General features: G+C 41.3%; 2 protein-coding genes across 3 annotated transcripts; one reads left to right on the top strand and one right to left on the bottom strand.

Annotated features, from left to right (window-relative positions):
- Nucleotides 1-29932: 29932 nt before the first annotated feature.
- sgf29 (SAGA complex associated factor 29) lies at nucleotides 29933-58263 on the bottom strand. 2 transcript variants are annotated; one of them, XM_062453830.1, is made up of 10 exons: nucleotides 58151-58263; nucleotides 57608-57678; nucleotides 38863-38938; nucleotides 38627-38699; nucleotides 36710-36774; nucleotides 35424-35553; nucleotides 34878-35024; nucleotides 34628-34663; nucleotides 34214-34376; nucleotides 29933-30388 (listed from the first exon to the last, which is right to left on the bottom strand). In XM_062453830.1, the coding sequence occupies exons 2-10, from the start codon at nucleotides 57671-57673 to the stop codon at nucleotides 30272-30274; spliced, it is 873 nt and encodes a 290-aa protein (XP_062309814.1). In that variant the 5' UTR covers nucleotides 57674-57678; nucleotides 58151-58263; the 3' UTR covers nucleotides 29933-30271. The 2 variants fall into 2 exon arrangements, with proteins under 2 accessions (XP_062309814.1, XP_062309823.1); XM_062453839.1 differs by having other exon boundaries at nucleotides 58146-58240.
- Nucleotides 58264-61107: 2844 nt separating this feature from the next.
- On the top strand, nucleotides 61108-62372 carry nupr1b (nuclear protein 1b). Its single transcript, XM_062483585.1, has 3 exons — nucleotides 61108-61332; nucleotides 61541-61678; nucleotides 61979-62372. The coding sequence occupies exons 1-2, from the start codon at nucleotides 61236-61238 to the stop codon at nucleotides 61666-61668; spliced, it is 225 nt and encodes a 74-aa protein (XP_062339569.1). The 5' UTR covers nucleotides 61108-61235; the 3' UTR covers nucleotides 61669-61678; nucleotides 61979-62372.
- The last annotated feature ends 9717 nt before the right edge of the window (nucleotides 62373-72089 follow it).

The raw sequence follows: 72089 nt of genomic DNA, 5'->3' as shown, positions 1-72089 counted from the left end.
CATGGTCGCTAATTTCATTGTTAGGGTTAGAACTTGCACGAACCGGTGCACTGAAATTTGTCATTTTATGTATTGGGCTATGTTAAACTCTTTCTCCAATCTGCAGATTGATAATACAACCAGAACTCAATTAAACTTCTGTTATTGAAGAGGCAGACTAAAACCCTTTCTTCAACAATAGTAGGCTATCGCAGTCTGTCAATAAAGGCAAATATTTAATTCAATTGTACTATTTGGTCCGGATTTGAGCATTGGCGAAACTGAAGGTGTCAGAATAAATACAAAACACGCGTCAAGTGTGTGAGTCTGGCCAATCATGAAATAGCTGTGTCGTCATTAGAACCCGTGCAGTTGCTCTTGAGAAAATGCGCTCGGCTTCACAGCCGGCAGTTCTCGAATCAATTTCACGGTAGTTTGATGGATACGTCACAGTGACCTAGCCTCTAAAGTCTAACCAGAATTCACTGCTTCAAGTCAGCCGGCTGTATAATTTAAAAAAAAAACCTAGAGGTTTAAAAGGATACCTTTGCCTAAACTCTGATTTTTTTTCTCTGAAAAATCGTGAAACTATTTTTAATCGAATCGTAACCCCAAGAATCGATTTGGATCGAATCATGAGGTACCAAAAGATTCCCACCCCTAATGACTATGTTTAACTTATGGTCTGCACCTCTCTGTCAACAACTGTCTCTGGAGTGGAGGGAGGGGCTTGGTCAGGGCTGCCTTGCCAGGCTTGGGATGTGTGTGCATTGCCCCAAGCACACGTGTGTGTCAGGGGCCTGCATGTGCCTTCATTGTGCCAAAGAAGAAGATAAAATGACCAAGCTGTGTTTGGTTTATTAAAATGTATAGTTCTGAAGAAGAATACCTTCTGTTTTTTTTTAACAGTGGCATTAGCTGTGGCCAAACTAGCTACAGAATGGCTACTAGGCCAAGGAGTGAGGGTGGGGCTTGGTTAGCCCACCCTTTCCAGAAAGCCTTGGATGTGTGTGCGTCTCCCCTAGCTGGCGTGTGTGTCAGGGGCCAGGATGTGTCTGTGATAATTTGGAGCAACACAAGTTCAGAACAACACAAGTTCAGACTGGGCACTGAAATTCTTGGGACAAGACAACGCAAGCAACCTGGCATAACATAACATAGAAGTACTAAGAACATAGATTACATCTATGATAAGCTAAAATAGAATAGAAATAAAATAATAATAAACCTCCTAAATATACAAAATAGTATGCAATATACCCGTGTTTTTCTACCTTTTTTGAGCCACGGCACATTTTTTACATTGGAAAAATCTTGCGGCACACCACCGACCAAAAATTGTACAAGATGACACTGTAGCCTAATACAGTATATATAATTGGGTGTGCTCAAGCCTTCGGTGAGTACAACCATTGTTCTCTCTCATATATATTTAATATTATTTATTTTCCCATCCCTAAAAAACTTGGTCCCGATTGAGTTGCTTGTATTCGCGCTAACGTTCCGTTTGACGGTTTAGCCCTGAATTATTTTTTTGTGGTAAAAATGCCTTGTGTGCACAAAGGGAACTCAGTGCTTTATTTTTCTAATTAAGTGAAATTCTGATAATTTCTTACATCACACCTGACGATCTCTCATGGCACACTAGTGTGCCGCGCAGTAGTGGAGATAGCGTGGGTGCATGGGTGCGGCCGCCCCAGGGCCCCGTGCCAGTCAGGGGGCCCCCAAACGCCGCCGATCTTGCGTCACGTTACGATGTGCCACGGAGCAGTGGTTGGGAATCGCAGTGATATATAATACAATATACTAGACCTCTAACATACATAATGACCTATACTAATCTTATAGACCTAACTAACCTAAGGCAAGACCTACAGTTAGGTCCATAAATATTTGGACATTGACACAATTTTCATCATTTTGGCTCTGTATACCACCACAATGGATTTGAAATTAAACAGAAACTTTCAGCTTTAATTTCAGGGTATTTACATCCAAATCAGGTGAACGGTGTAGGAATTACAACACATTTTTTAAGAATGTACCAAACAGTTGATTTGGCCACACCTAATGTTTTTGCTATCTCTCTGATAGGTTTGTTTTGATTTTTCAGCCTAACGATGGCTTGCTTCACTGATGGTGACAGCTCTTTGGACTTCATATTGAGAGTTGACAGCAACAGATTACAAACACAAATACCATACTTGAAATGAACTCTAGACCTTTTATCTGCTCCTTGTCAATGAAATAACGAACTCCCATGAGGGAATAACATACACCTGGCCATGGAACAGCTGAGCAGCCAATTGTCCAATTACTTTTGGTCCCTTAAAAAAGGGGGGGGGGCACATATAAAATGTATTGTAATTCCTACACCGTTCACCTGATTTGGATGTAAATACCCTGAAATTAAAGCTGAAAGTCTGCACTTAAAGCACATCTTGATTGTTTAATTTCAAATCCATTGTGGTGGTATACAGAGCCAAAATGATGAAAATTGTGTCAATGTCCAAATATTTATGGACCTAACTGTATACTAACCTAAGACAAGTGGGGTAAGTTAGTGCAATAGTGCAATAATGAACTGAACGTGACAGTGTGTAAAGTGGCTAGTGAGAAATGTATCAATTAGGGCTGAACGATTAATTGCATTTATGATAATATCACAATGTGAAAAAACTAGATTTTGTAATCGCAAAGGCTGCGATTTTACTTTGGTCACATGACACGCAGTTTGCAGACGAAGGAACTTTGCACCCTACACTTTACCTTGATCTGTACGATGGCCTCAGGCTTGACAGAACCTGACACCCTTTGCCAATTTTGCCTTTAAAAAAGACGCTGCGCAGTGTCAAGCATTGTGCAAAACCTGCCTGGCTAACGTTGGTACCTCACGGGGCAACACCACCAATCTAATTCGGCCCTTAAAAAAACACCACAAAGCCATGTACGATGCATAGCTAAAATGCTGAACACCAGTGTGTCAAATATGCCAAATAACACCCGACAGGATCACTGATCGAAATGTTTCAAAGCCTAACTCCATATTCATGTACGAAATTACTCAAGCAGTAACAGTGTTCATCACGAAAGATATGATGCCCCTTGGTGATAAACATACAGTAGGATCACTATGGCTGTCAGTGCCATACTGTTTCTGTTAGGCTACTGACTGGGTCAGAAATGTTCAGACAGTGTTTCTTTTTCTTTTAAGATTTAACCTTTAGATGCGTGAGTTCTAAATATTTCAGACGGTCCCCACAGCGCAAGTTATTTTTCCGAAAAGGCATTTATTAGCCTACATTTAGCTTTGATTTACCAAAATATTTTCTAAGAGGTACAGGCGAGTATGTTCTCCTTAATTTTTCTGAACTTTGTGTGTTATGTTGCTGACTGGAGATCAGTAGTATGTATCTATATTTATTAATAATAAATCATATAATAATCGCATATTAAATCGCAATTGCAATATTCGTCAAATTAATTGCAATTAGCTTATTTTCCAAAATCGTTCAGCCCTAGTATCAATGTCCATATCAGTGTCCATTTAGAAGCCTGATGACCCTTGGAGAGAAACTATTGTCCAGTCTGCTAGTGCGAGACCGAATTCTAAACTCTCCTGTTTTCACCCTGGACGGCTCTCTGTGTCACAGTAGCGGCCTGACCGGAAGGACAGACCCTGTGTATTATTTACATCAGCAGGTCTGTCCTCGGTGCCTTGTGAGATTATGTGTCTTTTAGATCTAGTCTCGCTGGGGGTATATCTGGCCTTGCTCGCTCCGCCTAAACCAATAGGAGCAGAGCTCCCCTATGGGGCGGAGCTCCACGAAATAGAACGATAGTTAATGGAGGTAACTCCAGTTCTATGAGTGGAGCGGAGCCCCATAGGGCTGCAGGCCCAGCTCGACTTATTCAACCCGGCTGTATTAATACTTTTGGGAGGATGAGTGACGGCTGTCACCCCCTTATATAGGGCACCTGTGTGAGTGACAGGTGTGTGTATATTTTGATCTTCAGTCATTAGCTGCACTAGGCAGCGGGTAAACCAATAGGAGCAGAGCTCCCCTATGGGGCTCCGCTCCACTCATAGAACTGGAGTTACCTCCATTAACTATCGTTACATGGTCAGCAGTTGGTGGTAATGTCCATCACTCACGAATAGTGACTCCCTATTGGTTGAGAGGGGGGATCTGAAAAAAAGACTAGAGGAGAGAGCCCGCGAAACAGGGACAGAAAACAAGATGATACCGAATGTGTGGAGGTAACAATCCAGATAAAGAGTGAAATTGAAAAAAGAAGACGACTACAGCTGTAATTAGAAGGTTGAGTCACCTTTAGTTTTAGTGTACCTAAGGTTTTGTTTGTTTTCATTCAGCCAACGAAAAGGGCACAGTATTTAATTTTCTGTTTTGGAGCTAGCTAGCTTGCTCAGCATTGTGAACTTATAGCTAGTGCTAGCTAATCTGGTAGATGACTAGTGTTATTACGGTGTACCGCCGGCATTTTGCAAGACGTGCTGCTCAACTAGCACCCGAGTAACCCGGGCACTTGTGGTTCCTTTGAGGCAGCCTACGTGGGAGCCACGCCGCTGAATAGCGCTGCTAGCTACCGGGGACGTTAGCAGTTCCATTCAGCTACGTGGGACGACCAGTTTGCCAGGAACGATTGCCGGCTAGCTACGTTGGGTTGCAAACAGACAGACTGAAGGCAACATCAACGGTGCACGTGGCACATACGTGGTGGTCGTGAGTAGCCAGTATTGGGCGCGAAGAACACTGATAATTGAACTGATAATTTTATTTATTGTTTTCCATGCCGGCTTTCGTATTTTCTTTTATACCTGTATGCATGTCCTTGTTTGTAAGAAGTGACTGTAATTTCAGGTGAACACATGGCCTAAAGTTTATGTTATACTAGGGGGATTACTATTTTCATTATTGGCCTAGAGCCCATATCCATTGAGTTTGCTATACAGGGCCTCAAAATAGCCTAAACATAACTAAATCTGATTTGCAAACAACTCATGAAACACAGACTGAACCGGGGATTGAACCCACAACATATGGTGGCTAGCTACATTCTCTATCCTTTCAGCAACACATCAACTGCTAGGGCAGTGATTGATGTTGCTTATTTAAAAAGGGTTGTACCACCAGTGCATTATCATGGGTCAGATTTGGACAAAGTTGAAACAGCTTTAATTCAGTCATCTTTTCACATATCAAGGTGAAACTTCGTACGACTAATGTAATCATCTCAAGTAATGTAATATTGAGGCCTATTAGGTTTGAAAAACCATCTGTCAAGAAGGCTGTATTCAACGTCAATGTTTACGCAGCTATGATGGCCTTGTCCATCCAACTGGAAGAAAGTGAGTTTCTATCAAACTTTTGAGGATATGTACAGTTCACCTTTTATATCCAACAAATTACACCCCTGAACTTTTAAAACAGATATATTGGCCTTCTACTATTGTAAATACCCTATATGGCTTCTTCTCCAATTGGGCCTTGATACAATGCCTCTTGATACAAAGTCTCAGGCCCCCGCCAGCTCTCCACTGGTGTCCCACAGGGCTCCGTCCTTGGACCCCTCCTCTTCTCCCTGTACATCCACCTCGCTTGGACCAATCATCACCTCCCATGGCTTCTCCTACCACTGCTATGCTGACGACACGCAGCTGTACCTGTCATTCCCCCCGACTGATCCGGGGATCTCAGCTAGGATCGAGGCCTGCCTCACAGACATCTCCGCCTGGATGACCAAGCACCACCTCCAGCTGAACCTAGCCAAAACAGAACTCCTCATCATCCCGGCCAAACCCTCCATCTCCCACGATCTCTCAATCACCCTGGGATCAGCGACGGTACATCAAGTCTCTCCTTCAGCCTTACACCCCCACCCGCCACCTACGGTCTTCTTCCGACAACCGACTGGTGGTCGCACCGCTCAAGAGCGCCCGGTCCCAACACAAGCTCTTCCCCTGTCTGGCCCCCCAATGGTGGAATCAACTCCCCACCTCCATCAGGGACACTGACTGTCTCCCCACCTTCAGAAAAGGCTCAAGACGCACTTGTACAGTACAACGGCACTTAGGAATGATTGGCTGGACCTGATGTTAGTTTCCCCCAGGATCACAATGACTCTTATTGAGAGACTTGTTGCTCTTGTTGGTTTGTTATAACTGTCTTAAAATTATTGTACTCGCTGTGAAATATATTATTGTTGCTTGCTTTTTCCACAGGTACACTCTTGCACTTTTGAGGTTCTTGCTGTTTAACTGTAACTTGCTCTTATTATTCTTCCCATTGGGACTTATTTGGTTTCACAATGTATGCTTCATGTTTGGCTACCCGCAATGTTTGGGGCTATCTCGTTGTTATGATCAGTGACCTATGCACTTTTCTAAAACTCTCTCTTGGAAGTCGCTTTGGATAAAAGTGTCTGCTAAATGCATAAATGTAAATGTATGTAATCTAATATTTTCTGCCCATTCTGCACAATTTTGGGGAACTTTCCACACCAGAACTTTTTGCCCAATTCCTCTATTCTGACCTACTACATGTGTTTTCCAACACCATTTACAATCAACCCTGGGTTAAAGCCCTTCACCATTGCATGGTGCCATTCATTCTTCACAGATCACACCCATTGTCAAAGTGAATAGTAACTGGTCTAACTCCATGTCCAAGCCCATGTGCCACATTTCAAAACCACATATCTTACCGAATATGCTATAAATGACTTTATAACTTTTGTGTAGGCCCATACTGTAGTAGTTTGAGACTCAGGAGAGAGAATTAGAGATAATAGTAGTGGGGGGTGTTGCACTTTTCTGCTTCTCTTTTTCGCCACTCCTATGAAACATTTCTGGAGCGCCACTGCTTTTGCCTGTTAATGCCTGCAATAATGGGAAGAAAACTATACAACAATAATGTTTAATGTAACTGGCCTTTCTAACAGAAAAACAGGCCTCAGCTTGGCCCCCCATGGTCTAGAACCTCCCCTAGTTGCATTGCAAATCAAGACGAGCCTTTTCAGTAGGCCTAGTGGCAGACTCATGCTGTCTGATGCCGTCAAATGTCAGCACACATGGAATGCCTCTTGTCTGATGAAAGAACAACAAGAAAAATTGTATGTGGACAAAGCAGCCCTCTTAATTGCATTCATTCGTATTTCCATAGCTATTGTGGAGCAATTGGAGTCATGGTTCATAGGAGATATTTGTATGTTTTTCAAAATGTTCACCATACATGGTGGACTGTATGGGTCACCGATGGCTGTTCTGTTTCCCATGAGAAATAAGGCATGTATAGCAAGTTTTACTATTTTAGACTGATGGGGTGGAAATGCCATCACTTTGAAAATGGACAACTGGGGAGTGGCCTGAAGCGCCACCTATGGGCAGTGGTGGGCCATTTGTGGTGTGGTAGTTACTCATGGCCTTTACTTTCAATGTTTCAGAATTTGGACAACTTTTTACCATTGCATACAAAATTGGAAATGCAACTAGAAAGGTACATTTCCTGAAGAAAATGTGTGTGTTTGCTGAAAGCAGTTGAAACGATTGTTTTGATGGCTTGAATAGTGAAGAAGGTTTTACAACATTTTTAAAAGAGGTCTGTGCTTTAAAAACAAAATGGTGACAAAGTGTTAAAAGTATATCTGTCACTGTTATGCATTGCGATATTTTCTTACTGTTGAAAATGGAGAAAAAACAGTGATGAAAAGAGTATCTTATTGACTTTCATACATTTTTAAGCATTAAAAGTATTAAAGAATGAAAGACTGAGAAACAGAAAAAAGTTTGAAGAAAAATGAGCAAATATAGTGATGAAGAGTATATTGCATAACAGTTATCAATATCATAGCAGACAAAAAGTATGTCAGCAGTATGAAGGTGAAAAAAAGTGTTGCTTTGAAACCAAAAGGATGAGACAGTGTTAAAAGTATATCTGTCATTGTTATGCATTGCAATATTTTCTCACGGTTGAAAAAAGTGATGAAAAGGGTATCTTATTTAATTTCATAAATGTTAAAGCGTTATGTTGGAGCCTTTTAATATTTTATTTCATTCTAACCCTTTTACATTTTTAGCCCCTTAATATTAGTTAGACTTGTACACTTCTTATTTAAGATTCTTATATGTTTAATGTGTGCACCTTCCTGCCACAGTAAATTCCTTGTCTGTGTGATTTTTCTTGGTGAATAAAACCCATTCTGAAAAGTATTAATAATTGAAAGATGTAGAAACAGAAAAAAGTTTGAACAGTGGAACAGTGAAGAGCGTTGGCCAATCGGATTGGTTCCTTGTTTCTTGTAACGTAGCAACCGTTGGTCATTGTCAACATTTCTAACCTAGAATCTAGGTTTCAGTATCAGGATTCAATGGGAGATTTCCTACAGTAAGCTAGATCTACTGCTCCAAATTGAAAACGGAGACGATATTTTGATTACAGACAAGTTCCTTAACCTCTGTTGTCAATATCGCCGATAAAAAGTAAATACTGTTACGAAGCATTTGTTTGTAGGTAACGAACGATAGACGTAGCTAGCTATGTGACCTTGTTTCGCCGTTCTATGGCAGCTAACGTTATGATGACAGCGTTGTAAGCACTCGTCACTAGAATGGCCATAACTTTAAAACAAACGATCATATTTCAAATCTGTCTGCTGTTCTACATTGCCCACACAATTATGTATATATATCAACTCTAACATGGCCTGTATCTTGTATTGAAAGTGCTCGAAAATTAGCTCGTCTAATGTATGGTGGACTGAGAAAACATATTTGTCAAAGCGGAGCGAGTGGATGTCGTGGGAGAATTCCTACTGTGTTAGATTTACTGCTTCAAATTGAAAACGGAGAATATATTTAGAGTAAAGACAAGTTTCTTAACGTCTGTGTTCAATATCGTCAACTAAAAGTAAAAAAATTTCAGTTACGAAGCTTTTGTTCGGTTTGGCTGTTCGTGACAGTCGGCTATGACAGTGTTGAGCCTCGATTTTTGCAGATTTCTGTGAAACTTTCTTAAAGAAAAATAATCTACCTAGATTATGTACACTTTAAGTTCAATGTACATACCTTGTTTGGCCAATTTGGTCGATTGTGAAAAAAAGTAGAACCGTTTTTAGTTATGGAGAGCCATCGCGCTAGATTAGAATAGCGTTATCGCACTCATCACTTCAGTGGTCATAACTTTTAAACAAAATAGTCTATCTTAAATCTGTCTGCTGTTCTGAATTCACGACAAAGGTAACTTTCTAACTTATCCTCTATCTTGTATTGAAAGTGGTTAAAAATAAGGTTTTCTAAAAAAGTAATGCAGACGGAGAAGATTTTTGTCAGAATGGCTCCGTGAAATCGTCTTGATAAAGGATGATTTGCCTAACATAATCATACAAATATTTATATCTTTAGAAAGCCCTACTTCTTGTCTTCAAAATTGTATAAACAGTTCAGGTCTATTATTTGAAAAACAATGCATATTCAGGCAGGAAAGTGTTAAACAGTGTCAAAAAAATTTGCGGTGAGAAACAGTTCTGTAAGTGCATGACGTGACAATTGAATTTGACTTGAACATTCTGAACCATTGAAACCCATTAATTTTTTTTAGCACTTGAAACTTTAATACCTTAAAAACTTTAAAAGTGATCAATGACAAAAGTAATAGCACACTAGAGCAGTTCAGACTTTATCAAATGAAGTTTGAACGGTGTTTCTAGCTTAAACGGTGTGAAAGGAGTAGGCGACGAAAAAAAGTAAAAAAAGAAAAAGAACAATAATAAGTGTTTTTGCTTGCAGCAAACACACTAATAACACCAAGTTCCACAAGGGCCTTCGGTAAAAACCAAGGAGTGAGGGTGGGGGCTTGGCCAGCCCACCCTTTCCAGAAATTCTTGTGTGTGCATCTTGCCAAGCTTGCATGTGTGTTAACCCTTGTGTTATCTTCGGGTCGTTCTGACCCATCAGTCATTGTGACCCACCGTCGTATTGCGACAACTTTACCGTATAGAAAAACAAAGTGAAGCATTTTCTTTTAACCGTTGGGCTGTCTCAGACCCCCCACATTGCGAAGGTTAAAAGAAAATTATTTTTATTTGTTTTTGTATTGGGTAAAATTGGGTAAACACAACAATGGTTCGTTATGAACCTTTGGGTCATGTGACCCGAAGGCAGCACGAGGGTTAAGGGCCAGGATGAGTCTGTGAGAATTTGGAGCATGTGCGCTGTGGAGCAAGGGAGACCGTATTTTGGAGGAAGCTATAGCAAAAAACCATAGCCAAGCATGCACATTTCAAATATTCACAATAAATCTACTTTTCATCTTACATTCAACTATTTCTCAGATTTGTGTACTAAACATTGTCAAGAGTCCTCCATTGAAATTGTGATTGAATCGGAGTATCGATTAATGTATAATGGATGTATAAAGCAATATTTTAGCGTTAGCAAAAATGTTTATTTCCCTTTATTTCAATGGTAACTGCACATGGTAACTGTTGGTATTTTAACCCTGTGAATGCTGGATAATGTGGTATTAGCCGCTTCAGGGCTCGAGTCACCAGGTGGAGTTTTTACTCTGTGATAAGATGGTGCACTACAGGCAGTCACAAGCTGTACATTGTTGGATAAATGAATGAATGAAGTTTCTGAAATAAACCCCAAAAAGGTACATTAATTCTGTTATAACTATTATTATTGGATATTAAACAGTAGGTTATTAATCACTTATTAACAAATACGGAAATAAAGTGTACAATTATCACACTGTACAAGTAAAATAAACATCCTCTCTAGCACAGTAACAATTAACGCCCCGACAAACGTATCACACGCTAGCTAGGAACATGTGTGATGTACAGTGGAAAGTTAGCAAGCTAGCAAAATACAGATTAACTCGCAGCTCTGCATTGCCGGGTAAAATGGCTAACATTCAGTACTCGTTGCAGACTGAAACAACTCAGGAATAGCTTGATCTGCTGCAACAATAGCTAAACATAAAGAGTACAAACTTAACGTCACTGTGTCCAATCCCGACCGCTGTAAACTACTATTGTCCAAACCCGAACGGGGTTTGGACATTCAGTTTCCGGTCTTTTTGCCAGCATTTTCTTTTGCTATCGCCAGCAAAGTGTAAGTAGTATTATTTCAGGCATACCAAACAATCTATTTGTAAAATGTCATGACCATATATGGACGTTTACATGTCTAAATAATATAGGAAAGTTACTTTGGCCGAAAGACCACTCGGGCGACGCTTGGGCGACGATCTTTACTCTGACAAGTGTGTCTGTGTTGTCATCGTACTGCTACTATGGGTTAGCATATGTGTATTTCAACGCTAGCGTAACACTACTTTGTCTTACCAATGAAAATACACGATCATGTGTGACGTGATCTGTAGTCGAGGGGAGGAAGGGATGGGGGGCTAGCAAACTTTGAGAAGAGTTCAACAAAACATCCAGCAGGTGGTGGTATACAGTCAAATTGAGATTTTATCGCATAGTTTGGAGATGTTGAAGCGTGATATCTTATTGTGGAGGACATAACTACGTCCCCGGATATGTTGACAGCATTGACGGTCAGTTTGGTGACCCTGGATCAAGTTAATATCCCCGGAAAAACAGCAGCGGCCAGTGTTTAGATGTGCGGTCGGGTTTGGACAAGGGTAGCGCACGGCTAATTTACCGGAGCCAGCGTCATTTTACCGGCTCTAGTAAAGGCTAAGCTAACTCTAATTTTTTTAACAATATTTAGCTCGAAAGGTAAGAAGTTAAAGCTTAACATGAAGTCAGTAAATCAGCTGAAAACGTGATACGATCATTTTTATCAATATTTGAAGTGGCATTTTATCAGAATGTTAGCTAAAAACCGGTCGGGATTGGACACAGTGACGCTACATAGTCTCTGACTTCTGTACAGGCAACCGCCGTAGTGAAAAGAAACACGAGGCGTTGATTTCTTACGTCATTAGCATAAGTCACTACCCTAGCTGTAACACACACTGCAACCTACACAGTCTCCGTAGTGTGAGGAATTCACAACAGCTGCCCCCACATTTGAGTAGCAAATGTGCAATCAAGGGAATTTCTCAAGTGTCCTGAGTGTCATCCTTGAGAACAGGGAGCTGGATCAGACGTGCGACTAGTCTTATATAGATTTTACCCTTGACTAGGACCTCTGCTGATCTGATACATCCGTCTTGACTTGTCAGAGTCTTTGTTTAGAGTTCAGAATGCCTTCTACCTCGACTAAAACTGTGTACAATATGTCTTCAGTGAAAACCTGGCTCCCGACTGCCACCTGCAGGGCATTCTTTATCAAAAGGACCTCCCTCTCCCACACACTGCCGAAATATGTAGATTTCAAAGCATCACTAATATATGTATTATTACATTTACTGTCAAATGAAGTACAATCATTAATAAAAACATTTGGTAAAGTTGGTAAGGGTCTTTTTCTTACATATAACAATGTGCTTTGAACTAACTGTAATAATGGTATTGCTTTACAGATCTTGTTGTATTCTCTATACAGATTCTCAAGTACAGTTTAAATTATATTTGTCCAATAAAGCTTTATATTACAAAAGGTTACCAGACATCTATAACATCATTCACAAACACAATGCCCTTTTCATACCAATCATATTTAAACAATGCTTTCCTATTGATTACAATGACCCTATTGTTCCATAAGGCTCAAATTTTTTAAGATAGAAATGTTTAGGCTCGAAGTTGATAGGCTCTAAATTTTTAAGCTCAAATTTTTTGGGGGGCTCGAATTTGAGCAACCTGAATTTCCGAGTCTTGAATTTTTGGGTCATATTTTTTTTTTCCATTGAAATATATATTCATATGTGAATTCGGTGTTGTTTAAATTTCAATACTAAGTATTCAATGCCTTTTAAAATTAAAAACATTTTGTCACTGATTTGCTTCCATACAAATGGCAGCGTGCCTTCTGCTGACATCCTGAATATGTGGACCAGAGTGACTGTCAAGCTTGTGGGAGCAACTTCCGGGTCACAACACAAAAATCTATGCAAAATTGAGAAAGAAGATTTCCACACACTATTTTAATCCGTGTATCATTCGTTCTTTCATTTTTCAATTGATAAACCAAAAAACAAAACCCCAAAATTATTCGTTTTTTCCGTTATTCAATTGAGAAACGAAAAACGGGAAACGAAAAACGATTGTTTTTCTTGTTATTCAATTGAGAAACCAAAATCAAAAAAAACAAATCAAAAAACGGGGCACTGACCCAAAATGATTTAGAAATTGTGTTTTTGGTGACCCGGAAGTTGTTACTCATACGCCCGTTGGCTGCGCGCAGTTTGCAGTGTAACCATGAGCGAGAAACCATGGAAACGAGCGTCCACCAGAAAACACAAGGAAGAATGTAGATAGATCCTAAACTTGAAATGGAATGTTTGCACTTTCAGTGTATATTTTGTTGTATGTATTGTACTTGTGTTTTTCATGCCAACAATGTTAATAAAATGATCAAATGCATTCAGTGGCACTCATAATTTCTCTTTCACCGAAAAAATGTGGTTAGTGGAAATTCTGATTGTTACCATAGCCACATTGGCTGGTGATCAAAAAGTTAATTTAGAACCCTGATGACAACCGAAAAAATCGGCAGGACCTTCCAGGTTAGCCTATCTATATTTGCCTATAAACCCAGCGCTGCGATAAGAGCCACTTTGAGTAACAGTGGTGTCGACACCATGGCCGCACGTTTTGTTCCTCTAAACAATATAAAACTCCATGATTGTTTGAGTAGGCTATCTAGATTAAGAGACATTAGTGGAATACACGAAGAAGTCATTTGGGTCACAACTTTTTGGGGATTTGGTTTTTGGTTTCTCAATTGAATAACAAGAAAAACAATCGTTTTTGATTTCTCGTTTTTGGTTTATCAATTGAATAACGGAAAACGAATAATTTTTGGTTTATCAATTGAAAAATGAAAGAACGAATGATACACGGATTTATTTTAATTCCCGATTTCCATGTTTAAGCACATCAATGAAAATCAGATAACGGGTTGTTTTTCCGTTTGTATTATTGAAACAAAAAACGGAAAATGTGTAGTTTTGCGTCTTTGGTTTTACTATTTCTAAATGGTAGTCGGGAAACAGCTCGTTTCCCGCTTTTTGGTTTTCTAATTTCAAAACGAAAATCCATTGGCCGCAAAGTACACGGACCGGAGCGCTAAGTAAAACATCTTGATTTTCGGCCCCACGGAGCGAAAGAGAGAGAGCATATGAGAAGTTTGGACCAACATCGAAGTAAAGAGGCGACATAAAAAGGTTATTTTCATTTTTACATGCGGCCCTCCTCTATTACAGTTTTTCAAAAGAGCAACTTCGATTTTGGTCCCATTTCCAAAACAAACTTCTCATATGTCTCTCTCTCTCTCGCTCCGTGGGGCCGAAAATCAAGCTGTTTCATTTAGCGCTCCCCCTAGAGGCTTGGACAACTTTCGTTGTTAAAACTGGATGCAGCATTTTTGGTTTGCGTGCTTTTGTTTTTGCAATGCGTTTATGTATTTGCAGCGTTTTTGGTTTGCGTGCTTTCGTTTTTGCAACACGTTTATGTATTTAGTTGTGTTGTGTGTATTTGCAGTGCGTTTGCTGAATGCTGCGCATGTGTTCGCAAAAACTTCGCTTACAAAGGGTATGGTAAGAGCCTGGTAACACCATGTAAACAAACACAGCTTCCTTTTACAGTCCAGTTTCAGATTACTTACTGAGTAAATAGCCATGTTTTACCTGGTATCGCCTTGGAACGTATAGCAGGGCTCCAGACTAACTTGTTGCCTTGGTTGCACTGGTGCGCCTAACTTTTTTATTTAGGTGCACCAGCACAAAATTTAGGTGCACCCAAATTTTTCCTTGCGTCGCCACAATTTCAAGGTCACCTTTTTATCACGCTCCATATACATTCATATATATTATGTAAATGATCTTAAACAAGAATAAGGTGTAGGTAAATATTTTTTTTTATTTGAAGCACAATCATACTGTAATATATATAAAAACAAATCTTTTAAGTGCTTCACTGAGCTACCAAACTAAAACATTTTAAGCAAAATAAAACATTTCAAAATAGAAAGTGCTACAGTTTAAAAGTGCTTCCCTGAACTGAGACCTAACATTTCATGGCTCAAAGTCTTATAGCGGGTCCCACCTTGCTGTCCCATGCCCTTCAGATGGCCAACACCTGTAATTTGGCCTTCTTGCCCTATGGCCTTGGCTAAATCATCTTGCCACACTCTCCCTAGCATCAAAATCCTAGCTCCATGGGTTAGCTCCATGGCCCAGCTTCGTAACTCAGGGGTCCGCAATTCATTTTTACAAGGGGCCACATGAGAAACCTGAAATGTGTTGGAGGGCCTCATCAATTCGCTCACTATTCATTTTCTCCCATTGTAAAAAGCAGTAAAGTATATATTTTGATTATCTGCTACTGGTTATCAGAAGAATAAGGATATTCTGTAAATATTTATATAAATATTTTAGATTTTGGTGTAGGTCAAATAGGAAAGATTATAGAAGTAATAAACAGTATAAACAACAAGTGTTTCATTTTATTTGTAACCAGTTAATCTTCACAAACACTGAAAAGTTGTTTTGCAGTATGTTAAAGATGTGGAATTGATCAACTTTATACAAAAAGCAATACGTTTTTTCAGTTCATTTTGTTCTGTGAGAGAAATCCACTGGGCTTGAACAAGTGCATCGAAATCTGTCTGAATGTCTGAGGTGGATATGCGAAGGACAGCTGACAGGTAATGATCAGGGTCTGCAGTTCAACTAGCAAACCATCAGCCCGCGCCCACTGAATCAGTCAAGTTCTTATTATGTCCGCGTTAGTTTTTTTTCTTCAGTTTTCACTTTGACCTCAGTAAACAGATACTTAGAAGTCCATGTCTTGTTAAAAGTTAATCAGTGGCAAAGTTTTTCATTTTCGAGGGCTAACCAACAGCTAACTCTCCTGTCGGTGAGGTTGCGCAAGCGCACATATGTAAATCGCCTGATCACTGTAGTCTTTCAGGACTACATATTTACTACCGCTTAACACATTTATTTATTTTAAATTTTTGATTTACCTCACGTGGGCCGGATTGAGACAGCCTGTGGCCGGTTATGGCCCGCGGGCCGTACAATGCCCAGGTCTGCTAAACTGACTCTCTGGTGCTGAGGTCGTAATTTCAATCACACAGCACGGAGCTACAGGAATATCTGGACCACAGCCAATCAGAGGCAAAGACCCGCCCCATCTCTGTCTCTGATTGGTTTAGACCACGATATGATCCAACCATGAGTGTCAGTTCCGTTTTAGGATAACAAACGCTTCGTTTGTGGAGAGACAGCGGATGCGAGGAGGTTAGGTGCACCGCTGCGACCTAGGAAGAAATGTAGTCGCACCCGTACACATTTTGGTCGCACTCTAGAGCCCTGTATAGTACAAGTTCATACTAAGGGTAACGTTGACAAAGTGGTATTCGCTTACAAAGGGTATGGTAAGAGCCTGGTAACACCATGGAAACAAACACGGCTTCCTTTTTCAGTCCAGTTTCAGATTACTTACTGAGTAAATAGTCCAAACATGCGCAAGAACATACCCAGTATCCAAGAAAATTTACCATGACAGTAGAGGAAAACTCTTCCCGCGGAGGTAGGTATACCAGCCAAGTAAATGAGGCCATCATCGATAAATGTATCTGAAAAGGTATTTTATTGTAAAGTACTATCTTATATTCTCATTAGACGTGGACTGTTACCGACATAAACCTTAGGTAACTGCAGGGTAATAGTAGAGTATTTTGTTCCTAATTCTGCTGGAGCTTGGCCATCTTTACCTACTTAGTAGCAGTGGTATTTACCCAATAATGCATTATAATTTACCATATATATCTCCCGTAGTTACCAACTTACTACCAGCGGTATTTAACCCTCGTGCTGCCTTCGGGTCACATGACCCAAAGGTTCATAACGAACCATTGTTGTGTTTACCCAATTTTACCCAATACAAAAACAAATAAAAATAATTTTCTTTTAACCATTCCAATGTGGGGGGTCTGAGACAGCCCGACAGTTAAAAGAAAATGCTTCACTTTGTTTTTGTATGAGGTAAATTTGTCGCAATACGACGGTGGGTCACAATGACTGATGGGTCAGAATGACCCGAAGATAACACAAGGGTTAAATAGTAATATTTATAAGTTTCCAGGTAAATACTAAGTTTTGTCTTCTGTCTTTACCTAATTAGGACCAGTGAAAATTACCCAGTAATAACCAGCACGTTAGTATTTAGTTAATGGGTAAATACTTCCAATTATCTAGGTATTTACCACCTTGGTACCAATCGGTAATACCCAATAATACAGAAAACATACCCAGTAATGACCAGCACGTTAGTATTTAGTTAATGGGTAAATACTTCGAATTATCTAGGTATTTACCACCTTGGTACCAATCGGTAATACCCAATAAAACACATAACATACCCTTTACTTTCTATGTAAATACCTAGGGCCGGTTGCACAAAGCACCTTAAGTTTTTACCTTAACCCTCGTGCTGCCTTCGGGTCACATGACCCAAAGGTTCATAACGAACCATCGTTGTGTTTACCCAATTTTACCCAATACAAAAACAAATTAAAATAATTTTATTTTAACCTTCGCAATGTGGGGGGTCTGAGAGTGTTCCGCGACCGCGAAAACCCAATGGATACACTTAATGATGAGCAATTGATCTTAAATTATAGATTTGACCGGCAGTCAATTTACGAATTGTCTGACCGTTTACAGTTGGGTCACTCAACTTTCCGCAGCTGTGCTCTTCCAGCCGTATTGCAGCTCTTAATTGCGCTACGGTTCTATGCAACGGGATCGTTTCAGTCCGTAATGGGAGAGGTATTTCATGTACACAAGTCAACGGTGTCCCGCGTCATACACAGAGTTTCTAACGGTCTTACCCGTCTGCTGAACACCGTAGTTAAGTTCCCGTCTCAACAAGAAGAGGATGAGATAGCGGCGCACTTCTATCATGTTGCCGGTTTCCCGAGAGTATGCGGCGTGATAGACGGGACCCACATAAAGATTCAAGCGCCTGTTAAATATGAAGACCAATTTGTAAATAGAAAAAATGTACATTCAATCAACGTCCAGTTAGTATGTAATCATGTAAACAAGATCACCAACGTCGTTGCACAATGGCCTGGCAGTACCCATGACGCTCGGATACTGGAGGAAAGCAACTTAGCAAGGGAGTTTGAGGAGGGTCTTCACAAAGGCATCCTACTTGGAGACAGTGGGTATCCATGCCGTTCATGGCTTATGACACCCTTCAGGAATCCTGCCAACAGATCTCAGGCAAGTGGTCTCACCTTTTATCAGCTGCATTCTTGACCTTAATTTGGGCCTATAGCCGAATTTAGTCAATTTTTTTGATAATAATTTATAGCCTACCATTTGGTCCAATCTCCATCTCCCACACAGGAGAACTACAACTTTGGTCTGTGCAAGACACGGGCCATTATTGAGAGGGTCAACGGACAGTTGAAACGCCGCTTCCACTGCCTGCATGCTGAGCTCCGTGTTGATCCAGACAGAGCATGCAAGATCATTTTAGCATGTGTGGTGCTGTTCAACCTGTCGAAGAACTTCACTATACATGAGGAGGAGGAGGAGCAGCATGCCATTGAAGAATTTGAAGAGGATGAAGAAGTGGAAAACAATGGCTACACTATGCGTGAGGCTATAGTGAACAATTTCTTCAGTTAGGCTAAATGTGACAGGCTAGACACAAAAGAATGAATCATTTAATAGGCAAATTGTATTTTTTTATTGAAAGTTAATTATTTGATCTTGTTTGATTTTGTTTTGATTTTGTTGTAAATATGACTATTCTTCCATAACAGTTAATGTTACGCCTAAGGATTCTTCAGGGAGCTTGCTCATCTTGTACTGTAATAAAATATTCTGCATGTTCAAATTTCTCTGCTCCACGTTCAAGTTCTCAATTTGTATCTCTAATTTTTGTTTTTGGAGAAGCAAAACTTCCCTTTGGAGTGACAAGATGGTAGGATCTCCGGTTTCTCTGCAATTAAAAAAAGAGGGGATATGCGATAATGCAACATTATAGCCGACGTGCACAAAGGTAATATAAGACGGTAAAGATAGGGCTATGTGAACTTTAACTACACTTCAAGAAGAATTATATTCGATAACTGAATAAGCTACTTTGTTAGATATCTTCTTACTTTGACACTTTTCGTGTCCGAGGGTTCGCTGGGCTGCAACACCGGACAGTCGTTGCGTTTGCAACGTTACTTGCATCATCATTTTCGATGATTTCATCATCTGGTTCACTGAAGAGGGTTTTAGTGTTTTACTTCACAGTCATGCCCCTAACAATAATATCATGAATTAGGCATAAACTAATGACTCGCTACCTTTCCAATTGACCACCGCTCTCTCCTCCGCCAGTAATCCCAACCATAGTAGGTGAGTCGCTACCAATGATGTTTGCTACCATCACTGCCTCATCTGAAAGTGGTTTTGGAGGTGGACCACCACCTGAAAATGTATTCCAAACAAAATGTATTTTATGTCTATGTAGTTGTTTTATAGCACTCTGTATAGGCTACTGTGCTGCTGCAGTCTAAACATGAAGGCTATTTACGGGTCGGCTAGTCTACCTCGACTAGCTACTGTAACAGTAAATGTTACAAAACGTTACTGTGTAGCAACTACAGTAAGCTACACCTACAAGTAAAGTTGATCTCACCAGTTTTGTTGGACTCCCTCCTGAAATGCGTGATCTCTTTTTTGGACATTACAGTTAAGTTATCATATTTTTTTTGAATTTCTGAAATTGACCGTTTGATCAAACTTCGTGAGTTTATGTTGGTTGCTATTTCCTCCCACATTCGTAGTTTTTTGTGGGCTGTTATGTGCGGATCGAATTTACTTTTCAGTATGTGTTTTCTTTTGCTATATTCCTGTAGAAGGACAATCTTTTCCTCCTCTGACCAATTCTGTTTTCTTGCCTTTTTTTCTTCCATTTTTAGCTCTACTGTAGCTCTTGTAAGGTGATGTAGGCCTACTAACGATAAAACTGAACAGACGCGGTCACCATGGAAACGGTCGAATTTTACTGCTGTGAAATCACGTTTAATGTAGTAAATCCCTTAACGTTTCACCTTAGCTAAGGAAACCATTTAAGGGATTCTGTGCAACCCCCTTAAGTAAATCCCTTAGCTAAGGAGAAATTTACCCTTAAGTGTCATACTTAAGGAAAAAACTTATGGTGCTTTGTGCAACCGGCCCCTAGTACTTAACCCTTTCACACGTAGGTTCTAAATTCCTTGACTGGTCCCCCAGAGTGAGTTTTTTATGCGCGTGAGTTTGGATCAATCTCAACGTTCCAGAAATTGATTATGACGCATTAAAATTGAATTGCTATACAATTTCAGTATTTCTCGGTTCGCATTTTCCATTGACCTAGTTTGCACCCCGTATTAGTGACGAATACTCCATTCATTGGTTGTTTTGTTTTTCCACCTTGTCGTTACGTATTTCTTCCGCTTCAGGGGACTGGCGTAAACCTTCAAAGTAGATAGTTTGGCTATTATTCTGGTGACTGAAGTATTTGTATAACTCAAATTATACCACCCATATAGTTTGCACGATACTGAGATGAAAGCATGAACTGTTGTATTTCACGAGGTGATGTTTTTGCCAAACTAGCTAGCTCGTAGTGTAGTAAAGAGTCAATCAACAAGTTAGCTGTTGCTAATTTACTAGGCTATGTTACGTTGTTTGTGTGGTTGGATTATAACGAATACAAAATAATTCGGATACATCCAGTCAGTCTGATTTGATTTCTATGCATCGTTTTGTTTTCTCTAGCTGGCTTCCATCTCGTAAACCTTCTGAGTTGGCAACGCAGCCCGTGTTCACAAAATAAGTTACTGGATGGAAGCCAGCTAAACGAAAACAAAATGATACATTACAATCCTAGTAACACGCTAGACTGACTAGATGCACTTGCATTACTTTGTTATAATCCTACTACACAAACTACGTAACATAGCCAAGTAAATTAGCAACAACTGTTGATCGTCAACCAAATTGAGCTATAGGCGAGACTGGAACATGACTCCCAGACACCTCGACGAAAGGCGATCAAGCAAGCTCATGCTGCTTGGATACCTTCAAACCTTTTTGGTTGGCTTCAATTTATCTGGGAAGCTTTTCTGGTGAGTAGATTATTTATACCCACAAAATATACACATACCTGTGGCATGATATTGAGACGAAAGCATGACCTGTGGTTGTTTTCCACTATCTGATGTTTTTGCTAGCTAGCTCGTAGTAAAGGGTATTATTCAGGTAACTAGCGATTACTAACTTGCCATGTTTAGTCAAATTAAAGCAAACACAATAATTCAGACATCCATTCTATATTGATGGCTATGTTTTGTGATCTCTTGCTACAATCTACTGTCATTAATTTCTGTGTTGATAGAAAATGTATTCCTCATTTATTGTCAGGCCACAGTTCAAGCAAAAATGAGAGGCAAGTGTAATTTGTTTGGAAAATCTGGGCTAGGGCTAGTTGATGGACGACATGTAGAATAAACCAGACTTTATGCTTATTCAATCTAACAACCTATTGAAATGACAAGACGGCAATGTATGACTGTAATGTTTCATAGGGTAATGAAACGCACCACTTGTCATACCACTTGATTGCCTGCTGTTGACCGTTTTCTATATATTGAACATCTCCCTTTCTAATTTTACAGGTGAATGTTGGCCCGCACAGGCCCCGTTCCAAGAGACAGAAAATGACAGCGCTGCTGTACAAACTGTCCATGTATAGTACATGGCCTTCTCTCAGGTGTCGGGCAAGTACGGTCAGCACAAAGTGACCATTCCTTGCTGAACATCAACGAGACCGTCGAACACCTAATTCCTTGATGTACCAGCAGCATGTTTATTTTTTGCAAAGGCTGACAGCCCATCTCCCATCCCACATCCTCACCCCATTGCATAGAGGGACTATAGAGAGCATCCCGAGGAGCTGCATCACAGCCTGCAGAGGACAGTGAGGACAGCTGAGAAGATAGTCAGGATCTCTCTTCCCTCACAAACACAAACGCTGCATCCCCAAAGCCACACACATTGTGGACAAACCCATGCACCCCCAGGCTCCTGTACATCATCACTCCACTCTTTTTTTTGCATATGGCTGCTACCTCAATAACTGATGTCCACATATGATTTTAGTAGTTTATGTTTACATTCACAGTTTCCCTTGCACTAGCCTACTTGTTTACATTCAGAGTATCCCCACTTATTAGTGTCTTGAGGCATTTGTCACAAATTGGATCTTGTCTTGTTGGACCAATCTTTTTTTACCTAATTCTATGTAGTTGTTGTAGTTGTCTAGGTCCTGGAAGAATGTTGTTTAATTTCATTATGTACTGTAAGTATATGATGACAATAAATGCCAGTTGACTTGTCATGACAACAGACCCAGAAATCCCAAGCCCTTCATGATCCTGGATGTCCATAGTGGATCCTGTGTAATGGATCATGTCCTAAATATAGCCAGTACATCACACAACTCAAACATGCTGTACCTTTTTGCCGATATGTTGACGGAAGCCTTGCCTACCCCTACACAGCATCAAGGTTTTAAATAATTTTTATATATTTTTTATAGCTGTGTGCTGAATGTTTGTGGTAATGATATTCCTTGATATGTAACGTGACAATGACGAGATTGTACCCTTTCCTGGACATGTACCTGAAATGAGTAAAGGGATACTGTGGTAAAAATTAAGAAACGTGGGTTTTTTAACTTACTAAAATATTTATTAAAATAACTTAGTACTGTCATTACTGTTCCGATTTTCAAATATTCACACAAGTGAATCCACAGTGAATGGATATGATATATTATCGTAGTGTAGCTGTCGACAAGGTAACTTGGCTAATACCGATAATGTAGGCTGCCATGTTTTTTTGTTTTGATCAGTACTCAATGCATTGTGGGTGTCAAAGGGTCAACGAGATAACCTACTCTTCTCACGAGAAAATACTGAGGTGTACGGGGTCAAGTGGTACATCATCAAGGGTCATATCTGTTGCCGGAACACAAAAAAATCAAAGATGGCCTCTAGTAGCTCAAAACGAGACGAAAGACAGACGCATGTCGGATGTTTTGGATGCATATTTGTGAATGTATATCTATTATTTCGATCTCTGGTTGGTTATACAATAGTAAAATGTGTTGAAACTTTCAACACATTTAGCTACTAGGTGATGTGAGTAAAGCGTGAGTTATTTTTGGTTAGCTGTTAGCTAAAATTAGCTAAACTAAATTGTCTGAACGTTTTCATATAGATAATAAAGGTAAACTTTCTCCAAATATACAGTGTATGTATATTATTTCGATCTCTGGTTGGTTATAGTAAAATGTGTTGAAAGTGATATCCAAGTCAAGGAAAACGGATAATATCATGGTTTACTAGGTGCAGTGAGTGAAGCGTGAGTTATTTTTTGGTTAGCTGTTAGCTCACATTAGCTAAACTAAATTGTCTGAACGTTTTCATATGGATAAGGTTAACTTGTAAAGGTAAGGTAAACACATGTTCATAATATACATGTAGGCTAATGTTGAACTCTCTCTCTATTGTGACGTTTTTGAACAAAATTGGACGTTCTAAAGGACGCGTTCCAACACACCGGTGTGTTGGTACGCTTCAGGGGCCAGCCAGTTCTCAACACACCGGTGTGTTCGTACACGTCAAAGGGTTAAGGGACTGTAAAAGGAAGGGTTACCGGGTGGCCCCAGTCCCCATCGACCAAACTCAGCCAGAGCTAGGAGTGGTTTGCCCCGGGTTATGTCGTCAGCTGGGTTGTTCTGTGTCGACATAGCGCCAAGCGCGTATATCCAACAACTCCTGGATTTCTGGCATGCGTGTTCCAACAAACACCTTAAAACGGAAGGAATCTGATTGGAGCCTATCAAGGACTGTCGTGGAATCAGTCCAGTGTCGTCCGGCGTAGGGTAAGCGTCATCTCCGTCTCCACCAGCTAGCGCAGCACAGAGCTCCAGGCGAGGGATTGATTGCTGTCGTTTTGGGGTGACCCTTGACCTAGCCATCACGAATGATGTGTCGACAGCACCTTCCCTTTGTACTGTCAGGTAGGCTACTGCGCCATAGGCCCGTTCTGATGCGTCGCAGAACACGTGGAGGTCATACTGCAGATTTGCACCATCATCAGGAGCAGGTAAGTAGCAGCGCGAGATGGATATTGTACTGAGGTGCCATAGCTCAGACTCCCAGACGCTCCATGCATTTCGGAGATCCAGAGGCAAGTCAGGATCATCCCAGTCTCTTCTCTTTCACTATAGCTGCTGAATGAGCACCTTGGCCCGTGTGGTAAATGGCACCATAAACCCCAGAGGATCATACTGACTGGCTAAAACCTGGTAGGCCTTTCTCATTGTCAGTGCTGAAAGCTCCATGGGCCAGTGATGAAAACTAAGAGTGTCTTCTGCGCAGTTCCACCTGAAGCCTAGAGCAGGTTCCAGTGGGTCGGTTCTGTTCTGAACTAGCCATTGGTCTGTAGCGACTGACCTTGCCTCTGTAGTTAGATGAGCTACTACCTCTGTACGGTTACTGGCCCACTGCCATGGCTCAAACCCTCCCTCTGCCAGTAGGCTGCATAGTTGGTCCACTCGATCCTTGGCGGCAGGTATGTTGGGAAGGCTCTCGAGGCAGTTGTCCACATAGAAGCCTTGCTCCACTGACGGTGGAAGTCAGGATTACTGTCCTGGTAATGTCAAGCGTGCATTTGCAAAGCGAAAATGGCACAGTAGGGACTACACGTTGTACCAAATGGCAACACCTGCCATTCATACACATCAGGTGGGTCCTCGCTACGCAGGTCTCTCCAGATGAATCTGAGAAGGGGTTTGTCCTCAGGCCTCAGACGGACCTGGTGAAACATTCCCCGGATATCCCCACTGATAGCAACCTGGTTCTGTCGAATCGCAGGAGAACTCCTAGCAGGGATGGGCCCAAGGTGGGCCCCGGCCGCAGTTGCTCATTTAGCGACATTCCCTGGTATTGGAATGAGCAGTTGAAGACCAGTCCTGGTTTGCTGTTGTGGTGTACCAAGTGATGAGGAAGGTACCAAGACTCTACTGACTGATCTACCTTCTCAGGCTGTAGCTTGGTGATGTATCCTGCTTGGGCAAGCTTGGCAATCTCTGCTGAATAGACAGCCGCTTCCTCTGGGACTTTCTTGAGTCTTTTTTCTGTGCTACTCAGGTTAGCTGTGACTGACTGGATGGAACTTTTCATCTTGGGTACACCTGACTTGTGCAGCAGAGGAGTAGCATAACGTTGAACTCCCCCGACGTCGACCCGCTGAGTTCTGTCCTCAAGAAGGCGTATAGTCTCCTGATCCTCTCTGGAGCGGGTAAACACCTTCTCGCTTCGATAAGGGAGGACATCGAGCTGCCACAATCTCTCGACGTTTCGGTAAAGGAGATCCTCCGGACTGGCTACAGAAAGGAAGAGGCACTGAGGCTCCAAGGTTTGGGTCACACCCATCAGCACCTTGTAGAACCCACCCGAGGGCGGTGTGGATGGCTATGGGGCTGCCTTTGGCCCCTTCACGCACCGGCTCAATGGCAGTGATAAGGTGAACGGGATCTGACCCTATTAGCACTAGAGGTTGTGCATTGTGGAAGGGGTGAAGTGGAATCTTCCGCAGATGAGCGTGCCGTGTCTGGAGCGTCTGGACTGGGTAGTTCTGCTCCACCAAGTCCAGGCCCGAAGTGGTGAAGGCTCCCTGGACCTTATAGCGCTTCCCTGGATTATCTTTGAGGGAAATCTCAAAGGTAACCCTGGATCCACTGAGGTGAGTAATGTCAGGTCATACAGTATGCGGGAGGGCAAGGCTCTCCTGCATGCCTGGAGCTGCTGTACAGCAGTAGGTAGGATAATGGTCCGCTGAGCCCCGTCATCCAGGACTGCAAAGATTTCCATTGACTTGGAGTTGTTATGTAGTAGGACTGGCACGACTTTCAGAAGCATTCGGCCTGACGGGATGGAGGGTGTCAGATAAATTCCGACTCTCAGAGGTGCCAGATGGAAGGTTGATTGAAGACACGGAGGTGAACGATTCGTTCCTACTTTCGGGTACCAGTCTTTGGATCATTTTTCACGTGACCTGCATAGGCTCAGAAGAGGAAACAGAAAGTATTTGTTTACCTAATTTACTTTCGCGTGAGGTTAGGTTTAGTAAGATGTGAATGATATTCGTTCACAAGTTATAATTGCAGGTTTTGTTATTTTAACTTTGTTGTACTTTACTTACAGTTCAGTGCAGTGTAATTGTTTGCTGTGATAATTAAATGCTAGTGTGATAATAAATAACCATTTCGAATCATACAAACTGTCATTATGCATTATTTTAACTGTCAGTAGCTCAACCAAGTTGTGACAGAACGCAACAACATAAATTGGTGGCTCTTGGAAGATTTCATGGAACTGACCAGTTTCAACAGGTGTAGCGGTGTCCTTCCCTGTTGCCGTGTCTGCCAGTAAGGTGGGAGCAAACCAGGGTGCAGGGCGGGGAAGGTGGTTGTGTATTTCGCGCACCGGGGGCGGAAAGCGATCCGGGGAGCAGGGGTGCTCAGTGGTTTAACCCTTGTGCTGCCGTCGGGTCACATGACCCAAAGGTTCACAACGAACCATTGTTGTGTTTACCCAATTTTACCCAATACAAAAACAAATAAATAGCATTTTCTTTTACATTTACATTTATTCATTTAGCAGACGCTTTATCCAAAGCGTCTTCAAAGAGAGAGCTTTACAAAGTGCATAGGTCACTGATCATAACAACAAGATAGCCACAAAAACATTGCGAGTAGCCAAAACATGAAGCACACATTGTGAACAACCAAAGTAACCTGTGGAAAAAGCAAGCAACAATAATAAAAACAATATACCACAGCGAGTACAAAAATTTAAATCAGTTACCACTAACCACAAGAGCAGCAAGTCTCTAAGCAAGAGCCATTGTGATCCTTGAGGAAACTAACTTCGGGTCAAGCGAACCATTCCTAAGTACCGTTGTACTCCCGGAACAAGTGCGTCTTGAGCCTTTTCTTGAAGGTGGAGAGACGGTCAGTGTCTCTGATGGAGGTGGGGAGTTGATTCCACCACTGGGGGGCCAGACAGGAGAAGAGCTTGTGTTGGGACCGGGCGGTCTTGAGCGGTGGGACCACCAGGCGGTTGTCTGAAGAAGACCGTAGGTGACGGGTGGGGGTGTAAGGCTGCAGGAGAGACTTGATGTAGACGGGTGCAGTCCTGGTACAGTCCTGGTACTGACCTTCCTGCTCGGAAGGTCAGTACCAGGGTCTTGAATCTGATACAGGCCATGATAGGTAGCGATAGGTAGACATGAGGAGCGGGGTAACATGGGAGCGTCTGGGTAGATTGTAGACCAGGCGGGCCGCTGCGTTCTGAATCCTCTGAAGAGGGTGGGTTGCACATGCTGGGAGACCAGCGAGCAGCGAGTTGCAATAGTCCAACTTGGAGAGGACAAGTGCTTGGACTAGCAGCTGGGTGGAGTGCTCAGACAGGTATCTCCTGATCTTCCGGATGTTGTAGAGGGTGAATCTACACGACCGGGAGACTGCAGCAATGTGGGCCGTGAGGGAGAGCTCTTCGTCCATGGTAACCCCAAGGTTCCTGGCAGAGGATGAAGGGGTCACCGTCGCAGATCCCAGGGTGATTGAGAGATCGTGGGAGATGGAGGGTTTAGCCGGGATGATGAGAAGTTCTGTTTTGGTGAGGTTCAGCTGGAGGTGGTGCTCGGTCATCCAGGCAGAGATGTCTGTGAGGCAGGCCTCAATCCTAGCTGAGATCCCCAGATCGGTCGGGGGGAACGACAGGTACAGCTGCGTGTCGTCAGCGTAGCAGTGGTAGGAGAAGCCATGGGAGGTGATGATTGGTCCAAGTGAGGTGGTGTACAGAGAGAAGAGGAGGGGTCCAAGGACGGAGCCCTGTGGGACACCAGTGGAGAGCTGGCGAGGGCCTGACAGTTTGCCTCCCCAAGAGACCTGGTAGGATCTTCCCAACAGGTAGGATGAGATCCACTGGAGTGCAGTGCCAGTGATGCCAATCTCAGAAAGTCTGGAGAGCAGGATCTGGTGGTTAACCGTATCAAACGCTGCAGAAAGGTCCAGCAGAATGATGACGGATTACCTGGAAGCCACTCTGGCAGACTGGAGGGCAGTGGTGACTGGAAGGAGGGCAGTCTCTGTGGAGTGGCCAGTCTTGAAGCCCGATTGGTTGGGGTCAAGCAGGTTGTTCTGAGAGAGAAAGTTTGACAGTTGGTTAGATACAGCACGTTCAATTGTTTTTGAAAAGAAGGGTAACCTTCTTTAACCTTCACAATGTGGCGGGTCTGAGACAGCCCGACGGTTAAAAGAAAATTCCTCACTTTGTTTTTGTATGCTGTAAAGTTGTCGCAATACGACGGTGGGTCACAATGACTGATGGGTCAGAATGACCCGAAGATAACACAAGGGTTAAAGAACTAATGTATGAAGTGATTTTATGGAATTGCGTGATAAAGACATAATGTATGTGTGAAATGTGTCGTGTCAATATGGTGTTCAAGGGGGAAAACTGGATGAGCATGTTAATTGATTGTGACGCACGTCATATGGTATCGCCCAGGTAAATAAAGGGAGTAATTATGATTCAAATTAAAGCCTATTTCGTTTCATGGAAATCCTGCTGTGCCTGCGTGCATTCTTCACCTCTGACCGAAACAACCGCTCGGGCACACTCTTTCACAAGTGGATATAATATGACATGAAGAGAACACACTATGAAGATTTTATTTTTATGTCTATGTATTTATTGAATGACGTTAAGATGTCCGAAAATTATGAAGAATAATTTTATTTACGAGAAAGAAAATAAAAATAACTTTTTGAGTGTTACGTCCCCCAGTCCTGTCGTGTTTGTTTTGGCTCTGTGTGTCTTTTCTGTACAGGTGGCGCCAATCACCTCAATAACTCCTACCAATCACATCAATAACTCCTACCTCCCGTTATCATGTCCAGCTGGTTCCTGTTTCCATCATCCAATCCCATCATCCCTCCAGCTGTATATCTGTGCCACTGTTTCGTCCGGGGGCTTTTTGATGTCTCTCTGTGTTTGGTCTTGGGAGGAGGGGAAGCACCTTGAGTGTTAGGCAAGATGCCCTGGGCTTACATCACCCGTAGGGTAACTTCCTTGTCTAAACACATTAGGTTAGATCTGGGCGGACCACCCCGTGTATTTTGGTTAGGGCGTTCTGTTCGAGCGCCAGTTAGTGAGTATTATGTTAGGTAGCTAGGACAGGTAAGAGGGTGGGATTTTATGTATTTTACCTTCTTGGCTTTAATCCCGTCCTGCCCCTTCTCTCTACTATTAGACCGCGGCAAAATAAATGCCCCTTGGGTAAACGGTAAAATTCTGTGTCCTTGCTCGCACCCACGACTCTGCGCCTCTTTTTATGATCTCTGGGGGTCCTTGAGCAACGAGGCGTAGCCTCCCCTCCCTAACGGGGGTAGTGCGTAACACTGAGTATGTTTAGGCCAGCAGAGAAGGCCTTGCTGGCCCACCACTGCATTTGGCATATTTTGAAATCTGTTTCAATACTGTGTCAGATAGGGTGTGCACCTTTGTGGGCATTACAACTATTAAGATGATCAGTATGCTTTGCTGTCCAACTGTCTGTATTGAAATAAAGTTGAAAGACAAATGTCATTATCAATCTACCCATGCTCAAAACATTCAAGAACAGCAGATGTATCAGTTCAACTTAACGTAAGCAACTCATGAGAAATGAAAATTTTTATTTTATGATTTTTTATACTTTGTCACAGCATCCTCCATTGTTTCCTTTAATGTCCCTGAAAGTCTGTACATATTAAATATAACGCTTTCCAAAACCTCTGCTAAAATGGCTGAATGAATGTGTGGAAGACCCCACAAAGCCTGACTTTGTATGGCACCATTTCATTTAAATAACGTTTCCTAACTTAATATGACAATTTAATCTAGTGTTATTTTGATAGAAAGAGTAATCACTCAGAAAAAATGTTTTCATATGCCTCATCAAAGTCCCTTGCATTAGAGCTAGTTTTCCCCTCCATTTCCCTTGTTTTCCATCCATTACTTCTTCTTGTTCTCTTTGCAGGCCACCACATAGCGCTGGGCCACATTCAGGGGAGGGGAGTATCCGTCTGCATAGGACGTATCCTCAAACAAGACAGAGTAATCGTCCTGGGGCTGGAACAACAAGACGTTGTTAAGAGGTTAGGATGAGAACAATCACTGCTTCATTTTTAAAATACATTCAAAGTTAGAGGGGTCAGATGGCTGAGCGGTTAGGGAGTTGGGCTAGTAATCAGAAGGTTGTTGGTTCGATTCCTGGACGTGCAAAATGACGTTGTGTCCTTGAGCAAGGCACTTCACCCTACTTGCCTCGGGGGGAATGTCCCTGTACTTACTGTAAGTCGCTCTGGATAAGAGCGTCTGCTAAATGACAATGTAAATGTAAGTTGAGGCAGAAACACAAACTGAAGCTGTATGTCATCATGCCTATGTTTTTACATTAGAGACTAGAGCTGTCGAAATGGCTGACAAACTAAATTCGAATCTCTTACATAAATAATAGTATTATTCAAATGATATTAGAATTCTTAAGACATTACTTTATGTTAAAGTGAAAAGAGTACTACTTAGCCTTCTAAGCCCACAAGAGAGCACAATGAGCAAATATAAACCAAATCAAACATTGCATTTTTCATTGAAAACTTTGTTTAAAGTGCATAACAATCATTCATAGATCAAATATAATGTCTTAAATGAGCACACAAGGAAATTGAGAAAAGTTAATATAACTGGAAGTGCATCAGTAATATCAGAAAGCACGCTTCAACAGACAGTGTAATACGTTTAGACAAAATAGCAAACTATAATTCCGAAACTGACATTCGGGATGAGAAGACTGCATGTGTGTTCTCAAGTTTGATGTTATGTAGTGTTATAGCTGTGGTTGCTTACACAACTTACAAAAGACCAAAACATTTAAAGGGGTCATTGACTGGGTTTTTGGGGTATTTCACACTGTTCCTTAATAAGGTCTCCGAATAGGGTATGTAACATTGGTTGGGCTGAAAATGACCCGGGTGCTGTTCTATGCCCCCTGGTGCTTCATGCAAAATTGTCCCGGGAAAAAACGAAGATTGAGGAAGAAGAAGGATTTGGAAGTTGAAGAAGTTTTAAAAAGTTAAAACTCCATTGGAAAACCATGTTAAAAATATTATGAATATTTATTTATATTAATTCAAACATTAGGGGTAGAAAGCTGAAAAGTCATAGCAGTCATAGCCTGAAACTGCTGAATTTTTTGATAGCTGAACGGTTTTAATAGCTGAAGATTTGAAGGTACTGAAAGGTGTCAAGGAAGAAATAGAAGAAGAAGAAGAAGAATATGAAGAAGTTGAATAAAGATTCAAAGAACAATACTTGGAATGCTGAAGCAGCATTCTGTAGGGCTGTTTTGGCAGCCCCTTTGTCACTGGTCACCCAGACACTCGTCTGGGACAGTCGTTGATTTGCATGAATGCTAAAATGACAATCACACCTTCATGACACACCTCTGGAAAGGTGGTCTCAACAGTTGAAGAGGAAGGTGGACCGAGGAAGACTCTGAACTTATCATTAAAAGTTGTGTTCTTGTAAATATTGTTCTAAACAGCTTTTAATGTCATGTTTGATATGATTTTGTTTCTTATTTTATGTATTACATTCTAGAAATAATTGTATTGCTGTAACATGTACATTTACAAGGTTTACAGTGTTTGTGCTTGCAGCAGACCAACATGTGTTTAACATATTCCCTTGTCTTGCAAGGGCACCACTTGGTCTACTGCAGCCTTGATTAATGATCCAATTTGAATTTGTATGCGTTATACAACTTTTCAGTCATATGACCGGTGTCCCCATTTTAGTCAGGTTTGGGTGTATATAGGAAGAAGTTTTTACCACTAACTTTGAGTTCTGTTTACGATACAGCTCCGGTGCGTTAGGCGCCTAGTCTTCATTGTGAATACCTTTGTTAACCATTGCTCTGAAGGTATGTTTTGTATTTGATGATATTTCATTATCATTGTATTGATTATCTTACTATTTAGATAATAAACTATTATTGTGCATTTGAAGTTACTTGTTCTCCTTGAAACGTATCTATCACGCTACGGCGGTGAAAACTTTGATCTAGTCTGGTTTATGCGGCTAATACTGATTATAAACATAGACTTTTGAAGTAGGTTTTAACTTAAGGCCTCTGAGTCACTTACGGTGGATCTCCATGCTCCGAAGGAATTTACCGGAGCCTCTGAGTGATTGGTTTACATACTAGGTCTACTATGGTTAAAATCCATATTATAGTAATGATAAACTGAATAACTGAGTAACTTGAATTGGGTTTCCCAAGCCGGGGACAAACACCAAGCGTCTCCGGACTTACGATATCCTCTTTAACCTACAATTCCAACAATGATAACGTTAGTTGTTTCCACTTCAGCAAACGGGATCGACTTGGGGGTGGAGGTGGGTAACGTTACAGTTTAGCAACCAAACTATATTGGCAGTTTCTTCCCTTCCGCTGTTGGCCTCTTCAACAAGGCCAAGGGTTCACACTGACTTCATGACTTAATGTCCTTAAAACACACTGTTAATGTCCTTAAAACACACTGTTACTTTGTCGGTAACAGTTATTAGCAATGCTAAAGTTTCCTGTATCTAGCACCTGCCTTTCTCCAGTTCTTTCAAATAGATAATCTAGACAGGCGTTAGCAATAGACTAGACTGCTATTCGTTTTCTGGCTATTTTTTCAGAAGCTTCCCTTCTAATGCCGACTACAGCTAGTCTAGCTAGAGTCATTTGCTAAGTAAGCTATGTTGATGTGTTTTGAAACGTATTTAGCATTCTACCTATGCTAGATACAGGAGACGTTAGCATTGCTAATAGGCTAACTGTTAGCAACAAAATCAAACTTACAGCTTGCGTTTGTGATGAGCATACGGTTGGAACAGCACCTCTTTTCAGCAACAGCGGCTTAGCAAATCCTTATTTAAATTGACCAAGGTTTTCATTCAAAACTGTCTTTGGTGAAATGGTTCGAGCAAATGAATAAATGAGTGTCGAACTTCACAGGGATCTTCTCATAGAAAAACATCAGCCATGCCCGTCGAGTGCCTGGTTCCTTGGGAAGATTACAAAAAGTGTCAGCATTCCCAGTACAGCCTGGAAAACTGCATTTACGATGGTCAATTTTCAATATACTTTAAAAACGTTAAAACTTTCTCCTTTGTTGTTCGCGTGGAAGTACACAGAGCAGCGCGCAGCTAAACTAGTGTCTGAGATCCTGGGCCATATCACCAGAGGGCTGGTCTGTATGTAAATGTTGGGGCGTGACAAAGATAATGCTATATTTGTGACGTCACAAATACAGCTTTTTCAAAACCGATCGTTTTACAGCTGCAGTTTCAAGTTGTGAGATTTAGATAGGAAAGAAGTGTCAATGGACTTTGAGGTTCACTGTATTCCCATTTTACCCACCGAACTGTCGTTATTCAACTATTACAAGGTAAAATCGGTTTTGCAATCAATGACGTCTTTAAAAGTGCTGTGGCACTTGGTTTCTGGAGTAGGCCTATCCAAGGCTAGATTGTTGACAAAAGCGACGTCATTTGTAAGTTGTGTAAGAAACCACTGATATATCACTTCATAACGTCAAACTTGAGAACACACACAGTCTTCTCATGCCAAGACTTTTCTGGAGAATGTTAGTTTGCCATTTTGTCAAAAGATCCTCTCTGACTCCCAAGTCCTCACTCTCTTTTTGACCCATTTTTCAAATTAACAATGCAGCCGTACTGCATCTAATGGGTTGAATCGGATAAGCTAACAAAAACAAACCATCATTACGTCATCATCTTGTCTCCTGACACACCAACATTTTTTGGGGCAAAGATTTTATTTGACAGTCCTTTTAGAGACTAAATATATGTTGTTGTTGTCCTCCCTCCCCTACTGTGACTTACCCTGTGCGGGGGTGTGTGGATGAGTGCTCGGTAGAAGCAGGTGGTCTGAGGATAGAGGGCAAGCACCAGCTGGTCTTTGCTGAACAGGGCTTCGGGGTCCGTCTCTGGGTTTGCCTTCCACTGGGGCAAAGGAATGATGCGCCGCCTACTCAAAGTGTGCCTCCTGTGTCAGTGAAAACACACACAAAAGGTGAAAGGGGGATCAAGCAAAAAGAGATGGAGTGTGGAAAAGGAGAAATAATAGGAGAACAAAGGGAAGTAGACAAAACAGACAAACATCAAACAAGTTGCAATGGAAAAAAAGAGAGGAAGGAGGAGAAAACAGGGGAAAAGGTGTATTGAAAAGAGTCATTGTTTATAATGGAAAGGAGTGGGGAAAAGACATACTGCACATCTAATAGAAATGACACTCACTCTTTCCCCTCTTCATCAATATCATCAACTTCATACCTTGAAGAGATGGCAGAATACAAATTACAACACTTACAATAACGCTACTCAGATTGTACCTTTTATTCTAGTTGTGGCTGATTCTGATGTCTTTTGTTGAAACAGAAGCTATTAAGTAGCAGGTAAAGTAACATTGTCAGTTACTTCCTGTCCTTGAGATGTATATAACTGGTGGTTGGTGATTAAAATGTGCAGCTAATTGGCTGAGAATTACTTGTTGGTGGAGTGACTGTAGCTGACCACTTCAGCTAGGATCCACTGTTCATCTCCGTCAACGGCCTTGACCCGCGCTGCCACCTTGTCTCCCTGCTTGGCCACGTAGTCACTGCTGGCTGGGATGGCCCCGCACAGGGGAGGGGGGCTGGGAGAGAGGGAGGAAAAAGGGTAAAGGAGAAGAACGGAAAACGTGGTATAGTGAGATAGGGAAAGAACGTGATATAAGGAAAAAAGTGTGAATAAAAATGGAAGAAAAGAGATAAAGAGAATGTTAGTTTGCCAGAGATGGAAGATGGAGAGGACACAGATTTCCCAAATTAGTTAAAAATAATATCAGATTTCCATATTGATGGATATTTTATGGCAGTGTGGATCCTCTTAAGGTCTACTATTTGACACTGTAACCACTGGCTATCATACTACTGTCATTAGATCCGTTTGAGTTTTTACATTTTCCAGCATTTTTTTTAATGAACCCTTTAATCTGACCAAGGACACACTAAACAAGAAAAAATCATGTAGAGCCGTAGAAGGTTTAAGCTACCTGTCTCCTGGCTTGCCAATCCACAGAGGGAGCGTCATGGCCGACTGTTGGAGTAGGGTCATGAGCACCCCTCTTCTCATTGTCTTCCTTGGAGGGTCATGATCACTGTACACACCTGCCATTTTAGCAGCTGGAGGTGTGTGTGTGTGAGAGAAAGGAGAAAGAGGAAAAAAGAGGTACATCAAATTCTGCATTAATACTGTTCTTTAAATACCTAGCCTTTACCCTTCTTCTTTAAAGATCCTGTAAAGCAAATTCCATGATTTGCTTCTCAGTACATTATATACGTGTGAAATGAGTTCCTAAAAGCATGTACAAAGCGCGAAAACTTTGTCTCACTGAAATGTGGAGTTAGACCGTAGAACAGTTTCTCTTCTGTTTTCAGATCAGGTTTTAATGGGTGGAGTCAAAAAATGACCTATCTACGTCAGATCACTGAATGGTTCCTCCTGCTGTAGCTTCTGTTATTGTAGCCTACATCAGCTATCTAGCTAGCTTCAGGATGTCTCCCTCCATCCGCAACTGCATCTTCCCTGGTTGCAATAACTTCAGCTGTGCTGCAACGCTATTTAATTTCACTATTGATGAGGAAAGGAAAAATAGGTGGATTGATTTAGTGAAGAGTCACGCTGATGGAGAGCTTCGGATAAACTCCAACAGCCGCCTCTGCAGTGACCATTTCACGGCAGATAGTTTTAACATGGACTAGAGACAGACGGGGTTCAGGGACACACGGCTTCTCTTGCAGCGCGGAGCCGTACCAAGCATCGCCTTCCCGGCCGTTCCTCCTCCGGTCGCACCTGGACCATCCACCGCCGCCAGCAGTTCATCACTCAGTTCTGTGTGCTTGTTATAATTATACTAGATAACTTTTCCAGAGGTATCTCTGCTATGAGTTAGTGCAAACCGCTAACTTGGTATTAGGCTACTCGGTGTAGAATGATGGTATTTTGGGGAAATGGTAGCTAATGTGCTAGAAGTAGTTGGAGAGCTCACTGTCTGCTGTCTCTGGAGTCCATTTTTACTCCTGTGTTACAGCTCAGGGGAACATTTCAGCGGGGCTTCAGCTCCTTCAGGTGACACGCCCCCCCAGTCTCTAGCAGAGAAGAGTGCTGATTTTCTCACGATTTCAAAGCTTAATTTAACATACTTGTCTGTGTTTTTTTTTCATTCGAATTTGGATGGGTATTTAATAACACATTCTTCTGTGGTGTGGTGAACTTAAAACTTTTTTTCAATTCCACTTTACAGGATCTTTAATCTACATAAAATGTAAACTTACTTACCTATTCTTCTCTCCTCCAACAATGATTTGATTTCTGCAATTTTTTCAAGAGCATGACGTAGAATACTGTAAGAAAAAATATCATAATGATGTTTTTCAGTCCATGCAAGAGGACTTTAAGATTAAAGGCAGGATAGGTATGTTTTGCGAACCAAACCATTTTGGCTTGAGTTCAAAAGGATTCAAACCAAAATATCCCGCCCCCTTCCTTAAAAGCCACTCCTCCAAAACACATAAACATGCACATAAACACCTTGATGATTGCTCGTGTTTATTACAGTCCTGCGACGTCCCACAGATAAAGGATGGATTTCATTTTACTGCCAAGCCTTTAGATTTAGCAAGGTTTAGCAAGGCGGTGAGGGAGGCTAAACGACTGTACTCAGAGAGACTAAAACACCAATTCTCTGCAAACGATTCTGCTTCTGTCTGGAGAGGGCTCAGGCAGATTACCAACTTCAAACCCACAGCACTCCACAAACGACTCCCGCCTGGCCAACGACCTGAATGAGTTCTACTGAAGATTTGAAAGACAATTGGACAGTCCTGAACTACCCCTTCCCACCCAGGAGGCCTCCCTCCTCCCCCCCTCTACAGTGACAACTCTCTCCGTTCAGGAGGGTGAAGTTAATAGAATTTTCAAGAGGCAGAATCCCCGCAAAGCTGCTGGGCCGGACTCTGTCTCTCCAGCCACCCTCAAGCACTGCTTGTTAAGCTGGGAACACAAGTCTCTGACTCCCGGTCCATCACCACTGGATCACCTCAGGGCTGCGTCCTTTCTCCTCTGCTCTTCTCCCTGTACACCAACAGCTGCACCTCCAGTCATCCGTCCGTCAAACTCCTGAAGTTTGCGGACGACACCACCCTTATTGGGCTCATCTCTGGTGGAGACGAGTCTGATTATAGGTGGGAAGCGGCCAACCTGGTGACCTGGTGCAGCCAGAGCTCAATGCTCTTAAGACAGTGGACTTGGTTGTGGACTTCAGGAAGAACACAGCCCCACTTACCCACATCACCCTGTGCGACTCCCCAGTCAACACTGTGGAGTCCTTCCGCTTCCTGGGCACTATCCTCTCCCAGGACCTCAAGTGGGAACTGAACATCGGCTCCCTCATCAAGAAAGCACAACAGAGGATGTACTTCCTTCGGCAGCTGAAGAAATTCAACCTGCCTTGAGTCTATCCTTACCTCCTCCATCACCATCTGGTACGCTGCTGCCACTGCCAAGGACAAGAGCAGGCTGCAGCGTATCATCCGCACTGCTGAGAAGGTGATTGGCTGCAATCTGCCTACCCTCGAGGACCTGCACACCTCGAGGACCCTGAGGCGAGCGAGGAAGATTGTGGCCTACTCCTCCCACCCTGGACACTCCCTGTCAGTCCCCTCCGGCAGAAGGCCGCGGTCCATCAGGACCAATACCTCACGCCACAAAAACTGTTTCTTCCCTTCCGCTGTTTGCCTCTTCAACAAGGCCAAGGGTCCACACTGACTCTAATGACTTCCTGCTTAAAACACACTGCATTTTGCACTGCATTACAAAATTGTATCTTCTACATTTGTATTTTTTGTAATATTTGTATTTTTATATTGTAAATTACAGCAACTTATATTTTATTGTATATTTTATCTAATTCTAATTCCACTTAGTACTGCTGGTTTATGTACCCTTAGTATAGTCCACATATTTAAATTTTAGGTTCCTATATGTTTATTGTATGGATCTTCCTGCCAAAGCAAATTCCTTGTCTGTGCAAACTTTCATGGCAAATAAATCCCATTCTGATTCTGTTTCTTCTGATTTATTGGTTGCTATTAGGATGTGAAGTTCATTTCAGCAAATATGATAATTAATGCTTCTCAACAACATTACATATCCTGCCTTTAAGTTTTAATACACACAATAGGGTCTGGTGCTCACCTGCACTCTGCCTCAGCATCCGCTTTTGCTGTAGTGTAGAGGCCCCTTAGCTTTGTCCGGTAATAAGGAGAGGCTGAGAGATATGGATATAAACAACATTTAAGGAAGAGAGAAGTACAGTGCAGTACTGGATTCAGTTTACAACTGTAGGAAATCATCACTGTCACGTGGCCATGGGAAAACTGCAACATAGCAACAACAGAAAAAGCCGCAAGATGGGTAAGATGGAAACATACTTTTATTTTCCGTCTGCATCCTTTCGTGTGTTTTCTGAATGTTGAGCAGATTGTGTTCACTACGTGACCGCTCCTCCTAAAAGAGAGGAAAGAGAGTAGTGTAAAGTCTCCATCAAGTTTTCTATCTGTAGCCTATAGGCAACTTTATACATTTTATACACAATTCTTAGATCTGAAGTTGTAGAGGGCATTACTAATAAATAATTTCCTACTGAATGGTTTTGAGTAGACTGCATTATCTTGCTTGGCTGTTAAAAAGGAAATGTGTAAAAACAATAAAAACAAATGAATAGTAGCAAGCTAGTTCTCAGTCGCCTAACGCCTGGGACACGATCGTCTACGATTGGCTACAACTGAGCACCAGACGCGCATTTCTCCGCGCCGGTCACCAAGCCTTTCTGCGACTCTGAGCTTTCCTTTACGCTGACATGGTACATAAACATGGCATTGGCTATATCCCAGCACTGATCCTTATCTACGTTGTCCTTGTAAAATTGTTGCTGGGGGTCATACAACTCCCTGTGATTTTCAACTTCGAGAATTCATTTGATGCGGATTTTTGAAATCGACTTGGGGGTTCTCTCTCATTTAGTCATTTTAGTCATTTAGCAGACGCTCTTATCCAGAGCGACTTACAGTAAGTACAGGGACATTCCCCCCGAGGCAAGTAGGGTGAAGTGCCTTGCCCAAGGACGCAACGTCAGTTGGCACGGCTGGGAATCGAACTGGCAACCTTCAGATTACTAGCCCGACTCCCTCACCGCTCAGCCACCTGACCCCCTCTCTGCACGTGTGTGTTGTGTGCAACGCGTGACAACTCGTTTCTCTCAAACAAACAAAACAACTACGGGCATGCTAGCTCAACAGATCAATCCGTTTATTTTCATTTGTTTTCATCAGGGTAACCACATGTAAAGGCTGTTCATTACCAACATTGTGTAATTATAAAGTCTACAACTTTACAAATGTTCACCGTAGTCTACAATTAATGGAGTAAAATCTTAATGTTTTTTTATTCAAATATATCAACTAATATGGTGTATTTCATCATCCTGTAGCCGATTTCGCAAGCGTCTTGCAAAATTTTTTGACCAGCTGCCGAAACGATCGCTGCAGATCGCAGGCGATCGCAGGCAATCGCGGCGCTTCGCAGCCAGTGTGCTCAGTCCCATTTGATAACATGGGCTTCCAGGCGCGTCGCAGCAGATCGCAGCCGATCGCAGGCAGTGTGTCCCAGGCGTAAAGCCGCTTGCACACTGCCAGAAAAACGCCGACCAACTCCAACCAAAGCGTGCGCCATTCAGTCTGTGCTTGTTGGTGTTAGTTGGTGTTGGTCGGATGGAGTTTTTCGAGTTTGGAAAGTCTGACCAATGTGCAATGTCCAATAACTGGCAGTATTCTGAGATTATGTTCCCTTGACAACTACCCATACTCGCATGCGGAATGTCAGCGCGCACAATTATCTATGATGTATATAAATAATAATAATAAATTTTATTTGGAGGCGCCTTTCAAGTCACCAAAGGTCACCTTACAATAAAGAATACAGGATAAAAAATAGAAGCATGAAAGATAAGAACAACATTAAAACAGAACATCAACATAAAAACAAGTGAAGTGCACAGGGTCCAGTTATAGAAAGTAAGCCAGTTTGAACAGGTGAGTTTTGAGTTGAGACTTGAATAATGCGATGGAGTCTGATTGTCTTACGTGTGGGGGGAGGGAGTTCCAGAGCCTGGGTGCTGAGCAGCTGAAGGCTCGGGCACCCATGGTACTGAGGCGTGATGTGGGAATGGTTAGCAGTCCAGAAAAGGATGAGCGGAGGGTGCGGGAGGGAGTATGTTCGTGAAGGAGGTCGCTAGATTGTGGAGAGCTTTATAGGTGAGGAAAAGGTTTTTGTAGTCGATGCGGTATTGTACAGGGAGCCAGTGAAGTTGGATGAGTACAGGAGTGATGTGGTCCGATGATTTGGTACAGGTGATGATCCGGGCGGCCGAGTTCTGAATGATTTGCAGTCTGTTGATGAGTTTGGTGTGGAGTCCGGTGAGGAGGGCATTGCAGTAGTCGATGCGGGATGTGACAAATGAGTGGACCAGGATTTCGGTGCTGGACTGGGTCAGTGATGGGCGCAGTCTGGAAATGTTGCGGAGGTGGAAGAATGCAGTCCGGGTGATGTTTTGAATATGGGGTGCAAATGAAAGGGTGCTGTCCAGAATGACGCCAATATATGATTATATTACTCACTTTAGCCATAGATTCCATATTTTGGGAGGGGGCGCTCTGAGATATACCAACTTAACATTAGGTATTATAAATTACAGTAGGCCTACTTGTATCCTATCCTAGATGGCTATTTGAAACGTTTTTCACACTCAGGTTATTTGGAACTTTAAACTTCAATATCTTACGGTAAAAATGTTTAATCTACTAACTAGGCCATTTCGTAGAGAACAGAGGGAAACTGCTTATATTTTAAATTAGACCACAGAACATGTTCTTTTTATATAGGAGTGAATACAGGTAGTGGGACACTTTCAGAATAATTTCTTTGTACGTCACTTTTTGCCATCACAATCAGAATTCTGTTTATTCGCCATGTATGTTATACAAACACAGAATTTACTGTGGCAGGGAGGTGCAAACACTAAACATATACGAATCTTAAATTAAGTGAAGGTACAGAAGTTTAACTATTCCTAAGAACTAAACAATCTAAGAATAAAACAATTTAAATATAAAATAATATAAAAATAAGAATAAGAATGAGCAGCATGAGTGGTCAACATAGCAATAGCGCAATCAGATACTGGGTTAAATAATGAATGAATGTCAGTGTCAGTCCTTGGCCTTGTTGAAGAGGCCAGTAGCAGATGGAAAGAAACTGTTCTTATGGCGTGAGGTTTTGGTCCTGATGGACTGCAGCCTTCTGCCGGAGGGGAGTAGCTGGAACAGGGAGTGGCCAGGGTGGGAGGGGTCGGCCACAATCTTCCTCGCTCGCCTCAGGGTCCTCGAGGTGTGCAGGTCCTCGAGGGTAGGCAGACTGCAGCCGATTACCTTCTCAGCAGTGCGGATGATACGCTGCAGTCTGCTCTTGTCCTTGGCAGTGGCAGCAGCGTACCAGATGGTGATGGAAGAGGTGAGGATGGACTCAATGATGGTAGAAATGCACCATCATTGTCTTTGGCAGGTTGAATTTCTTCAGCTGCCGTAGGAAGTACATCCTCTGTTGTGCTTTCTTGGTGAGGGAGCTGATGTTCAGTTCCCACTTGAGGTCCTGGGAGAGGATGGTGCCCAGGAAGCGGAAGGACGCCACAGTGTTGACTGGGGAGTCGCACAGGGTGATGGGGGTGAGTGGGGCTGTATTCTTCCTGAAGTCCACAACCATCTCCACTGTCTTACATTTAGTCATTTAGCAGACGCTCTTATCCAGAGCGACTTAAGCGTCTTAAGAGCATTGAGCTCTAAGTTGTTCTGGCTGCACCAGGTCACCAGGTTGTCAGCTTCCCACCTATAGTCAGACTCGTCCCCGTCAGAGATGAGCCCAATGAGGGTGGTGTCGTCCGCAAACTTCAGAAGTTTGACAGACGGATGACTGGAGGTGCAACTGTTGGTGTACAGAGAGAAGAGCAGAGGGGAAAGGACACAGCCCTGAGGAGATCCAGTGCTGATGGACCGGGAGTCAGAGACTTGTGTTCCCAGCTTAACGCACTGCTTCCTGTCAGACAGGAAGTCTGTGATCCACCTGCAGGTGGAGTCGGGCACGTTCAGCTGGGAGAACTTGTCCTGAAGCAGGGCGGGGATGATGGTGTTGAAGGCAGAGCTGAAATCCACAAACAGGATCCTGGCGTAGGATGCTGGGGAGTCCAGGTGCTGTAGGGTGAAGTGGAGGGCCATGTTAACGGCGTCATCCACCTGTTGGCTCTGTAGGCAAACTGCAGTGGGTCCAGGAAAGGGTCGGTGATGGATTTGAGGTGTCCCAGCACAAGGCGCTCAAAGGACTTCATTACCACAGAGGTCAGGGCGACGGGTCTGTAGTCATTGAGTCCTGTTGGCCTTGGCTTTTTGGGCACAGGGATGATGGTGGAGGACTTGAGACAGGCTGGCACATGGCATGTCTCTAGGGAGGGGTTAAATATGTAGGTAACAGTGTTTCCTCTAGGATTTTTTTTTAGCAGTGGGGGCAGGTCTGTCCGAACCCCCCCCCCCCCGGGCCAAAACAAAGTCCTAACCCTATATTTTGGAGCAGGTTAATGTAATACTCTAACAGCTAATGTCATATTGCACATATTGCACGTCCGATTTCCCCTAAAGAAATAAGACACCCTTAAAGACACCTTACAGTATGTTCTAAATGGCATAAATGCTGCCAATTAATAATTGACGTAGCAACTTATTGGAAATGGTCAGTAGCCTAGCCTATTGATTAAGGTAGGCCACTCTGAAGCATGTACACTGTCTGCTTCATTTGATCTTGATAGGCTAAGCATTCTGTAGCAAATAATAACAATATACCCACTATTTATTCATTAAAACTACTTCAGCATAATAATGCACCTAAAATACAAACGTGAGCAAGGGCAGCAATCGCTATCGAATCAACAGACGTGCAATTTTGCTAGCAGGGGAAGAATACAAACAACGAAAATCACCAGTTAACTTAATTTAAATTTGCAAGAACTATAGACTAATACAATAACAGGCTTTAATGAACTGACAACATAAGTTACACGACTTACAGTTCTCAAGGACGCACACCCGCAATCTCAACTGCGCTGTGAAGCGCGTGTCTGTGCTATTCTCCGACATGCGCTCTAACAATCACGGCTGATAGACTGCCTACATTTTTGTACAGCCCTATTTCTGATACCGTGGCGGAAGAAATTTAACCGTGGCGTGCCGCCACATAAAAATCAACGTAGCGGAAACACTGAGGTAAACACCGGAGACAGCTGGTCAGCGCAGTGCTTGAGGGTGGCAGGAGAGACCGAGTCCGGCCCAGCTGCTTTGCGGGGGTTCTGCCTCTTGAAAAGTCTGTTAACTTCACCATCCTGAATGGAGAGTCGTCACTGTAGAGGGGGGGAGGCCACATGGGTGGGACGGGGTAGATCAGGACAGTCCAATTGTCTTTCAAATCTACAGTAGAACTCGTTCAGGTCGTTGGCCAGACGGGAGACGTTAGTGGAGTGGGGGGCTCTGGGCTTGTAGTTGGTAATCTGCCTGAGCCCTCTCCAGACAGAAGCAGAGTTGTTTGGCGCTTCAGTCTCTCTGAGTACAGTCGTTTAGCCTCTCTCACCGCCTTGCTAAACCTGTTCTTCGACTCCTTGAATCTGTCTCTATCCCCACTCCTAAATGCTTCCTCCTTCTCTGACCTCAACCTTCTGAGCTCTGCTGAGAACCAGGGCTTGTCGTTGTTGAAGTTCACCCTGGTGCGTGTTGGAATACAGCAGTCCTCACAGAAGCTGATGTATGATGTCACAGCCTCTGTGAGTTCATCCAGACTATTGGTAGCAGTCGTAAACATATCCCAGTCAGTACAGTCCAAGCACGCCCGCAGATCCTCCATAGCCTCACTGGTCCACTGTTTTGATGTCCTCACAACAGGTTTACAGAGCTTTAATTTTTGCCTGTATGCAGGAATCCGATGGACCATGGTATGGTCAGAGTGACCCAGTGCTGCACGAGGGACGGCGTGGTAGGCTCTACCGACTGTACTGTAGCAGTGATCCAGAGTCTTCTCTTCTCTGGTTGGACATTTGATGTATTTGGGACGCCATGAATGTATTGCCATATAATCAAACATGATACATTCATGAAAAGCTTGAAGTCTCCCTTAAACTATTCATGAGGAAAAAAACATGAAAGACCAAACACAGGACGCATGACCCTTCTTTGAACCTCTGCTAACCAAACCCCAAATTCTTTCATGATATTGGTAAAGTGGGACAGCATTACTGTCTATTTAAGTATGCAATTTAAGTATTTTAAAATAATTTTTCTAGCATGTTATAGTATACTATTGTTACAGTAGGCGTTGTCTAGGAGGGGGACAGTAGTGCACATCCTCCCTGTCTGTTTAACCTTCTATCCTGAAATATGTTTTGGACTGTTTTACATTATACTGAAAAGTAAATCATGGCCTATCCCAAAGTAGTTACTCTTAATAAATGCAATCATTGTTGACATGTAAATTGACATAAACCCCCTTTAAATGACTTGAGTGTCTGTCCAAGTTAACCAGTAACACCCTGTCCCACTTTACCAATAGGTTAACTGGGACAGAGACAAAAACAATCAATAAAAACATATACAACTAGAGAGGGTACAATTTCTGGGGAAATTGTAGGGTGTGCTTGCTTGCGTCGGTTGCACAGGGGTCCGTTTTTGAATGACATTTTTACAACTGATATTTCTGTATATTTTATATAAAAATGCATACTTATTATTTATAAAGATTACATAGATTTAAAAGCATATTTTGTTTGCTGTTCATTTACAACTCAAAATACGAGTGAAGTGTAGAATGAAATAGATGTCTTCTCATTTACCCTGCAAGAGGCAACCTCATAGGTGAATCAAAACGAATTAATTTGGCAGACCGGTGTAAAAATTGACCTAATCTCTATGACCTAAACGTCCTTTTAAGTTTTTCCCTTCTCGTGATATTTTCAGGCATTTAGCCTACTCATATTGCATTCATTCATTAATAAAGAACCCCCTTTGATGATTATTCTACGACGTTACCGGCAGTAGAAGATGGAATCGCAATTCAAACAGTACCATCTGCTAACTGAAAATATATGCCCCCAAAAACATAAATAAGCTTGACATTTAATTAGTGTAAAATCGCTCATTCATAAAAAGCTCACTGGTAGCGATCATTATCAGTAACAACGCAAAATGCGATATAGCCCTGTGTGGAGAAGCTGCCCGTGTAACGTTCCGTTGTACGGTTTAGGCTGAAATTAATTATTTTCATGAACAGATTGACAAAGAATAGGCTGTGACAATGAAGTTCAGGTTAGTAGTCAGATAGACTTTTGATTTAAGTAAGGGGAGTGCCGAACATGTTCTGTCGCCGTTTGTCGACTTCCTAAACAGCTGTGTAGATGTTTTTGTAGTGTGTCTCGCATAGGCTACAGCGTTGTAGTGAGCAACACTGGTTTGAAACCACAGGTAATGGTAATTTCACCAACAAATCGTTTACTTGTAATGTAATGTCATAATAAATCCTACAACAAAAATGTATGTGAGGAATGTTTATTTTAACGATTGAAAACAGATGCATCATAGACCGCTGTAGTATGTGTTGCCCGGGCAAGAGAGGCTAATGTCATGATGCTAATGCTTCATTGAAATAGTAGACTACTGTTTCCGAAAGTAGATGAACTTCCTTAATAATATCAACTTATATTGTACATTATACTTCACAATTGTGTGTCATATCATAAAGTAAAATGAGCAAATAGTTATCACCCAGGCCTCTTTGCTTGTGGTGTTTCTGCAGCTGCCTTGCAGTAAAGCAGTTAGCCTAGCTATCTCCCAGAAGTTAACGAGCAGCTAAACTAATGTTCTGCTAGAGATAGTCACGCGAGTTTTCGTGACGTTAGTGACGTTAGTAGCGTCACTGACTGTGGCTAGCAAGTTAGCCACCGTTAGCTTCAATTTTCGCCACAAAAACTTAATTTCTACTTAAACCATGCAACGGAACGTAAATACAAATACAAGCAACTCAATCGCTACCAAGACGCAACTTTTGACACCTAGGTTGTCTATGTAGCGACCATGCTAAAAAAGCTGAAAATAGTGAAAATTTAGTAGAAAGTTATAAGCTGAAGCTTCAAAGCAACCGAAAGGTATTTTTGAAAGGGGCTGGAGCAGCATTCCAACAATGATTTGAAAGGATTTACCATTACTTTTAAAGGGAGAATAATTTGCACAAAAACCTTTATATTTTAAAAAGTATAAAAGTGAGAAATGAGAAAATACCCGCAAGCTGAAATGAATTTCAAAAATGTGTGAGTCACACAAAAGAGGCAGTGTGGAAGCTGAACTGCATCATCTGCATCATCTTAACAAAGCTAAGAGCTAAAATAGCCTACAATGCGGGAGAAGCTGAAAGCTGAACTGTTAAACAGAAGAAGTAGGCTAGCTAGTCGGAACAAGAATATTATCGTTTTAACAGCTGAAATTATAGTTGGGATAGTAATAGCAGTAGCAGATGTAGCCTACCATTGAGTGCGTTTACTCGGCTTTCTTAGTAGGATTCAATGTGTTGATGGAATGAAACATACAGCAGTAGGGCCGATACAGGAAGACACGGCGACACTTTGTTGCAGAAGGATGATGGTGCAAGTTTTGTCCGTGGAGCATACAACGATTAATAAAAAAGAATCATGTAGACGCGTTTATTGAGTAATCGCATAACTAATTACACATGTAAACGGAGTAATCGTATTATTGGCATAAACCGACAATTGCTAGTAATCGTGTTTCTCATGGTCAAGTAAACGTACCAATCACCTGTGTGAGAGACTGAGTGGTGCGTGTCTGTCGTTACGGTGATGGTGCAGCTATGATTGCTAACGCGCTGAGGGCAGAGAATAAGAGAAATGTAGCTAGAATCCACACCTCAAACAAGATAACCTAGACGCACAACTGTACATCCAATCCAAAACATAAGGATATTTTCCGAGACCCAAGACTCTGCCGAAACCAGAGATATTCTTTATATGTCTGTGCAGTCAGAAATACGACTCTACCTGCAGTTTCAAAAACGTGTTCCTTTTGCTTTCCTGGTGCTTGTTTGTTTGGTTGCCACGGTGATGGCGCAGCTGTGATAGCTAACGAGCTAGGCAGAGAGAAAAACGAACATTTACCTAGCATCCACACCTCAAACAAGTTGACCTAGACGCAAAACTATACGTCCAATCCAAAATATAAGGATATTTTCCGAGACCCAAGACTCTGCCGAAACCAGAGATGTCCTTTATATGTCTGTGCGGTCAGAAATACGACTCTATCGGCAGTTTCAAAATCTTGTTCCTTCTTGCTTTCTCTGACTGATTTTACTCACCTCTCCATTGAAGTTAGTGAGAGAATTTGAAAGGCTGCTCTCGTTTCAAGGCTCATAGCTGAACATCTGTAAATGTGAGCTCTTTAGTATTTACATTGGCTGAAAGAGGACAATTGTTCCTACATTTTAAGGTATAACTTGTTTCTGTAAGTTAAACTATATGAACGTTAGAGGAATTTGTTTGACAAATTAGTTGAATATCAGAAAAAGAGCAGCAAGCAGAGTGTGCCACTCTGCTTGCTGCTCATTCATAAAAATCAAGAAGGAGAAAACATTTTAATGTATTTCAAACTGTCATAATTCAAAATTGGCTGAACATTTGAAAAAGCTGAATCATTTGGGAATAGCTGAATGTCTTGTGAACATTTTAAAGGTTGAATGGTGTCTCTAGCTGAAAGTAAGCTGAAGTAGTTACGTTTGAAAGAGGAGGAAGCTTTTTAATGATTTGAAAGGATTTACCATTACTTATAATGGGAGAATAATTTGCACAAAAACCTTAATGTCTTAAAAAGTATAAAAGTGATAAATACCAAAAGTCATAGCCATCATCTCCTGAAGGAGCTGAACGTTTTGATACAAAAGTTGTAGGAATCGGTTAAAGTATGCAGAACGAGTTAAAGGCCAAAAAACGTCGGAAGAACTAAGAAGTTGAAAAACAAAGAGAAACAGGAAAACAATAGTGAGAATGCTTAACAGCATTCTCACAATAATAATAATAACTAGAAACGGCTGTTACTGCGAAACAGCAGTGAGAATGCTGAAAACCTGAATGGGGATAGCTGACCATGCTAAAAAAGCTGAAAATAGTGAAAATTTAGTAGAAAGTTATAAGCTGAAGCTTCAAAGCAACCGAAAGGTATTTTTGAAAGGGGCTGGAGCAGCATTCCAACAATGATTTGAAAGGATTTACCATTACTTTTAAAGGGAGAATAATTTGCACAAAAACCTTAATATTTTAAAAAGTATAAAAGTGAGAAATGAGAAAATACCCACAAGCTGAAATGAATTTCAAAAATGTGTGAGTCACACAAAAGAGGCAGTGTGGAAGCTGAACTGCATCATCTTAACAAAGCTAAGAGCTAAAATAGCCTACAATGTGGGAGAAGCTGAAAGCTGAACTGTTAAACAGAAGAAGAAGTAGGCTAGCTAGTCGTAACAAGAATATTATCGTTTTAACAGATGAAATTATAGTTGGGATAGTAATAGCAGTAGCAGATGTAGCCTACCATTGAGTGTGTTTACTCGGCTTTCTTAGTAGGATTCAATGTGTTGATGGAATGGAACATACAGCAGTAGAGCCGATACAGGAAGAGACGGCGACACTTTGTTGCAGAAGGATGATGGTGCAAGTTTTGGCCGTGGAGCATACAACGATTAATAAAAAAGACGCGTTTATTGAGTAATCGCATAACTAATTACACATGTAAACGGAGTAATCGTATTATTGGTATAAACCGACAATTGCTAGTAATCGTGTTTCTCATGGTCAAGTAAACGTACCAATCACCTGTGTGAGAGACTGAGTGGTGCGTGTCTGTCGTTAAGGTGATGGTGCAGCTATGATTGCTAGCGCGCTGAGGGCATAGAATAAGAGAAATGTAGCTAAAATCCACACCTCAAACAAGATAACCTAGACGCACAACTGTACATCCAATCCAAAACATAAGGATATTTTCCGAGACCCAAGACTCTGCCGAAACCAGAGATATTCTTTATATGTCTGTGCAGTCAGAAATACGACTCTACCTGCAGTTTCAAAAACGTGTTCCTTTTGCTTTCCTGGTGCTTGTTTGTTTGGTTGCCACGGTGATGGCGCAGCTGTGATAGCTAACGAGCTAGGCAGAGAGAAAAACGAACATTTACCTAGCATCCACACCTCAAACAAGTTGACCTAGACGCAAAACTATACGTCCAATCCAAAATATAAGGATATTTTCCGAGACCCAAGACTCTGCCGAAACCAGAGATGTCCTTTATATGTCTGTGCGGTCAGAAATACGACTCTATCGGCAGTTTCAAAATCTTGTTCCTTCTTGCTTTCTCTGACTGATTTTACTCACCTCTCCATTGAAGTTAGTGAGAGAATTTGAAAGGCTGCTCTCGCTTCAAGGCTCATAGCTGAAAATCTGTAAATGTGAGCTCTTTAGTAGTTACATTGGCTGAAAGAGGACAATTCTTCCTACATTTTAAGGTATAACTTGTTTCTGTAAGTTAAACTATATGAACGTTAGAGGAATTTGTTTGACAAATTAGTTGAATATCAGAAAAAGAGCAGGCAGCTGCTCATTCATAAAAATCAAGAAGGAGCAAACATTTTAATGTATTTAAAACTGTCATAATTCAAAATTGGCTGAATATTTGAAAAGGCTGAATCATTTGGGAATAGCTGAATGTCTTGTTGTCACCATTTAAAGGTTGAATGGTGTCTCTAGCTGAAAGTATGCTGAAGTAGTTACGTTTGAAAGAGGAAGCTTTTTTATGATTTGAAAGGATTTACCATTACTTTTAATGACTCTGCCGAAACCAGAGATATCCTTTATATGTCTGTGCGGTCAGAAATACGACTCTACCGGCAGTTTCAAAATCTTGTTCTTTTTGCTTTCTCTGACGATTTTGTCCCCAGATTTGCATTGGTCTCTATGGGGCGAGAGTTGGACTTTGTCTTGCTTTCGTGGGGCTCTGAACAAATGTGTACGTCTGTTGGATTCAACAGACAACTGTCTACGACCAGCACAAAATTAGTTATCTATTGATCCAAAAACTAATCATGAAGAGCGAAAATTGTGGCAATGCTGGCAAACTAGAAATATTTTTCCAACGACATCCGAAGCTCAGGCCTCCACTCTAAGCATTTCAGTCTGCACTCTAGGCTTTCACATACACACCCATGTAAATCTCAGAAACGGTTTGAAAAAGTCATGAAACATAATCAGTGATATTGAAAAAAGTTGAATAGATATCAAAAAGCTGAATTATTTAAAAATAGTTTAGGGTTTTGTCAACATTTTAAAGTTTAAATGGTGGCTCTAGCTGAAAGATTGAGGAAGAAGAAGGATTTGGAAGTTGAAGAAGTTTAAAGAAGTTTGAGAGGATTTGAAAGAAAACTCCATTGGAAACCCATGTTAAAAATATTATGAATATTGATTTATATTAATTCAAGCATAAGAGGTACAAAGCTGAAAAGTCATGGCACCCATGGCCTGAAACTGCTGAATTTTTTGATAGCTGAACGGTTTTAATAGCTGTGGATTTGAAGGCGCTGAAAGGTGCCACGGAAGAAATAGAAGAAAAAATATAGCTGCAAGCAGCGATGCGGGTTCCTCCGCAAAATGGCAAAATATTATAAACATGTACACTGCAGAAGATCGAGAGTTGGACAACAAGGGAGCAAAACTACTTCATGTTTGGCCAACAACAGGCTGAATGGGGATTTGAACTCATGAGCATAAGGTTACAAGTCAGTCTCTCTATCCTCTCTGCTACACACCAACTGTTGGGATTGTATGAATAGAAAGGGCAGAGTATTAGCTTTGGTCAGCTTTTGGACAAAGGTTAAGAAACGGTTGACATTTCAAGGTGAAATTGCATGAAATTGTGCATTGTATTTCAGAATGATGTCATCCTGTTTAACTAAACAGATAATCAAAATTATGACAGGCCAAACGATAATGGCTGGATTCCAACCAACTACCTTTACCTATACTTTACAGGTCACCATGCCAGCCCATTGAGCTATTCTCAGTGTTGAATATTATCATGTTCAGTTACTGTATAAAAAAGTAAGCTGTTTCTCCTGTGGTAAGCGTTGTTAGATTCAGCCAACGTTGAAACTGCTTTAATTCAATCATATTTTCACATACCAAGGTGAAATTGTTTGTGGTACTTCAGAATGATGTCATCCTGTTGAACTGAACAGATAATCAAAATTATGACAGGCCAAAAGACTATGGCTGGATTCCAACCTACGACCTTATACTTTACAGGTCACCATCCCAGCCCATTGAGATATTCTCAGTGCTGAATATTGTCATGTTCAGTTACTGTATAAAAAAATAAGCTGTTTCTCCTGTGGTAAGCATTGTAAAATTCGTCCAAAGTTGAAACTGCTTGTACATTTCCTATAAAAACGGGACAACGGAATGACTGGGTTGCTGCTGTAAAGAATAACTTACTCATAGTTTTTTTTAAAAGGTTGTTAGGAGTGCCATAACTTGTCAAATTTAAAATCATGCCTAGCATCAGTGGGGATGTGTCCTGGCTCAGGTTACTGAAATGAATTTGTGCAACAGGCAAGGGATCCACCTGAACAATTAATTTACTTCATTAGAGATAACCATTAGAGTTATCTCTACCATGCGTAGACTACAAGTAGCTAGCTACTGTGGTGAACCTGGCTTGTTTTGCAGTGGTTTACACAGTCTCGCTAAACAGATGATCGGAGTGTTGTGATGGGCTCAAATAAACACGCATTGCTATGTTTTACAACCGGAGGATTTATCGGGAGACTAGAAACCGTTTGGTCAGAATAAAAAATTAAAAACTATGCCTCTGACTGGTATTGAACCTTGATTACCAGCACAACATCTCAGCCAATTGAGCCATTCCCAGGCATGGAATACACAAAGTTCAATAACTGGATAATTAAAAAAAGCTGTTTCTCCAATGGCGAGCATTGTCATATTTGGTCCAAGTTCAAACAGCTGTAATTCAGTCATATTTTGACATATCAAGGTGAAACTTTGCATGGTACTTCAGAGGCATGTCACCTTAAAGCTTATTAGGTTTGAACCATCCTTCAAAAATACATTTGATTTAGTGACACAAACATATTGAGGCAATGTGGACATTTACATAAATACACCCATTTCAGCCATTTTGTACTTGATTCAATTGCCTTAAGTAACGTTTTTAAATACGTCAATGATACATATCTGTACCAAATTTCAAGTCAATTTCACATTTGGTTCAAGAGAAGAGGAATTTTGAAGGTTTTCCCAAATTATCACAGTACAGGAAAATCCATCATGGCGGACCTTATGGGTCCTTGAGGCTTTTTTGTTCCTCATGAAAAATGAGGCATGCACACCAAGTTTCAGAAGAATTGGAGCAATAGGGTGGAAATGTTATCACTTTGAAAATCGGACTTTTGGGCGTGGCCTGTGGCGCCCCCTATGGTCCGATGTGGCCCATATTTGGTGTGGAGGTACCCACTTGGATGTAGTATCAATGTGCCAAATTAGAAAATTTATGATGAGGGACTTTTTGAGATATTGGGGCGCAAGGAGAAGAAAAATAATAATAATAATAAGAATACCAATAATAATAGGTTCCCTCCTACCGGAGGAACCTAATAATAAGTTGATTAAAGATTCAAAGAACAATACTTGGAATGCTGAAGCAGCATTCCAACAATAATGCTCCTTTAATAGGCTATATATATATATATATATATATATATCAGGGTTTTTCCTGCATAGAGAAAATGTTGGCGCGCACCAAAGCCGTTTTCCCGAGCGCCAATGACAAATCCCGAGCGCCAAAGCCAAAAAAAAGTCTGCGTGCAATGCATGTCAGCGAATATGTTCTCAATAGTATGTTTCAAGTAGGCTACAGCCTATGGAAGCAAATTGTTACCAAAATTCAAATGAAAATGCATTTCCAGAAATTCATTTGCATTTTAAGAATGTGGCTGCATTATTTGACTCATAAATGAAATTAGTAATCAATCATCCTATTTGCATTTTAATTTTCTTCTTCAAGAGTGCTCAATCTTTCACTTAATTAAAATGAAAAAGAAATAGACATTTGAGATTTAATTTACAAAACATGCCCCAGCAAATAGATACCAAAATTCAATTTGAAATGTAAAATTTAAGAACGTGGCTGCAAAATCGTGACCACAATTCAAATTCAAATGCATTTCCAGAAATGCATTTTCATTTTCAAGAACGTGGCTGCAAAATCGTGACCACAATTCAAATTCAAATGCATTTCCAGAAATGCATTTTCATTTTAAGAACGTGGCTGCAAAATCGTGACCACAATTCAAATTCAAATGCATTTCCAGAAATGCATTTTCATTTTAAGAACGTGGCTGTAAAAGCGTGACCACAATTCAAATTCAAATGCATTTGCAGAAATGCAAAATGAACGAAAAAGCATTCTGAGCGGCGCAGCAGAGTGACATCAGTAGCCGCTCTTCTTCAGCTCCCTGCTGACCGAGCTATCCATCTTGTTCGGTAGGGGGCGGTGTGCACATCTGCATTGCATTACATTGCAAATGTGCCGGGAAATTGATTGAATTGCCGGGTCTTTAGAGCAGCGTTCCCCAACCGGTGCCCATCGGTCCGCGGACCGGTACCGGTCCGTGAGTCATTTCGTACCGGGCCGCACAAAAAAGAATTTATAACATTATTTCCTTTTAATTGATTATCAGAGTCTGAAAGACGTTTTATTCTTAAAACCTGAGCAAAAAAGCTCTGCAAAGACGTGTGTTTACTCATTTCTTAGCAAGTTTGTGGGCTTTATTGAACGGTATCATGCGCGTCTCTTCCTCTTGACACATGACAAGTGATAGTTACCACTCAATGAAGCCTGTTTGAGACAACAACTCTATCGGTGTTTTGGATGAAGGCTATCCTGAGATTGCCACTAAAGCACTGAAAACCCTGCTTCCATTTCCAACATCAAGCGGGATTTTCTGCCGTGACAGCAATCAATCAAAATTTTGGAATAGGCCTGAACTGGATATAAGGAACGCACTTCGGGTGTCACTGTCGTAGCTTATAGTCACACACAACAGTGGGACTGACACATCGAAAGCTAGCTAGTAACAATATAACGATGGAAAACCAGGCTAAGAAACTTAAATATGGGTCAATTGAAAAAACGGCTGTTTATTTTACATAAAACTCCAAAAACTATTTTTCGCTCAAATCAGCTAAACTATTTTTCTCGCGCGCTCCGCGCGCTCGCATTAGGTGTGGAAGTCACTAACTAGGATCACATTAAACCCAGAATGTACATGCATTAGCAGCGCAGCTGTCCAGGGCCTATCTTTCCTTCCAGTACGTTCTGCCGGTCCGTGTCTTACATGAAAGCGGTCCGTGGCGCAAAAAAGTTTGGGGACCGCTGCTTTAGAGGACGCATCACAGACCATGGCGCTCCCTCAAATTGTGCAAACACTGTTAGAATTAGCTGAACAGGTAGAATCTAATAATATATCTGAGTCTGATGCCCGTGACCGAGTAGAACAAGTCATAGAGAGCTTGGCTGCATACTCTGCCGTCACAGATTTACACATTAATAGTAGCTCTGCCACTGTTTTATTCATTGTTTGACATCAAGTTGCTCAGTCTGTGATGCGTCCTCTAAAGACCCCGCAATTCAATCAATTTCCCGGCACATTTGCAATGTAATGCAATGCAGATGTGCACACCACTCCCTACCGAACAAGATGGGTAGCTCGGTCAGCAGGGAGCTGAAGAAGAGCGGCTACTGACGTCACTCTGCTGCGCCGCTCAGAATGCTTTTTCGTTCATTTTGCATTTCTGCAAATGCATTTGAATTTGAATTGTGGTCACGATTTTGCAGCCACGTTCTTAAAATGAAAATGCATTTCTGGAAATGCATTTGAATTTGAATTGTGGTCACGATTTTGCAGCCACGTTCTTGAAAATGAAAATGCATTTCTGGAAATGCATTTGAATTTGAATTGTGGTCACGATTTTGCAGCCACGTTCTTAAAATGAAAATGCATTTCTGGAAATGCATTTTAATTTTCAAATTTTACATTTCAAATTGAATTTTGGTATCTATTTGCTGGGGCATGTTTTGAAAATTAAATCTCAAATGTCTATTTCTTTTTCATTTTAATTAAGTGAAAGATTGAGCACTCTTGAAGAAGAAAATTTAAATGCAAATAGGATGATTGATTACTAATTTCATTTATGAGTCAAATAATGCAGCCACATTCTTAAAATGCAAATGCATTTCTGGAAATGCATTTGCATTTTGGTAACGATTTGCTTCCATAACAGCCGAACCCTCGTTCTGTTTTGATAAATAGCCATCGAGTTGATAAGCGTGTCTTCTTGTCTGATCAATAAGCAACTGTGAGTTGCGCAAATGGACAGAGCGGCCATTAAACTGTCGTTCCGCTGCGAGGGCCAGCCCGACGTGCACGAATACACCTGTACAAATGCAAATGAAATTTCCACTCAAAATGCTGACAAAAGTTTGATTTACGATTTCCAACGCAGCCTCCATTGGTATTCTTAACCTGGAATGATAATATATAGTGCAGTGTTTCCTCTATGGCTACATTTCTGCCGCCACGGTATCAGAAATCAGGCTGTACAAAATGTATGGCCGTCTATCAGCAGTGATTGTTAGAGTCCATGTCGGAGAATTGCACGGACACGCGCTTCACACCGCAGTTGAGATTGCGTGTGTGCGTCCTTGAGAACTGTAAGTCGTATAACTTATGTTGTCAGTTCATTTAAGCTATTATTGTATAAGTCTATAGTTCTTGCAAATTTAAATTAAGTTAACTGGTGATTTTCGTTGTTTGTATTCTTCCCCTGCTAGCTAAATTGTCTGTTGAGTCGATAGCGATTGCTGCCCTTGCTCAGGTTTGTATTTTAGATGCATTATTATGCTGAAGTAGTTTTAATTAATAAAAAGTGGGTTTATTGTTATTATTTGCTACAGAATACTTAGCCTATCAAGATCAAATGAAGCAGGCAGTGTACATGCTTCAGAGTGGCCTACCTTAATCGATAGGCTAGGCTATTGACCATTTACAATAAGTTGTTACGTCAATTATTAATTGGCAGCATGTATGCCATTTAGAACATACTTCATGAGTGTATGGTGTCTTTAAGTAGCCAAACTTTATTGCTTTAGGGGAAATTGGACGAAAATATGTGCAAATATGTGGGGGGGGGGGGGGGGGAAACACCTGGGAAGGAATAAATACATTGATTAGAAAAAAGAAAAAAAAGAATATATATATATACTTTTTTTTTTTTTTTTTTGGAGCACCGAAGACCCATTTTGACCCAGTAAAAACCCTGTATATAGGTTAAAGACGCACTTGTTCCGGGAGTCCAACGATACTTAGGAATGATTTGCTGGACCTGATGTTAGTTTCCTCCAGGAAAACAATGACTCTTATTGAGGGACTTGTTGCTCTTGTTGGTTCGTTGTAACTGATTTAACTTCTTGTACTCGCTTTGAATTATATTATAGTTGCTTGCTTTCCTACAGGTACACCCTTGCACTTTTTAAGTTCATGTTGTTTAATTGTAACTTGTTTAACTACATGCTCCCCAAACAAAAAGTTTGGGGACCCCTGGACTTAGAACATAACAAGCCCTCCACTTCATCCATGTCAAATAAGGCTAAAACGGATATTAGCAAGATAAGCAAAATAAGCAACAAAAGCGTATTGTCTGTTACTGTCTGGGCAGTGTGGAACTGGTAGTTTTCTGAACATTCTACAACCAACAACTGCCAACTTAGAATGTTGGGGCTAGTTGGGCATTGTCTGGGCAGTGTGCAAATAACTTAAGTCACAGCAAGTGTTTCTGACTGTAAGGGTTTCCCCCAGTAACCCGCTGGTCTCCTACTCCTAGGCGGTAGCGAGAAGATCACTTGCGTTCGGCTCACCTGTGTCTGCTTAATAAGTTGATGCAGCTCCGTTAAAAGCTCAGCGATTTTAGTATCTGCCGACATGCTGCCTGTGGATGAGAAGCAAAACGCTTTTACAGCCCATTTCAGAAATAACGTTGGTTTCTAGTACTACAGTAGGCTTTAACACAACGCGATAAGAGCTGTCATTTTCATTTATAGACAGCCTATAGTAGAATAAGCAGCAACTGTATCAACCGATTCAAATATAACTATGAAGCGAGCTTGCTGATAACTAGTTAACAGTTCTGAAAGTCATATCAGTCCTGTATGCGAATGATAAATGTTACTAGAACAGTAGACATGTTGTGTGTAATTTTGCTATCTAGCCTGTGCTAGCTAGGCTAGCTCTAACTCAACTACTTTAGTCTACTACTATACTACTGTACTATAGCAACAACTAGCTAGACTATAATGCATTCTGTTCAGTATGATATGTGGTTTCAGTTTAACCAACAGTGGTTGGATGTGAAAAACAATACTACTCAAAAAGGGACTGGGGTATTTGTATAGCTACCGTACACGATTCCTATTATTCCGTCGTCTCACGTTTTTGGTTCTTAGCTATTTAGCCTGTTAGCTTTCATTCGATTCTCAATGCCTAGTAGTACAGATCATCACCGGGGACAAACAGAACCGTCCTATAACAAGCTATGTCAATACGCATTTTTAAAGGCTCATGTAAAGACTACAGTGATAAAGTATCGGTCCATTCCTCCAAATAAGCAAACATTATTTTTAATTGAAACATACTTATTTTTCAAGCCTGTTCCTTACTGAATTTTATAAATCTATTTTTAAAACAGATACACAGCTTACGTTATATTTCATAATGTATGCCCAATGCTAAGGCCATTTCTTTGAGTAAGCATGCCAAATATGCAGTCAGCAGATTTCTGAAAAAAGGAGCAAGAATGATCGACATTTGTGCTAAATGCAGAGGGATTGGGCTCCAGTACAATAACCCTCAACGGCTCAACAACTTGTGTTGAAGAACATAGTCACCAAACAATAGGGAATGTATTGCTCTGAAAGCAAATATCTTGATATAGTCATTTTGTTTGGTGTGTTGAGACATGGATGTGTGTCTGGGAGGGGTGAAGGAGCAAAGGGTGGCGAGGTGATAATGGAAAGTTAATATTCAAGCATGATATGGAGAGAAACAAGTCACCAAGTGGATGATAGACAGACACAGATAAGTACGGGCTCATCCTGAAAGCCAAACTGTGTGAAGTATCTACAGGCAACTTTAGCACATTGGCAGGAGCTTAAATGGGCAAGTTTGTACTTAACCCTTGTGCTGCCTTCGGGTCACATGACCCAAAGGTTCATAACGAACCATTGTTGTGTTTACCCAATTTTACCCAATACAAAAACAAATAAAATAATTTTCTTTTAACCTTTGCAATGTGGGGAGTCTGAGACAGCCCAACGGTTAAAAGAAAATGCTTCACTTTGTTTTTGTATGCGGTAAATTTGTCGCAATATGACGGTGGGTCACAATGACTGATGGGTCAGAATGACCCGAAGATAACACAAGGGTTAAGTAAATATGTACTGTACAGAGCTCCTGACATAAGTAGAGTACATGACATAAAGTCTGTCCAAAATGCAAAAGGAGGAGAAGCTAAAGGCAAAGTTCTCAAGTTACATAAAAGGAATCAATTAGAAAAGGATTTAAGTTACAAATGAGAAAAGCAAGATAATTATTTGGGCAAAAAAGGGACAGTGCAGAAAAGAGTGCAAACAAATGTAGTGGGTGACAAAAAGATAAGAAAAGTATATTGCACATATGGCAGGATAAGCCCTTACATTTTTGCACTGACTAAACTTTAAAACTTGGTTTTATAGTTACATTTATAAAGGGTGGTGACGGAAGTATGCCAACAGCTTTTTCTAATCTCAACTATGACTGCCAGTTTCCTGCAATGCTCACAAACAATGAGGTCATGTAACAAAATACAATTCTGTGGAAAATTCCATACTTTACAAAGTAGGAAACACTTCCATCTTGAGCTTCTGAATTTACCAGTGTAATAGTACTATAGCATGGTTAAAATAATCCACAATAGATCAAAAATAGGAAATAACTCATTTCTAGTCACTTCCCAATCAATAAATGTCAGTAATGTCAGCAACAAGTTATTTAATTCAGAAACCATTATCAATGCTCTCTTGCCACTCACTTTTCAACTCATGCATGGTACCATTATCAGCCATGTTTTATAATTTACATACACTCAGCAGGGATGATGTTAGTTTCCTCCAGGATCACAATGACTCTTATTGAGAGACTTGTTGCTCTTGTTGGTTAGTTGTAACGGATTTAAATTCTTGTACTCGCTTTGAATTATATTATAGTTGCTTGCTTTCCTACAGGTACACCCTTGCACTTTTGAAGTTCATGTTGTTTAATTGTAACTTGTTTAACTGCATGCTCTTATGGTTCTTCCCTTTGGTACTTATTTGTTTTTTCACAATGTATGCTTCATGTTTTGGTTGCTCGCAATGTTGGGGCTATCTCGTTGTTATGATCAGTGACCTATGCACTTTTGTATAGCTCTCTTGTGGAAGCTTTGAATAAAAGCATCTGCTAAATGCATAAATGTAAATGTAGGGAGCACTGACAAATCTGATAAAGGTCAAATCTGAAAGAACAGGGGGGATGAAGTGGGTCAAAGCACACAGTGATAAGTTTTCTATGAAGCACAGGTGCTGATATAAGTCATCTTATAGAAAACATCTATAATCTAAACCAAGGTCCAAGGCAGTGTGGCGGGCGGGGGTGGGGTTTCCATGGCACCGATCTACCTTAATAATGGAATTGTTTAAAAATAAATAGCCTATGTTCATAATTGTATCCGGCAAATGCACTATTTTTTGTATTACATGCTAAAATAAATTAAGTTGCTTTAGTGGTGTCTAAAGAAACAACTCACAAATTCAGCAGATTTTGTTTATGGGTTACTAGCGGAAAAATAAAATGTCCAAACCGACACTGAACAATAGCCCAATATCATGAAATGTAGTTTCAGCTTGCGCTGTCACACATTCCAAAAAGAAGGATAAACGACAACAGAACAATAATTTCGAACAACAAATTGAACATGTGAACCAAAACAGCACCTATGTCTGTTTCTGTATAACATTCCATATCAATGTACTAGATATATAAAAGACAACAACAATAGGCTGCTACAGTAAGAATATAAGAGTGTGCATGGACCAGACAAAAGCCAGTCTACTTCTGTTTCCATAAACTTTCATTAGGAAAAGGAAACGGAACACAAATGTGACACAAAGGACACAAATACACAAACAAGCCACGTGCGACTTACAACTAGAGTGACTTATTTTCTAGTTGGCATTGCCAGTACATCAAATATTTACAAATTGTGATGCAATATTTACAGTAGCCTACTTTTAGGTCAAGGACTCATCGGAGGAGTGAGAGGCGGAGCAGCAACTATAAAAAGCAGACTGAAATTTTCTGAAAAACACGTAGCCTACTCCGTGAGTGAACAGAAGAAGTTTCAGTTACTTCCTTGATCGATTGTGGTACATTATTTGAAGTATTTTAAAGTTGTTGTATCTTGTAAGAACCACCATGAGCTTTGTGGATGCAAAAAACATTGAGCCAACTACGTTTGAAGATTGTTACTACGACGAATATGAGTATTACAACCTGACAGACAAATACACAGGTAGCTAATATAATTCCAGACCACGGCAGTGTTCAGTGTCCGTGTTCATTTTTGTCTGTTAGAGGGTAAAACATTTGAGTTTCCCAACACCTCAACGTGCCGCACAGACACTTGGTGACTGATTGCTTGTGTAACACTAGTGTCTGGTGTGGCATAAGTATATTTTAGTTTGTTAGACATTGGTTCGTTCATCATTGTTTATTCATAGGTGGAGCTGCGCGCAAGGGGAGGACGAAGAAAGAAGCCAGTGACAATACCAATAGACACAACCCCGGAGGACACGAGCGCAAGATCACAGAGAAGCTGCAGAACGCAGAAAAGAATGCAAAAGAGTGAGGCTGTGGAGGTAATTGTAGGCTGATCTTTATAAAATAAATTGTTGTTTGTCTTAAACAGCCTATTCCCAAACCTTTAGCTACATGACACATTTTAATTATAAAACGTTTGTGTTCGTATATATGTGTATATGTTTTATACTGATGCAGTAAAGTTTTTTATTCCAATTGATCTGGTTCATGTGAACTGAAACTTCTCAGAGATGACTGACAGGCAGCTTGTTTAGGATACTCTCAATGCATGGTAAACCAAGTATAACACCTAGTAACATGATTAAAAGTAACCGTCTAAACCCCTTTTTCTTTTCCAGGGCAAACTGGATGGCTAATACTGGCAATCGACCATGGCCGCGTTGGCGACAAAGCGAGATGAGCAGACAGCAGTAATGTGAACTCCAGTTAGCAGAGAAACATGCTGTTACTGTTTTGATGACCAGCTTCTGCATAGGGATCTGTAGACCCCATCAAGAGAAGCAAATGGTATATTGTCTTGTGGTCTCCATGCACCTGTGATGTTGACCGTCGCCTAAGACTTTGATGTAAACCACCTGTTTGTGGTCTTCTAGACCTACTCAAACAGTGGGCTGTAATAATGGTGTTGGCAATGGTGTAAGTGTTTTATTTTAAATTGACAATAACTGTCATTTAATTTTTAAATTGAACATATTTTTCTAAATCCACAATCTATAATAAACATGTTTGAAATCTATTACATGGACGACAATAAAGATTCATGAGATCTATTAGTGAGTCACAAGAATTATGACGTGAAAAATAAATCCCTGAAACATTATTACAATCATGCAATACTGTTTACTTTTTGTCTAAGGTCTTGCCACTGAGACAAAAAATAGCAACAACATGTACTTTTTTAATGTACTGAAGGTGTTATTCAGAGTGCATTTCCATCAAGAGAAATTGCCAGTTTCCAGGTATAGTGTCATAAGGGAAGTGCTTACCTTTGAGCAGTGGCAGGCCATGCATTTCACGCCTAGGCCTTCAGTGACGTCATACTTAGTCCTACCTAAATTAATACACCTCATAATACCATCAATATGACACTACGGCTCGAGAATCCATACAGAATCACACTTACAAATTCAAATTACAAATCACCTTAATATAGGCTAGTCGAGCAACACTTAATTTCCGGAGCATTTAAAATCAATAAGCTCTCATTCACAATTAAGAGTAGGAAACTAAGATCACGGATGTTGTCAAAACTAAAAAATAAAAGGCGATTTTAAGAAATGAGTCAACAAAGTTTGTCCACCAAAAGTAGCCTACGCTATGTGTTTGTCCAATAAACTGCGCATTGTCCTAAAAACAGGGCCAAAAGTATTGCAAATGCGTGTAGGACGATCCACAAATGTAAAACGTGTTCCACAAATGTAAAACATGTTTTGCAAATGTAAAACTGGTTCCACAAATGTAAATTGCTTTCCACAAATGTAAATCAAGATCCAGAAATGTGACTAACTGTCCACAAACAATCACATTTTGATTTGCTTTTGAGTTTTTTTCTAACTACATACTTGCAAAACATGTTCAAAGGGGTTGCGTAAAATTGGTGCCATAAAGCTTCTCAAATAGGGCCATAAAAAGCTGAACTTAGATCATGTGACTTTTGACACCGATTTGACGCACGTGACTTTTGGCACCGATTTGACGCTAGAGTCAAAACGGTGAGTCAAAAGTATTGCGAATGCGTATGACGATCCACAAATGTAAAACACGATCCACAAATGTAAAACACGTTCCACAAATGTAAAATTGTTTTCGCACACGTAAATCGCGTTACAAAAATGTAAAAGCAATTCCACAAATGAAGTAAATCGCACTGTACACCCGTGATGTAGCAATGTAGGTTCTATGTCAGGGTTTCTGCAGGTTTCAGTAAGTCCAATTTAAGACCTTTTTAAGACTTTGCAAGACCATAAAGATCGACATTGAAGACCTACAAGACGCATTACCAAAATTCAAATCAAATAAATTCTGAAAAAATCTTTTTATTTAAATGAATTCAGTCATTGAAAAAGCATTAATTTTACACATTGGTTAATCACATTAGTAACCTTCCACACCCAACAACGTGCCAAATCCCCAAAACCTTACCCCCAAAATGAAAATAGGGTAAAACAAACTTGCCCTCAAATAGAGAGAGAAACTGTGTGACTCCAGTGCCTTCACACCCAATTGAATATTTTTTTGGCAAAGTTTGCAGCGAGCCTCGTACCTGGAGCTGGGTACCGCTTGTAACCAAAAAGGAAATCGCTGTGATCTAGCCATGTCTCGTTGAAAGTACACTTTCCCATTTTCCACACGTAGCCGAACACCATTCGCCATTACACATACAAATAGGGCCCAAAAAATTACTGACGCAATCGGAATTTACATGTCATCTTCAATGCGCCGTATTCACTCGTAGAGGAACCTGGTTTGTTTTTCTTTTCCCTCCGTTGTACCGAACTCGTACCGAACCGTGATGTCTGAACCGTGGTATGAACCGAACCGTTACTTCAGTGTACCGTTCCACCCCTACAATTCACTGTCCCTTACTGAGTCAATACGGGACGCAATATGTCCCGTATTTTCGTGCTCACCCTACTCTAATGCTTACGAGACATGGATGTATCAGAATGCCGGGCAAGCTGTCTTTCACCGTCACTCAACGTCTTTGTTACCCTGGTTACATAGACTAAGGCGCGTGGCTTTTAAGGTCAATGATGATTGTAATGACTTGGCATACTAATAATACAGTTACCTCCTCGATCTCTTAACCCTTGTGTTATCTTCGGGTCATTCTGACCCATCAGTCATTGTGACCCACCGTCGTATTGCGACAGATTTACTGCATACAAAGACAAAGTGAAGCATTTTCTTTTAACAGCTAGGCTGTCTCAGACCCCCCACATTGCAAAGGTTAAAAGAAAATTATTTTAATTTGTTTTTGTATTGGGTAAAATTGGGTAAACACAACGATGGTTCATTATGAACCTTTGGGTCATGTGACCCGAAGGCAGCACGAGGGTTAAAGGAGCCCTGCCCTTTTAACAACAGTTGTTCTGATCAGCTTGACAGAAAAACATATTCAGAACTAAATGCATTGTTAATTTATGTTCACAACTAATTTTATTGTTAATTTAATTTCACCAATAAATGTAGGCCTATTTTTTAAATAGCCATCATAGTGGTATTTGTTGGTCATTTGCTATTTCTGCATTTATCAATGGTTTCTTGCTTCTTCCAAATACACCAAATACCGTATTTTACGGGAAATAAGCCGCATCGTGTATAGGCCGCACCCCTTCAGAATGAGCACTTTGTGTTTGTAAATCAAATTTGTAAAAGAGTATAAACTAGGGATGGGACGTCTGGCACTGACGCATCGATGCTTGTGTTGCAAAACCAATACGCACAGTTTCGAAAAAGTGGTTTGGAGCTTGTGTCAAATTACGATGCCACGTGATTGATGACGTTCAATGCTTCAGACGTCACAAACTGGTTCAAAGTTGTGGCGCACTTCTAAACAACAACAAACAAGTAACAAATCCTGTTCCTGAATAAGAACTTATATGAGGATATTTTCCGAGACCCAAGACTCTGCCGAAACTAGAGATGTCCTTTATATATCTGTGCGGTCAAAGATATGTCTCTACCGACAGTTTCGAAATCGTCTTCCTTCTTGCTTTCTCTGATGGATTTTACCCACCTCTCCATTGAAGTTAGTGAGAGAATTTGAAAGGCTGCTCTTGCTTCAAGGCTCATAGCTGAAAATCTGTAAATGTGAGCTCTTTAGTGGTTACATTGTCTGGAAGAGGACAATTTTTCCTACATTTTAAGGTATAACTTGTTTCTGTAAGTTAAACTATATGAAAGTTAGAGGAATTTGTTTGACAATTTAGTTGAATATCAGAAAAAGAGCAGCCAAGAACTTAATTTGATCAAATATTGATATCATATTGCACAAGCACATCCCCACTGTCCCAAGTATTCCCCTAATTCACAATACATATCACAAATGTAAGGAAAGAGACAGCTATATAAGCAGAGTGGTCGTGTAGGCTACTACTCTGTATGAGCGGTCATTTAATATTTCCATACACTTAAGCATTCTACCGCCCTTATACTGTTTGCTGAACATTACAAAGTGTGGTGTAGACTAGTTGAACATCACAGTAAAACATATTTATTGTATGAAAATTACAGTTCTCAAATACACATGTATGGTTTTAATGAATGAACACGAATATTAGACCATCACGTAGCTTTACAAAAATGAACGACATTGAATAATTAACAGGCGAAGTACCGTCAGAAACTACTGGTACATCTCATTCAGTTAGTTTAAACAGCTGCTATAATTTTAGCTGATCATTAGATGTTACTGTGCTCTCCAATTTCAATGTGCCAATAGTTCGTCTCTTTGGTTCGGCACAATCCGGAAGAAACCACCAAAGCTTCACAAGGCATCGTTTGCCCATCCCTAGTATAAACCGCACTGGAATATAAGCCACACTTCGAAAGCATACAAGGTTACCATTGCGCCGGCTATTGTTGAGCAGACCAATGCTCACGATTGATTACTTGCTCAAAAATACTGTTGCAGCGGACAGCTTGGATACCGATCTAACTAGACAACATTCCCAATCAGGGTGAACACTCAAATTATCTAAACTATAGACCATAGCATTACACATATCAAAACAGAACGGACACAACAATAGAACACCAAACAATGCTTATTTAACTAAGCTAATGCCCTTAACTTAGTAGCTTTTCAGCTTGCTGCAGGGCATTCTGGGTACCAAGAGCAATGCACGAGTATAGGCGATCTTACAGAATTGTGTAACACACTTCGGTTGTGGATAGTATGTCCATAAATAAAGCCAAGTCACTAATTTAGTGGCAGAATCCATTGTTATGTCTACAAAATTATTTTACATATATAAGTTTAGCTAGCTTGTAAATCCTGAGGATACTGTGGCAGACCTTTCTATGTGAAGAAGAGCAGTGGTAAAATACAACTTATGAAAAGAGACCGTGTCCATGTCTTATTGTCCACACGATCATATACAATTATATCTAAAACGAACTTACAAAGAGCTTGGTTACACTACCAAAGTTGAATTCGTAATGTTGTTAGCAATGCTAGCGTTATTTTGCTAGCTAGCCTATAACATTTCACTGGGTCTTGCAGCTGTTTGATTAACTGAAATTATTATGAAATGTTATGTTCTACTAGCCATTTGCCTACTTTAGCAAGTCACTGTATTTCCAAGCCCTGATAGTGTAACTGAGACGACACAGTAAATAATTCCTCTTTCAAGTAATAAGCCCCCGTTCAAGTGTTGAGCATTAAATTAGCTGCATTGTCTGTAGAGATCTTGAGACAAAGCCTCTTTTTTGTTCTAAAACCGGACTGTAAGCCACTATGAAATATAATCCGCACAAGCACAAGAAAACTGTAAAATCGGAGTACAAGCCGCGGCTTATTTTCCGTAAAATACGGCAGTTAATTTTGACAGACCAAACATTTTGTCCAAGATCTGATCCTTAAAGCCCCTACAGTGATTGTGAAAAAATACTTTGCTGTGATTCATATTTTGTTTGACAGTAGACTTCCAATTTCAGTATAGGATTGAAAAAACTTTGCACAGATTCCAGTTTAGTTATGTTTAGTCAAGGTCAAATATTTTATGGCACATAAATATGAGAAAAACAAATGTTTTGCTTGAGGGCATCTTTAATATAATTGCAGCTCTGCAGTCTCATGTTGAGATGTAATTATTTTCGCCCAACATGGGGGGCCACTGCCAAGGTGTCCCTTATTTGACCACATTGGAGGTGGAAACCCTATACAAAACTCTCGGCTACATTCAGGGCCAAGTTAAGGTCATCTGGGGCCCGGGGCAGAAGCCTCCCCGAGGACCCCCCCCACGCAAAATATTTGTAAATATATATATATTATTGGGTTTGCTCACGCCTTCGGCGAGCACAACCATTGTTCTCTCACATATAGCGTCACTGTGTCCAATCCCGACCGGTTTTTAGCTAACATTCTGAGAAAATGCCACTTCAAATATTGATAGAAATAATCGTATCACGTTTTCAGCTGATTTACTGATTTCACGTTAAGCTTTAACTTCTTACCTTTCGAGCTAAATATTGTTTAAAAATTTAGAGTTAGCTTAGCCTTTACTAGAGCCGGTCAAATGACGCTGGCGCAGGTAAATTAGCCTTGCGCTACCCTTGTCCAAACCCGACCGCACTTCTAAACACTGGCCGCAGCTGTTTTTCTGAGGATATTAACTTGATCCAGGGTCACCAAACTGACCATCAATGCTGTCAACATATCCGGGGACATAGTTATGTCCTCCACAATAAGATATCACGCTTCAACATCTCCAAACTATGCGATAAAATCTCAATTTGACTGTATACCACCACCTGCTGGATGTTTTGTTGAACTCTTCTCAAAGTTTGCTAGCCCCCATCCCTTCCTCCCCTCGACTACAGATCACGTCACACATGATTGTGTATTTTCATTGGCAAGACAAAGTAGTGTTAAGCTAGCATTGAAATACACTCATATGCTAACACATAGTAGCAGTACGATGACAACAAAGACACACTTGTCAGAGTAAAGATCGTCGCCCAAGCGTTGCCCGAGTGTCGCCGAGTGGTCTTTCGGCCAAAGTAACTTTCCTATATTATTTAGACATGTAAACGTCCATATATGTTCATGACATTTTACACGTAGATTGTTTGGTATGCCTAAAATAATACTACTTACACTTTGCTGCCGATAGCAAAAGAAAATGCTGGCAAAAAGACCGGAAACTGAGTGTCCAAACCCTGTTCGGGTTTGGACAATAGTAGTTTACAGCGGTCGGGATTGGACACAGTGACGTTATATTTATTGTGACTATTGTTTTTCCAACTTCTTAGTTCTTCCGCCGTTTTTTGTCCTTTAACTAGTCCTGCATACTTTCACCAATTCCTACAATTTTTATATCAAAACGTTCAGCTCCTTCAGGAGATATGTGCTATTTCTTTTGGTATTTTTCACTTTTATACTTTTTAAGATATTAAGGTTTTTGTGCAAACTATTCTCCCATTAAAAGTAATGGTAAATCCTTTCAAATGATTAAAAAGCTTCCTCCTCTTTCAAACGTAACTACTTCAGCATACTTTCAGCTAGAGACACCATTCAATGTTCGTTTTTCTTTCTGCCTAGCTCGTTAGCTATCACAGCGGCGCCATCACCGTGGCAACCAAACAGACACGCACCATGAACGTTTTTGAAACTGCCAAAGGAGTTGTATTTCTGACCGCACAGACACATAAAGGATATGTATCATAACTAGAAAAGGCATTTCCTGCTGAAAATGCGTTGGAATGCTGAAATCTGAAATTATTTTTTTTAAATGGCTGAAAATACAGAAATGAGAAAATACCTGTGTGCAGCTAAAGGCTATGGCTAATGACAGCCATGAAGTGCACACAGTACACCGCAAGCGAGTCAGGTGGATGAGCGGTGAGGGAATCGGGCTAGTAATCCGAAGGTTGCCAGTTCGATTCCCGGTCATGCAAACTGATGTTGTGTCCTTGGGCAAGGCACTTCACCCTACTTGCGAAGAGCGTCTGCTAAATGACTAAATGTAAATGTAAGGCGGGAAAGTCAGCGACGGTCAGATATCCCAGCAGAGCTAACGTCAGCAGGCCAAGCGAAGGCTTGAAGACGAATTACAAAGCATGTAGTGCGTGTGGAGGGCACCATAACAAACTATCTGAATTCCCAGAAAAAGGAAAGCAGTGTTTAAAGTGCCGAAAACTCAACCACTTCGCAAAAGTTTGTAAATCAAAGAATCATTCTTCAAATATAACATGGCACGAGATGTACAGTTCTGTTGAGGATGATGAGTATTACGACTCAGAGCTGTTTGTGGACATAGTCTCAACGGAGAGAAAAAATGAGGAAAGCGCGTATGCAGACATAGGACTGGGACCACAGAACCAACAAATGACATTTAAGCTGGACACAGGTGCACAAGCGAATGTGATACCTGCCAAAGACTTTGCCACACTCATGCCTAGCACCCCAATTAGGACTGACAATCGTAAGCTAACTGGCTATGGGGGGCATGCACTGAAAGTGAATGGGTACTGCACTTTGGAAGGCAGGTACAAGAATAACTCCATAACCCAGAAGTTTTACATTGTGGACTGCAACGGCCCACCCATCCTAGGCTACAGAGCTTGTCAAGACCTGGGGCTCATCAAGGTAGTATACGCCATCACCGACGCCAGTGAGGAAGAGCCAGACACACAGTCAGCCAACATACTGAATGAATACTCAGATGTTTTCAAAGGCATCGGTGAGTTCCAGGGTGAGTGCAGTTTTAGGATAGACCCTAGCATAGCACCAGTGGTTTGCCCACCAAGGAGAGTACTCTTTGCCTTAAGAGAACGTTTAAAAGTAGAGTTAGACAACATGGAAAGGGATGGCATGATCTGCAAAGTGACTGAACCTACCCAGTGGGTTAACGCGCTGGTAGTGTGTGAGAAGCCAAAAACTCACAAGCTTAGGGTATGTTTAGATCCACGGCCTTTAAACAAGGCAATACTGAGGCCGCACTACCCTCTACCCACACTGGAAGATGTAACATCTAAACTGACTGGGGCTAAGTTCTTCAGTGTCGTAGACGCAAGGTCGGGTTACTGGGCTATCAAGCTGAGTGAGGAGTCGTCGCTGCTCACTACATTTAACACCATAGTTGGTAGATACCGGTTTCTCAGGCTCCCCTTCGGCATCGTGTCTGCCCAGGATGAATTCCAGAGGAGAGTAGATGAGACATACGAGGGTCTTCAGGGCGTGGCCGGCATCGTGGACGACATTGTTGTGTTCGGGAAGACAAGAAAGGAGCATGACAGCAACCTCAGAGCCATGCTCAGCCGGACCAGAGAAAAAGGGGTAAGACTGAACCCGGACAAATGCCGCATCTGTGTGTCTGAGGTGAGCTATTTCGGACATAGACTCACAGCCAATGGATTGAAACCAGACCCACTTAAGGTGAAAGCCATCAGAGACATGCAACCACCGAAAAATGAGGCAGAGCTGGAGACAATCCTTGGCATGATAAACTACCTCGCAAGATTCGCTCTACATCTGGCTGAGGTGAGTGCACCACTGAGACTACTGTTAAGACGAGAAACAGAGTTCAAATGGGACACAGCACACGAGAGAGCATTTCAGCAGATGAAAGACACTATCACAGCTGAACCAGGGCCAGTGCTAGCATATTTTGATTCCGAAAAGGAAGTGACGCTACAGGTCGATGCGTCAAAAAAATGGCTTAGGCGCAACGATCATGCAAGAAGGCAGACCAGTTGCATATGCATCCAAGCTGCTTAACAGCACGGAGCAGAATTACGCCCAAATAGAGAAGGAGCTTTATGCAGTCCTATACGGGTGTAAGAGATTCCACGAATACCTCTATGGGCGACATGTAACCGTGGAATCAGACCACAAGCCACTGGAGACAATACTCCGCAAGCCACTAGCCCTAGCACCACCGTGCCTACAGCGCATGATACTCGCGCTGCAGAAATACAGCATAACCCTCATCCACAGACCAGGCAAAGAGATCCCTGTAGCTGACACGCTGTCAAGAAAGTCCATGAATGACACAGACAGTTCACTCTCTGAGGCTATGGAGACCCAGGTACACACAGTCATCAGCGCAGCTCCGGTGAGTGCAGACAGGCTAGAGGACATCAAGGCCGCCACAGCTCAGGACGAGCAGCTGTCCACCCTCAAACAGGTCATTCGGTCGGGCTGGCCGGAGACAAGGAAACAGTGTCACCCACAGACCAGTGAATACTGGAACCACCTTGACGAGATCACAGAGGCTAATGGCATCCTCCTAAAGGGTGAGAAAATAATCATTCCACACAGGCTCAGAGCAGACATGCTACAGCGCATACACACAGGACACTTTGGGGTAGAGAAAAGCAAACACAGGGCAGGAGACATAATGTTTTGGCCAGGCATGGGTCAACAGATAGAGGCAACCGTAGGGAGGTGTGAAATATGTCAAACACAAATCGCAATGCCAACACAAAGGAGCCCATGCTCTCACAGGCAATCCCAGAGAATCCATGGCAGACTGTAGCAACAGATTTATTCTCCTGGAACTCAGAGAACTACCTTGTCATATGTGACTACCTCAGCAGGTACTTTGAAATTGAACGCCTGCACAACATCACCACAGATGCCGTCATCCACAAGATGAAATCAGTGTTTGCCAGATATGGCATACCAGAACAAGTCATCAGTGACAACGGGCCATGTTACAGCTCACACAAGTTCAAACAGTTTGCTGAGTCCTGGGGTTTCAGGCACGTCACATCGAGCCC

The sequence above is a fragment of the Osmerus eperlanus genome, chromosome 2, assembly GCF_963692335.1.
Source record: "Osmerus eperlanus chromosome 2, fOsmEpe2.1, whole genome shotgun sequence".
In the NCBI taxonomy this organism is placed as follows: Eukaryota; Metazoa; Chordata; class Actinopteri; order Osmeriformes; family Osmeridae; genus Osmerus; species Osmerus eperlanus.
This window is presented reverse-complemented; position numbering and strand designations above follow the sequence as displayed.

Bases quoted from the DNA above. Each gene is read 5' to 3' on its own strand.
- nupr1b (XM_062483585.1), top strand. From the start codon at position 61,236: ATGAGCTTTGTGGATGCAAAAAACATTGAGCCAACTACGTTTGAAGAT. The intron at 61,333-61,540 runs GTAGCTAATATA...GTTTATTCATAG, and splicing joins CCTGACAGACAAATACACAG to GTGGAGCTGCGCGCAAGGGG.
- sgf29 (XM_062453830.1), bottom strand. From the start codon at position 57,673: ATGTCGGCAGATACTAAAATCGCTGAGCTTTTAACGGAGCTGCATCAA. The intron at 35,554-36,709 runs GTAAGTAAGTTT...ACACACCTCCAG, and splicing joins GTTGGAGGAGAGAAGAATAG to CTGCTAAAATGGCAGGTGTG. The intron at 30,389-34,213 runs GTAAGTCACAGT...TTGTTGTTCCAG, and splicing joins TCCACACACCCCCGCACAGG to CCCCAGGACGATTACTCTGT.